This window comes from Neomonachus schauinslandi, chromosome 16 (genome assembly GCF_002201575.2).
Source record: "Neomonachus schauinslandi chromosome 16, ASM220157v2, whole genome shotgun sequence".
NCBI lineage: Eukaryota > Metazoa > Chordata > Mammalia > Carnivora > Phocidae > Neomonachus > Neomonachus schauinslandi.
In genome coordinates, this window is record NC_058418.1 from 11,251,936 (window position 1) to 11,320,642 (window position 68,707).

Consider the following 68,707-nt stretch of genomic DNA (forward strand, 5'->3'; position numbering starts at 1 on the left):
AAACTTCAGATTTATTTAAAGTCAAACCATTGATCTTTTTTGTAATGATTTACAACTTTTGGGATCACATTTGAATGCTCTTCCCTAACCAGAGATCATATATATTCATTTGTATTTTTGTTGTCGTCACAGTTTTATGGTTTTATTTTCTTGCTTTAAGTGTTTAGATTCATTGGGAGTTTACCCTGGTACAAGGTTTGAGTCTGGGAATCTAACTTAATTTTTTTAATTTAAATTTTATTTATTTATTTGACAGAGAGAGAGAAAGCACAAGCAGGGGGAGCGGGAGAGGGAGAAGCAGACTCCCTGCTGAGCAGGGAACCCTAGGCAGGATTCGATCCCAGGACCCTGGGACCATGACCTGAGCCGAAGGCAGCCACTTAACTGACTGAGTCACCAGGTGCCCCAAACTTAATTTTTTAATAAAAAAAAACAAAACACCCTAGCTAGATGTGACCCTAGGGTGAGATGGGGGCTTCTCAGGCCAATTTCATCATGAGGCCAGGGCCCTTGGCTTATTAGTAACTGTCTGTATTCTCCTTCCCTGCCAGGCCTTGGAGACCCGGGCGAGCCCCGGCCACACGCCAGGCTGTGTCACCTTTGTTCTGAATGACCACAGCATGGCCTTCACTGGAGATGCCCTGCTCATCCGAGGGTGTGGGCGAACGGACTTCCAGCAAGGTCACAGGCCCTTTTCCCTAGCCTGAGATCTTAGTATGGTTATGTGTGCGCCAGGGTTTTAAGTGCCTGTTGCAAGAATGAATGAACAGGTGTTAGACTGTTAGGGGGTCAGGATTAGATTGAAGAAGTTTCGCTGCTAGAGTGAGGGAGAGTTAGATTCATGGGTTAGCTACTGCGGGGCAGTTCAGCAGTTTACCTTGTTGGGAGACAGTTAGATGCAAAGGTGTATTCATTATCTATTGCTGTGAAACAAATTACCCCAGAACTTAATGACTTAAAGCAATGATTGACACTATCTCACATAGTTTATGAGATTCAGGACTCTGGAAGCAGCTTCGCTGGGTGGTTCAGCGTGACTCATGGGAGTATAGTCAAGCTAGAGCCTGGGCTGCAGTCGTCTGAAGGCTTGACCAGGACCGGGGGTTCTGCTGCCAAGGTGCCTCACTCACATGGCTGGCAATCTGGCTCTGATTGTTGGCAGGAGGCCTCAGTTCCTCACCACATGGACCTCCCCACGGGGCTACTTTGTCTTCCTGACACAGCAGCTGGGTTCTCCCAAAGGGAATGGTCAGAGAGACACAGATGGACAAGCAGACAGAAGCCCTAATTTTTTTATTAAAGATTTTTATTTATTTGAGAGAGAGAGAGAGAGAGAACAAGCAGGGGGGCAGGGGAGCATCAGAGGGAGAGAGAAGCAGACTCCCCGCTGAGTAGGGAGCCCGATGCGGCACTTGATCCCAGGACCCTGGAATCATGATCTGAGCCGAAGGCAGATGCTTAGCCTACTGAGCCACCCAGGTGCCCCTAATTTTTTTTTTGAATGACCTAGTCTTAGAAGTTAAACTCTGTCATTTCCGCAATATGCTATTTATTAGTTGCAAGTCACTTAGTCCAGACCACTGAGCCAAGGTGAGGAGAATTGTCACGTTTTGAACAGAAAAGTGTCAGTGAGTTTGTGGACTTTTTTTTTTTAATTTTTAAAAATTTTATTTATTTATTTATTTATAATGTGGAACGCGTCACGAATTTGCATGTCATCCTTGTGCAGGGGCCATGCTAAATCTTCTCTGTAATGTTCTAATTTTAGTTTGGTGCTGCTGAAGTGAGCACCTTTTATTATTATTTTTTAAAGATTATATATATATATATATATTTTTTTTATTATATATATATTTTTAAGTAATCTCTACACCCATTGTGGAGCTCAAACTTACAAGAGGTGCGTGCCCTACCAAGTGAGCCAGCCGGGCACCCTGTGGACATTTTTTTTTTTAAGATTTTATTTATTTATTTGAGAGAGGGAGAGAGAGAGTGTGTGTGTTCAAGTGGGGAGAGGAGCAGAGGGAGAGGGACAAGCCGACTCTGCCCTGAGCAGGGAGCCTGGCTCGATCCCATGACCCGATATCATGACCTGAGCCAAAACCAAGAGTTGGAAGCTTAACCGACTGAGCCCCCCAGGCGTCCCCCGCTGTGGACATATTTTTAAACCTGAACGTAAGGAGTTTAGGTGCTGGAGGTGTGGCAGGGGGAGGGGTGTGTAGTTTGATTCAGGAGTTTAGCTGGGAGGGGTTAGTTAGATTCAGGAGTTTCACTGTGGGAAGGGAGGTCCAGAGAGGTTTGCCCCTGTCCTAATTTAGGACTCAGAGCCTGATGTTGGAACCATGGGCCCGTTTTCTTCTTTGGCCTCATGTCTTCAGTTTCTTACCTTCTAGTCCAGCCTCCCAGCCCAGAACCCTTTCTTGGCATCCCCAGGCTGAGGGCACAGCTCCTTGGTGCTTCAGGATCTCATCCCAACCTTATTTACCACCATGGTGAATTTCTCACCATTCCTCAATTCTTTGCATTTGCTGTTCCATCTGCCTACAATGCCCTTCCCTCTCTTTCTGTGCCTAGACAAAGGGGTACTGGCAGGAAATGAGGAAGAGGGTTTAGCTACTTGATTTTATCCTCCCACCCTTTCTTGAGGAAAGGGGCTAGAAGGCTTCTCTCCTGTTGATTTACTCACCTCTGAGCTTTCCCTTCCCAGGCTGTGCTAAGACCTTGTACCACTCAGTCCACGAAAAGATCTTCACGCTTCCAGGAGACTGTCTGATCTACCCTGCTCATGATTACCGCGGTGAGGGCTTCCTGGAGGAGGTGTGGGACATATAACTGTCCATTTGAGAGGGAGTACCAAACTGCTGTAGTCCACATGGGGCATGGAGACCACAATTCCCAGAAATTTCTCTGGCCAAAAAGATCAAGTGCTTAGGTGTGCTGAGTGTGGATGTAGAAATAAGACTCCTAGAATTCCGAGGGCATGCGTTTTCCTGGAACTTCCTTAGAGAGCTTAGGCACGTGGGAAACTACATTTCCCATAGTGCCAGTCGAGGAGAGCAGGCGATCTTGGTAACATTCTGGGAAGAGCCTGTTAGTCCCAGGCCCGAGATGCACCCTAAGCCTCCTGGGAAATGTAGTCCTAGGAGGCCCCAGGCACTTGCCGGGTTGACGTTCCTCTCCTCCCTTGGCCGCTAGGGCTCACAGTGTCCACCGTGGAGGAGGAGCGGACTTTGAACCCGCGGCTCACCCTCAGCTGTGAGGAGTTTGTCAAGGTCATGGACAACCTGAACTTGCCCAAGCCTCAGCAGATAGGTGAGCAGTTGGGGGCTGGGACTCCTGGGTCTGAGGGAGGAGGGGGCTCAGGGCCAGAATTATGTTTCCCAAAGAAGAAGGGCTCCTCGGATTTCTGGGCCCCCAATGGGGCATGAGAGGGTCTGCTAGGGCCCCTTAGTTTCAGCCCTGGGTTTTTCCTTTCAGACTTTGCTGTTCCAGCCAACATGCGCTGTGGGATCCAGACTCCCCCTTCCTGACCCGGCTTTGTCAGGTGCTCATTTCTGTTAAGAATGCACTAGGTGGGGTACAGAGAGAGGTGCCATCGCCAGGCCTCTCTTCTTCCCCTCCCTCACCAGCCCCTGAGCTTCTTAAATAAATAAATAAAATATATATATATATATATATATATATATATATATATTTTGCTCTGAATCTTATTTCTGTCTGTTTTTGGGGGGGAAGCCGTTGGTTTTCTGATCTGAGGTGTCTGGTCTGAAGAGGCCAGGGAGGAGAGAGCAGGGTGAAGATGCAGGGTGCAGGGAAGGAGGACATTTTCTAACTCACAAGATCAGAAACAAACCTATCTGGGGCAGGGCTTCTCACCTCCTTGGATTAGAATACCATCTTGAGTTGGAGCCACTCACACCCGTAAGACCCAGGAGAAGGTCCTTTACTCCTCCACGTCTCAGTTTCCTCATCTGTGCAATGGAAATAATACTAATAATAGGGTGTTGTGATGATCCAATGAGTCCACATGTATGAGGTGCCCTATCAGTGGTGACTATTATTGTTACTATCATTTGGAATGATCTTCCAGGCACTTCCTGGCTGCACCAGAGTGACAGTGTGCCCAATGGTTAAGAACATGGACTTTCCAGAGAACAAATCCAGCCTTGAGATTAACAGCATGTCTAGACTTCCAGGCACATTTAACCCCCTCAGCCTCAGTTTCCCCAACTATAAAATGGAGATGGTAATCCCTTTCTCATTAGGCTACCATAAGGATGAAATTAACGTGTGTCAAGTGTTTAGCACAGCTCCTGACATCCAATAATCCTGTCTCACATGCCAGTTATTTTCCTGTTTTTGCCCAGAGAGGAAAGGGTCTGGCTTAGACCTTTAACCTCTGCCCTCCACCCCATAGCAGAGTGGGAGGGGGGGGGGGGGGGGGGGCACACTTCCACTGTCTCTGGGCGGGTCTCTGACTCAGCCCAGGGCACCCCCTCCCCTTGCCCAGCTCCCCAAACCGGTCGGAGCCCTTCTAAAGGGCTCATTAGAGGGAGAGGCCCCTATCTCCATTCCCCCCTTCCTTTCAGGATTCCCGGTGTCGGGGCATTAGGGAGACGCTTATACATAGGTGATGAAGACGCCTAGCCCTTCAGGGGGCAGGAACGGGGCGGGGGGCGCTGGAGGCAGAGTGAGGGGTCGCGATGCTGGCTTTTCCGAGGGTGGGGCCGGTGGGGCCGGGATGGCCAGATGCCGCGGCCGCGGGCGGGGCAAACTGGTCGCTCCCTCCTCCCTCGGGGAGCTGTTGGACCTGTTGTTCCCCCCCCTCCACTTCCGGGCTGCTGGGGAGGGGGACAGAGCAGCTTCTCTCTCCTCCCTCTTCCCCAGCCACCTGTCCCGCAGACTGAAAAGGCAGCGCCCAGAGCGCAGAGCGACCAAGCCCGCCGAAGCCTGAGCCGGTGAGGGGGCCGGGGCTGCGGGGGAGGAGGGAGCTGAAGACGGCCTTCTGGGCTCCCGGGAGTGGAGGGAGGCTGGAGTTTGGGAATCTAGCCCTGGGACGAGCAGAGGACGCAGACTCTTGGTTTGCTCAGGGAGGGAAAGTAGGAGCCCCGACTCCTGGATCTCTGAGTGAGACGGCATGGACGCTGCGCCCCCCTACAGTGGTGTCGGAGCCAAGTCTACCAGGCTCGGGAAAGGAGGGAGTCCCGGAGGGAGAAGGAGATGGGGTCGCTCTAGGGTGCTCCAAGGGATTGTGGGGGGTTGCTGGGAGGGTACAAGCCTCGACACCTGGGTAGGAGGGAGAGGCCAGTAGGGGGCGTGCGAAGACCCCCCCCCCCCCCCCCAACCCAAATTCCGGTCGGGCCTTCGGGGGTGTGGCGCCGTGGGAGCCATCGAACCCCGCCCCTAGAAACTCCAGGCCACGCCCCCGGAGCGCTCAGTTCCAGTCTTTGATCTCTTAGGTCCCGCCTCCTGGAGCTCTTTCCGAGCGCCCGAGCGCTCGGGAGCCTCCTGGGCCGCATCCACACGCTGCCAGGCCACGCCCCCGGAACTCGGGCCCGCCCACTCCGCTGGAGCACCGAGCGGCCATGGGGACGCCGAGCGGCCGGGACGAGGGGTGCCAGCCGCCTCCGGTCCCGGAGGGCGACGCGGAGGTCCCGCCCCAAGGGGCTGTGCAGCCCCAGGTGCACCCCGAGGACCCCCACGAGCCGGAGGCGCCCGAGGCCCCGGAGGAGCCCCAGGGAGTGAAGGAGCTTCCGAGCGGCCGAGGAGCTGAGCAGCAGGCTGAGGAAGAGGAAGAAGTGGAAGAAGGCAGCAGCACGGAGAGCAGCCGCGACGCGGTGAGGGACCTGGAGGGCGAAGGAGGGGGCCCCGGGGGGCCCAGAGAGACAGGCGCTAGCGGGTGACAGAGCCACAAAGGGACAGGTAGAGAGAGACCAGATAGAGACCTGGACACAGGGAGACCGAGAGACAAGGGAACCAAAGAGACAGAGACACAGAAAGACCAGAGACAGAGCCTCGGAGAGATGGGGTTAAAGACACAGACAGAAACCCAGAAACAAAGGACAGAGATGCTCAGAAGGGAAATACTCTGAAAGGGAGAGAGACCTAGCGATTCAGAGAGAGAGACAGATACTGAGTCGGAGAGACAAAACCCAGAGAAACGGGGGAAAGACTCAGAGCGACCCGGGGAGAGCGGGAGAGAGATCCGGGTCTACCAGGACGCGATGCCAAGAGAATGGGACCTGGGTAGCGAAAAAGGGACCTTCCTTGAGTCGGCTGCGTACGTCCCCTCCCCGACTGCAAGCCCCTGGGCCTCCTGCCCGGCCCGGGGTGCTCCCGCACCTGCACCCTCCCCCACTTGAATAAACGGGCGTGGCGACTGACTGGGGCTGATCAGACCCCCAGACCCGAGAATGGGGTGGGGAACGGACCTGCCTGATGACTGCAGTGGCGAGGCCTCTCCTCTTGAACACGCCCCTCTCCGACCTCAGCGGGAGGCTCGGTCCCCGGCACAGACCCCGGCCACGCCCCCCGCATCCACCCAGCCTGGGGAGGGGGTGCGAGGGGCGGCGCGGCGGCTTCGAGAGCAGCAGCTGGAGGCACTGACCCGCGTGGCCGTGATGGAGCAGCGAGTGAAGGAACTACAGCGCCAGAGGAAGGAGCTGAGGATCGAGGTGAGGCTGCGGACCTCGTGGGCAGTCTGGCCCCCAGCTCAAGGGGAGCCCTCCAGGCCAGGCTCCTGGGCCTTGCCTCCAGCGGGATCCCACTCTTAGGCCTCCAGCCCTATCCTCCCTCCCTCCGAATCCAGGACCCCAGACTCCCAGGCACCCCACTTGGACCCAGGCGTCCAAGTCCCCAGCCTCCTCCTTCCTCGGACCCAGACCTCCGGGCCCCAGCCCCTACATTCTCCCCACAGATGGAGGTGGAAGTGGCCCTTCTGCGGGGCGAGCTGGCTGGGGAGCGGGTGGCTGCCCGGCGCGAGGAGGAGCAGCTCCGGCAGCTGCTGGAACAGCAGGGGAACATGAAGCGGGGCAACCACGAGCAGGAGGAACAGGTCAGTTTCTCCTGCGCGATCTTCACCGTCAGTTTCCTTCCTCATCGGACCGATATTACTGGTGGTGCTCCTGGGACCTGAGCCCCAGGGTTATCCTCATTCCCCAAAGGGGGATCCTTGGGCTGGGGGAGTGAGGGGTGGGCAGATGCTTCTTGTTTTCCTTCTCCCTCCCCCACCATGATTCTGGGGCCTCTTCCTTTGGCCCTCTCTTTGCTCTTTAAATGTCATCTTGTGAAAAATGTCAAACCGACGAACAGAATAGTCAAACGGGTGGCTCTGTGGTGTGCTCACCACCTTTAGCAGTAATCAATCTTCCATTCTCGTTTCATATCCCCCAGTTTGCTTCCCTCTCCCCCATTTTAAAAGCCAGTACCAGACATGATACTGTCTGTAAACTCTTTAACAACCTATTCATTCTTCAGGTCTGATAACAAAACAGGGATGGTGTTTTTAAAAACAGGGGCCTTGGGGCACCTGGGCGGCTCAGTGGTTAAGTGTCTGCCTTCGGCTCGGGTCCTGATGGTCCTGGGATCGAGCCCCACGTCAGGCTCGCTGCTCAGTGGGGAGTCTGCTTCTCCCTCTCCCACTCCACTCCTTCTGTTCCCTCTCTTGCTGTCTCTCTCTCTGTCAAATAAATAAAATCTTTAAAAATAATAATAATAAAAAAAAAACAGGGCCTAGCTCTCCACACCTCCCTCTCTCTCACCCCCAAACCTGTGGTCAGTCAACATGTCCTGTCCTTTCTGCTCCCTGAACCTCTGTCTCTAGTCCTTCCAGTGCCCCAGGATAAGGGTTCCTCAGCCAGTTGGCCAAACCAGACAGGAGCTGCGCCGAGCCTGCCTTTCTCTGTCACCTCCCTCTGTGCTCCTCATCTCTACCCTCTGACCAGAGTTTACCCCCGAAACTTCCTGTGCTTTTCAACTACTGTGCATTTGTGCTGCGCTGTTCCCTCAGCCCAAAGCGCCCTTCCGGCTCCCTCTAGCTCCCTGGGTCTAAACGTTCCCTGATTTTTGAGGCTTATCTTAAAATCCTCCCATCCAGGAAGATGCTCTCCAGTCTCGGTTTCTATAGTCTCTGTGTTTCACTGCCCTGATCGTCCCAGCCTGTACAAGAGTGAACTAGACAGGGGCACCTGGGTGCCTCAGTCAGTTAAGCGTCTGCCTTCGGCTCAGGTCATGATCCTAGGGTCCTGGGATCGAGCCCCACATCGGGCTCCCTGCTCAGCAGGGAGCCTCCTTCCTCCTCTCCCTTTGCTGCTTCCCCTGCTCATGCTCACACTCTCTCTCTCTAATAAATAAATCTTAAAAAAAAAAAAAAGTGAACCAGACAGACAGGGTCCCTGCAGTCTTGGAGCCGGCACCCAGGCAGGGTTCTGAGATCCAGCTAGCCTCGCCCGTGCTGGACTCTGTTTCTCTTCCTGTGTCCAGACTGGACTGGACTGAGAAGGCTGAGAGCCTGGCTGTTCTTTCAGGAACAGAGGCGGCTGAGCCAGGAGCGGGATCGAGTGGAGGGTCTTCGCCAAAGACTCCAGGAGGCCCAGGGACAGCTCGACTCCCAGCCGGAGGACCAGCGAGAGCGGCTCCTGCAGGGAGTGCAAGAGGTGAGGGTCCTCCAGATCCTCTCCGGGACCTGGTATCCAGGCTGCTCTTTCCTCAGGACCCAGACGTCCAGGCCCTCAGGCCCCTGTTCCCTCACCTAGGAGTTCAGGCCCCAGCCTTATAACTCCTAGGACTTGGGAGTCTAGGTCCTCAAGCCCCTCTTCCCTCCTTGCCCAGGACTCCTGGCCCCAGCCCACTTACCGCCCCCCCCCACCAGGATCCAGGCCTCCAGTGTTTGCATTCCCACCCACAGATGAGGGAACAGCTAGATGTGGCCCAGTGTGCCTACGAGGACCTCGAGTTCCAGCAGCTGGAGCAGGAGAGCAGGCGGGAAGAGGAGGACCGGGACAGCCCTGGGGCCCAGGCACTGGACCCCAAGGTCCGGGAACTCCAGGCCAGTGTGGCACGGCACAGGGTGAGTCGGGCAGGGCTTGCCCTCCCTCCCTCCCTCCCTCCCTCGCCGCTGCCCTCTGATTCCTCCATTCCCCCGTCTGGCCCTTTCTCTGTCATCCTTTCCCACCCGCCTCACCATCTTCTGAAGAGTAACAATAATGATTGATGTTTATTGAGCATTTACTATGTGCCAGTCATGGTCCTAAATGTTTCATGAGTCCTTACTCATCAAATCTTTACAAGAATCTGGGGAGGCCAATCTGACACCCCCCCCCCCCCCACTTTATAATAAAAAAACTGAAGGTCAAGGTGCTCAAGTAATCTTTTCCAAGGTCGCTCAGTTTGTAGAGGGTGGAGCTGGGATCTGAACCTACTCGGTTCGGACGCGGGGCTCCTTTCTCCACCTCCATTTCTGGATCTTCTCCTTGTCACTCTCTTTTCCCTTCTATCTATCTCTGTTCTGTGTGCACCTTGTCTCCTTGCTCGCATCTTCCTCTCAGGGACTGTCTTGGTCCTTTTTTGTATCTGTTCTAGTTGGTCTCTCTGTCCCTTTCCCTTTCTATTCTCCACAACTCTCTCTGGGTCTGTCTCTCTCCATCTCTGTCTGTACATCAGCTCCTCCACCCCCCCCCAAGCCACCCCAGGTCTCTTCCCGATCCCCAAAAGGGAAGAGGGCACCAGGGAACTTAACTCCCCACCCACTCATGGGCACCCAGGTCCCGGGGATCTCTGTTACGGGGTGCAGCAAACCCCAGGCTCTTGAGAAGGACTTGGCTCTGTGGGAGCCAGCTGGGAGCCCTGGGACAGCTGAGTAACCAGGGCCCTGGGCCATGCCCTGCAGCACCGGATCCAGGTCTTAGAGGAGCAGCTCAAGTCGCTGGGGGGGCAGATGGCGGCTGAGAGCAGGGGGCTGAGCCGGAAGAAGGACGAGGCCCTTCAGGCCCTGACGCAGGTGAGTTCTCCTGGGAGACCTGTCCGACTGTCCTCACATCCCGCTGGGGCAATCCATCTCCACTCTGCACCCCAGATGCCTCCTGGTACCAGGGAAGGCTGGGACAGCCCATTCTGAGTCTGTGATGTGCTAGCCCGTGATAACTTGCTCTGCCTTAGGAACGGAGCCGCCTGCTCGAGCTTAATTGCCTCCAAGGAACGCCAGGTGGAGACTTCTCTGAGTCCAACCGGGCCCTCACTAAGGTATGGGGATTTCATGCACCTGTCAGCCCCTCCGCCCTCCAACCCAGGAGTCCATCCCCCAACCTCTTCCTCCTCCCTCGGGAGTCCAGGCCCACAGACCCCTTTTCCCTTGGGATCCACAGTTCTCAACCCCTAAACCCTTCTACCTTTGGGACCCAGGAGTTCGGGCCCCCAGCCCCTACCCCTCAGGGAACCTGTGGTCTCGCCCACAGTCCTTGCTCCCCTAAGACCACGGTCCAGCTCCCTTGTGACCTGGAGCCTTTGTTTTTCCATCTGAGAAATGGGCCGACACTGGATACAAGGGCCAGAGCTCCTGGGAACGGGTGGGCCCTCTGTGATCCTTCCAGCTCCCGTTAACCATCAACCCCTCTCCTGAAGCTCCTGTTCACCCAGAAGACAGACCGCCAGCTGCTGGTGCTCCAGGACCCCACCACCCACACTGCCTCTACCACTTCCTCCTGCCTCTTCTCGGTCCACAGCTCCCTGCAGGTACCTCGGCTCCCCACGCCACCGTCTCGCTGTCACTCGCATCTCCAGAACTTGCCCTGTGGCTTTCTCCACCGTGGGGGTCTGGGGGAGAGGGAAGGATGAACGAGGGGTATTTTGATTTTTAATAGGCTCAAGCTTTACTTACTGATTTTCTTTCTCCTGCCTAACACCCCACCACTCCCCTGGCAGAATGGAACTGGGTGCACCCAGCAATAAATTTGAAAAGCAGCCAAACAGGGCGTATGGATAGGAAGGCCCCCTCTCTCCACCCCACGGGCCCACAGCCCCCATCCCCAGCATGGCTACTTGTTTCTTCGGTACCCCTCCTTCCAGATCTCCTTGAGACTGGGGCCGGGGGGGGTCCCCACTTATTAACAGGTTACAACATTCATTGTTACTAACTCTTTAAACTGAAACAGAGTAGAGAATGTCAGAGCCTGTGCAGGAGGCAGGGGGTGAATATTAGATGAAAAGTTTTGTTTCAGTTTGTGTGGATGCTTGGCAAACACTTAGAAATTGGTAGCTGTTTGTTTTGTTTTTTTTTAAGATCTTATTTATTTATTTGAGAGAGAGAGACGGAGATAGGGAGAGAGAACAGGAGTGGGGAGGAGAGGGAGAAGCAGGCTCTCCGCTGAGCAGGGAACCCGATGTGGGACTTGATCCCAGGACCCTGGGATCATGACCTGAGCCGAAGACAGACGCTTAACCGACTGAGCCACCCAGGCGCCCCAAAATTGGTAGCTCTGATGCAAACTTTTTTTCAGAAATGTGTAGATAAGCTATTCATTGGCTTTGATTTTCTTTTTTTTTTTTTTAAGATTTTTAATTTATTTATCTGAGAGAGAGAACGGGAGACAAAGAGCATGAGAGGGAGAAGGGTCAGAGGGAGAAGCAGACTCCCTGCCGAGCAGGGAGCCCAATGTGGGACTCGATCCCGGGACTCCAGGATCATGACCTGAGCCAAAGGCAGTTGCTTAACCAACTGAGCCACCCAGGCGCCCCGGCTTTGATTTTCTAATTAACGCTTTATTGTGGAGACTGTTTTCTGTTGATCCATTTAGAGCTGCCTCGTCATTTTTAATAACTCTCATGGTAACACTATAAACAGGAAGACTATGACACCTGATATTTGTTGAGTCCTTAGAGTGTGCCAGGCACTGTTTTAAGTGACTCACACGGATTCACTCAGTTGGTCTTTGCAATGATACTACCAGCTAGTTTCTTGCGTCCATTTTATAGGTAAAGAACAGAGGCAGAGAAGTGAAGGTATTTAAATAGCTAGAATGCAGCGGGGCTGGGATTTGAACTAGGCACTGGTTTCAATACTCTAACCGCTCCAGGCTCCTGGTGGGGTGCAGGGGGCGGGGCACAGGAGTCTCTACCAGGCACTGACCCAGCCCTCCCTCTGCTGATGGGGATTCAAGGCTTTTGTAGTTTAAGCAATGCTGTTATGAACACCTGCGTGTGCATATGTCCTTTTTAGTATACCCAATAATAATAGTTAATATTAATTATTATTAATGTATTGTCCGATGTCATTATATACCATGTATATTACTATAATATGTACTATATATTATTTATTAATTAATGTTAGTCAATATTAATAACGATCATGATTTTGGAGAGCTTAAGGTAGGCCAGGGTCTGCTCTAAGCTGTTTTATCTTTTTTTTTTTAAGGTTTTATTTATTTATTTGTCAGAGAGAGTAGAGAGTGAGCCCAAGCAGGGGGAGCGGCAGGCAGAGGGAGAAGCAGGCTGAAGTAGGCTCCCTGCCGAGCACGGAGCCCAATGTGGGACTCAATCCCAGGACCCCGGGATCATGACCTGAGCCACCCAGGCATCCCCCATTTTATCATTTTGAAGCATGGAGTTGCTATTATTTGGACGTGAGAAGCAGCCATATGTTGGCTGTGTGACGTGGTTCAACCTCATATCTGTATCATGAAATCTATCTATAAAGTGAAAATATTCCATTCTTTGCTCAGAGGAACCCCCCAAAGTAGATCCCATTGTTGTGTGGGTAAAGGGTTTGCAGACTTCCCGTCTGGGAAATTCACTTTCCAGCTGGTTGCCCTGGCAGCCTGATAAAGGTGAAGGGTCAGCCGCGTTGCCAGGCAACATGACTTACGGTAAATATGACCCTTAGAAGTAAATTGTCGACCTATAAATACTTGCCGGGAAGCCACATCCATTCCTATGGAGTTGTTACCTGACTTATTGGCTCCCGCGGACCCTGTGCACACGGCCGGGGATCCCGTACCCACCTGGCACCTGGGTGCCACCTGGGGGGCCGATCCGGACACTCTCCTGGGTGCTTTGCACCAGGCCACTCACTTAATCTTTGCATCAGCCACGCAGGGTGGCGGGACTAGTCACTCCCAAGTCATAGCCTCAGGAAGTGGCAGAGCTAGGTCTGGGCCAGGTCTGCCTGTTTTCCACGACCAGTGCCTTCCAGGAGGCCAGGGGGTCGCAGGAATCCTTCAGAGTCCGGGTGGGCAGTGCCGCTGGCCCCAGCTTGGAGGGCACAGGAAGAACGCAGGGGGGATTTATTTACTCGGCCAGGTAAACAAACACAAGTGGATGCAGAGTGTGTGAATTAACAAATGACTCCTCCTTGCTCCTTCTCTCTCTCTTTCTCTCTCTCTCTCTCTCTCACTCTCTCTCCCTCCCTCCCTCCCTCCAAGTCCCGTTAAGGCTCAAACTCCACCCCTTCTTTCCAGGATCAGGTGTTGCCCGAGAGCGTATGGACCCTGCTTGGGTTCAAATACCTGTTCTGCCGCTTCCTAGCTGGCTGAACTGAGATGCGTCTCTTTGCCTCAGTTTACTTAGCTGCCAAATGGGAATAATAACAGCGCCCACTGGTTGATGGCTACGGTGCTTAGCATGGTGCCTGGCACATAGGAGGTGTTTAGTGAATGTTCTGCCCTTACTCTGGTTATCATTACAATTATTAGGGTTATTACAATTATTAGCGCCCTTCTGCTACCCACTTCCACCCTCGTCTCTGATTTTGTGACCCTAGACCAGCCTCTTTCCTGAATGTCTCCATCTTACTTTTTGTCTCCCAACAGTCTCTTCCCCACACAACAGCCAGAGTGATCTCGACACCCCCTACTTAATCCTCCCCCACCTAATGCTGTCAGTGGTCCCCTGAGCCTCCTCACCTCAGCGAGTGGGTCCCTGCATGATCAGGCCCTTGTCCACCTCTCACCACTGTCCCCCACATACGCTCTGCTTTAGCTGCAGGAGCCCTGACCTGCCCACATTCCCTTTTTGCTCCTGCCTCAGGGCCTTTGCATTTGCTGATCCTCCTACCTGGAACACTGTTCCCCTCAATCTTCCCTGACCCACTCTCATTCTTTGGGCCTTAGGGTCAGTGTCCAGAAGGCTGCCCCCAGTCTTCCAGTCGGAAGCTGATCCTCTCTTAGGACACCTGATTCTCTTTGCTCACAGCTGTTTCTGATGATACAGTTATTTGTACGATGGCTTATTCAGTTCCTACAACATGAGCGCCATGCGGACGTTTCCTCTCCCAGGCATCTCAAGCTAGGACATGCTGGGGATAGCGGTTGAAGCAAGGAAAGAGTGAAGAGGCCCAGGGGCTCGGGACTCGGTGTCCTCCCTGTGGAGGGGAGCGAAACTTTCCCGACTCCCCGGGCTTCTAGAAGCTTCGGTGGCCCTGCAGGGTGCCAGGTATGCCGTGAGGCACGGCATGAGCACTTGACAAGTCCTGGCTGTTACTATTCTGTCCAACTTTTTTTTTTTTATTAAAGATAACACGCATATAGAAAGTCACGCGGAACACACGCCCAGCTTAATTATTACGTGGGAACATTCTGGAGCTGCCAACTATGTCAGGAGGCGGTACTGGCAGCCACTCTGGAAACACACCACATGCCCCTGAATGATGACCCCACCCGCCTCCCGGGGAGGACCACTGGCCTGACGTTCCTAGCAATTTCTTCCTTACGTTTCTTTAAAGTTCAATCAATTCAGTGTCTGTCCCTAAACACGATAGTTTACTCTTTTTTTTTTTTTTGGCGGCTGTATATTTTAAGTCTTTATAGACTTCCCCTCTGTTTTCTTTTTTTGTCCCCCTTGCAACTTACTTGGTGAAGAAACCAGATGGCTGTCCTGTAGAGTTTCCCAGGCAGGGTTTGCTGATTGTGTCGTGGGGGTCATTGTCACCTCTCTGCCTCTTCGTATTTCCCGGGAAGTCAGCTGCAGGGGCCCCAGCAGAGGCAGGGTCAGCATTTTGCAAACCTCGCTGGGGGCGGTGTGCCTGTTTCTCTTTCTCTGGCATGGGTGCCTTCATCTGTTGGTCTAGGAGAGGTCTCCAGCGGTAAAATTCCAATCTATTATTCCTCCTCGGGGCGCCTGGGTGGCTCAGTGGGTTAAGCGTCTGCCTTCGGCTCAGGTCTTGATCCCGGGGTCCTGGGATCGAGCCCCGCATCGGGCTCCCTGCTCCGCGGGAAGCCTGCTTCTCCCTCTGCCCCTCTACCTCTCTACCCCGCTCGTGCTCTCTCTCTCTCAAATAAATAAATAAAATTCGTTATTCCTCCTCATCTATTCATCAAAATACTCCCTTAGAGAGAGAATTGCCTTCCTGGGTAACCAGGGGTATGGTTTTTGTACAAAATGCAGGACACATACTTGCTGGTTTCACTTTATTCACCTGTCTTCAAAATAAAAGAGTTGCTTCGGTTGCATCCTTTCCAAGGTAACCAATTCGATTTTTCCTTTACTGTTATCAACTCACGGATTAAATTTATTTGATGAGTTGTGATCTATAGCAGTGAGTATCCTTATTGGTGCTCAAATTATGCAAGGTATTATTTTTATTATTTATTCTTTTTTTTTAATTTTTAAAGTAATCTCTACACCCAACATAGGACTCGAACTCACAACCCCAAGATCAAGAGTCGCACACTCTTCCCACTGAGCCGGTCACACGCCCCATTTCTATTCTTCATTGTCCATGCAGAGTTTTTTTTTTTTCTTTCTTTTTAAAAGTCAGTTTTATTTCTTTCTTTATTACTCTCAAGAGTATTATTATAAATTATAAATTACTCTCAAATTTTCATCTTTTGGTAACTTTTTATTTTAAAATAATGTAAGACTTACAGAAAAATTGCAGAAATAGTAGAAAGAATACCTGTATATGTGGCTTTCAGATTCTGTAATTAACATTTTACCACACTGGACATTTGCTTTATTACTCTCTCTATACATAAACACACACACACACGCACACACAGACATTTTATTATTCTCTCAAAGCGTGATTTCCCCTTACCCCTAAATACTTCTACGTTTATTACCCAAGGTCAAGGCCACTCTCTTACATAACCACACTGCAGTAATCAAATTCAGGAAACTAACGTTGAGATAATATTATTGAAAGAACCAGATACTCATATTTTGTCAGCTGTTCCCCTATTGTTTTTTCTAGCAAAAACAAACCAAAACAAAGCCCCTGTTTTTTTTCTGGCCCAGGAGAGCAGGATACATTTGGTTGTCAGATTTATTTTTTTAAAAAGCCAACATTCCCCTCATTCAAAGTTGGAGGGTATGGCAGGATATTCAGAGAGATGACGCTTCCCTCATTGTCTCCATCCATTGCGTTCACCTTCTGGGGGCAGCCCCGGGTTACCAGTTTCTCGAGTCTTCCTGGAGGTATTCAGTGCTTATACAGTCTGTCATGAATATACTTTTGTCATCTTTTTATGCAGAGCTAGTATATTCTTCATGCTGCTGTGCACTTGATTTTATCTTGGAGATTATTATCTGTCTGGATAGAGAGAGCATCCTCCTCTTATACGCTGGAGAGCTTTCTGGGGTGTGGATGATGGCTGGTTTATATACTCCGCCTCCTTCTGATGGACACTTAGGTTGTTCCCTGGCCTTTACAGGGCATCACCTCAAACTCAAGTCGTTTTGTACATGGATGAGTGTCGTCCATAGGATATAGTCCTAGAAGTGGAGTTGGGGCTCAAACGTTTAGGCATCTGCCGTTTTAAAAATACAGAAAGCCAAAGTGGCCTCTAGGAATGTTGTTCCAGTAGAAACCTCCCCCTCCCCCAGCATTGTGGGGAGAGCCAACGTGATAGGCTTTTTTTTTTTTTTTACAGTTTTATCGAGATATAATTGACCTATGCTACAATTCACCCATTTGAAGTGTACAATTCAGTGGATTTTCATATATTCACAGAGTGGTGCAGTGTCCCCACACTCCATTTTAGAGCATATTCATCACTCCCAGAAGAAACCCTGCATCCTCCAGCTGTCCCCCCTCAACCCCCCTCCTCCCCCCGAGCCCTGGCAACCGCTCATCTCCTTCCTGTCTCTGGAGCTGCCCATTCTGCACATTGCCCTGTGCGGGCTTGTGTGCCTAGCTGCTTTCGCCCAGCATCATGTTTACAGTAGCTTTCTGATCTGAGCCAAGGAACCACTGGTTTTCCTTGGCAGCCCTCCGACTGGCAGTCGAGATTGAGCCCCTTCTCCCATATGCATGGGCCTTGTGTGTTTTCAGGGCTCCATCGGCCTCCAGAGGACCGGAAGCCTGCCCCGGAAGAGGGGAGAGAGAGCGAGCCAGAGGGGATCCCCCCGACCTCTGTCCCTCCACTACACTGGTGAGGGTCCCTCCCAATCCCGTGGACCTCCTCCCCCATCACTGCCCTTCCTGCAGCAGGGATGGAGGAATCCGGGTGCCTGTGAGTAGAGGTGGAGGGGCTTGGACAAGGGAGAATCCTGGCCCCCTAGCCCCAGCCCTTCTTCCCCAGGACCCCTCGAGTCCTCGGCCCTCCCACCAGCATCAGGAGACTCTGGAAGACACCCGCTCTATCAGCTGCTGAACGGTGGCCCTGGGAATAGGTGAGATGTCAGGGAGGGAGAAGGTGGGGACGTGGGAAGAGGCTGGGCCACTGTAACCCGCCCAGGTCTCTGTTCCTTCCTCCCAGCTGTGGGGCCCTCCATCCAGACATCGCCCGCATGGAGCGGCTCCTGCAGCAGGCTGTGGCAGAGAGGGAGCGACTGATCAAGGCCAGGGTGAGACCCCAGGCCCTCCTCCTTACGGTCAGGAGCCCCTACTCCAGCCCCCTCTTCCTTCAGACCCAGGAGTCCAGGCCCCCAGCCCCCTCCTCCCTCAGACCCAGGAACCCACTACGTTTTTCCCTTCTCCCCACTTCTTATTGCATAGCATCCTCATTGACTCCTTCATCCTCACCCCACAGGAAGGGATGAGAAGAAGGAAAGAAGGTTCCTCCGGCCCTGCTGTACCTGCCATCATGGTCAGTCCACCCCTGCCCTCAGCCCCACCTCCCTGTTCTGTTTCTGCCCCGGCCTCTGCTCTTTCTTCTCTCAGCCTCTCCTCTCCTCCAAAAGAAAAGTGTCTGGGGCTTGGCCAGGGGTGGGGGGGGGGTGACTAAAAAGGCCTGGTTTCTGTTCCCATTATGGTTATCTATATCCATGGCATGTCCTCAGGTAATATGCTCTACTTCTCTGTGCCTCAGTTTCCTCTTGTATAAATGGGTGATAAAGTCAGCAGTTACTGTAAAATGAGGGCAATGATATGCTGGTTTCAATTCAAATTTGATTCAAAATCACTTAAAATATTTAAAAATTTGATTCTTTTAAAAATCTTTATTATACAAATATTCAAGCATATGCAGAGGTAGAATAGATTGGTAAGCCCTGTGTACCCACCATGCAGCTTCAATGATTACCATTTTTGTTTTTTAAGATTTTTATTTATTTTTAGTAATCTCTACACCCACCATGGGGCTCGAACTCACGACCCCAAGAACAAGAGTCGCAGAGTCACACACTCCACCAACTGAGCCAGCTGGGCTCCCCAGTGATTATCAGTCTCGAATCTTGTCTCAGTTGCCAACTTTGTTGTACTGATCCCTCACCTACTTCCCACCGTGCACTGGAATATTTTAAAGCAGATTCCACATATTGTATCATTTCCTCCATACCTCACCTGTGTATCTCCGATAGAGAAGCTTTCTGTTTAATGTAACAAAAATGCCATTGCCATACTTTAGGAGATGATTAATAATTCTGTTACATCCTAATATGTGATCCACATTCACATCTCCCTAATTATCTCTGAAATGTCTTTTTATGGTTGGTTATTTGAATCTGGATCCAAGAAAGTCCACATAATGCATTTAAAATGTCTTCTAAATCTCTGAGATGAAGAGTCCTCCCTCCCTACTTTAAAAAAAAAAATGCCATTTATTTGTGGGGGAAAAAAATTGAGTCATTTATCCTGCAGTTTTGCACATTCTGGATTTAGCTGACCGCTCCTTATTAAAATTTTATTTTTACCCCTGCTAATAGCATGAATACATTTTTTTTTAAGATTTTATTTATTCATTCATGAGAGAGAGAGAGAGAGAGAGGCAGAGGCAGAGGGAGAAGCAGGGTCCCCGCGGAGCAGGGAGCCCGATGCGGGACTCAATCCCAGGACCCTGGGATCAGGACCTGAGCCGAAGGCAGACGCCCAACCGACTGAGCCACCCAGGCATCCCGCATGAATACATTTTTGTTATAACAAATGCTACTGAATTTGGGGAAGCGAGGGTCTCCCCATTGTACTTCAGGAGGCACAAGTGTTTCCTCTTGTTGAAAAGGCTTCAAATCTTTTTTTTTTTTTTGTAAATATTTTATTTATTTTATTAGAGAGAGAGAGAGCACGAAAGGGGGGAGGAGCAGAGGCAGAGGGAGAAGCAGACTCCCCACTGAGCAGGGAGCCCAACGCAGGGACTCGATTCCAGGACCTTGAGATCATGACCTGAGCCGAAGGCAGATGCTTAACGACTGAGCCCCCCAGGCGCCCCCTTCGAATCTTTTTGAATACTTTTCCACATACACTGATCAAACCCTTTTTTGTGAATTTATTCCCCCCCGCCCCAAGCCAGCACATTGTTCTCAATCTGCTTTTTGTTTTCTCAACCATCTGTCCTTTTCTTCTTCTTCTTCTTCTTATTATTATTTTAATGTTTCCTTTATTGAATGCCTACTGTGTGGCAGGCCTAGGGTCACAACAGTGACCCGAATAGCAATCCCTGCCCTGGGGGAAGCCGGCATTTAGAGGCAGATGGACAGAAAAAGCAGCTTCAGTAAGTGAAATTTTAAGTAGCCTGTCAGGTGCTGATAAGCAGCAGGGAGTAAAATAAAGCAGGCAGGGCAGTGGAGCCTTCCGGGCTGCCAGGCATAAGCTCTACCTCATTAAAAATGAAGCACTCCTGCTTTGGAGCATCATCATTTATTAAACAGGCCCCTGCTCTGTCCGCCCCCCGCCCCCCGCCCCCGTTTCACCCCAAGCTGTTTTCTTCTGCACACGCCCAAGTGTTTCTCTGGGATTCGCACCTAGAAGCGCAGTCCCGGGATTGGAGAGCCTGACCTTGAGCTCGTCCTTGAAAACAGTCCTGTGAGGAGGGTACTGTGATAGCCCCCGAATTTCTGACGGGGAAACTGAGGCTCCGAGAGGGGCAGGGGTTCTGTGGGGGTGACATGGTGGGCGACGGTGGAGTCAAGAGTCCCGAGCCCACCGGCTCTCCTGGATTGAAGCCCCCGTCCTGCCACATCCTACCTGGGTGACCTTGGTGAGCCACTTCCTCTCTAGAAGCCTCAGTTGCCTCATCTGGCAAATGGGGACAAGAGATAGGGGTTTTTTTGTTTGTTTGTTTTTGTTTTTGGAGAGGAAAGGAGGTGATCACTGTGATCACTTGGCACAGTGCCCAACAGGGAGTGGGACCTTTCATACACATTGGTGATCCTTAGTGTAACTTTTTAATTTGGCCACAGGACCCATAGACGATTCCAGGCCCCAGTGGGTGCCCTTTTAACTGCTAACTGCTCCTTCCCCTCCTATGCATGTCCCCTCTGCCTAGCTCTTCCCATCTCCATCCAGTGAGTCTCCTCTCTGTTTCTCATCCCTCCTTACCCTGCCCTCGCCTCTGTTTTCTCAACTCATTTTCTCAGCCCTTGATACCTGAGGTGTGGTCCGTGGACCAGCAGCATTGGTGGCCTGGGAGCTTGTTGGACCTGCAGAACCTCCCCCCAACCCCTGACTGAACCCGAGGCTGCATTTTAACAAAATCCCTTGTGGGTCTGCCTGTTCGCTCAAGTCTGAGGCACACTGCTCTGAGCCTCAGTGTGACCATGGGGATCATTACCGTTCTTTGCAGGGATCAGAACAGGTACAACCAGGCTGGGCCTCGTACACACTAGACACTTTCATTGCCTTGGTTCTCCCCTTTCTGGCCTGAGATGACACTCTGCTGGCGAGTCCTGGCTTGGTCAGCTCTCGCTATGTGACTTGGGCCTAGTGACTTAACCTCTCTGAGTCTTGCTTTCCACATCTGTAAAATGGGGGTAATGATGTACTTACCTCCCCCCTCCACTTTTTTTTTTTAACTTACCTCCCAAGAGAGTTTGAGAGGGCAGAGGGATTATACCTATAAAGTGCTTAGCACAGGAAATAATCGCTGATTTCATCACAACAAGAATAGCAACAACAGTAATGGAAACCACTCTCATGTAGGGATCACTTACTTGGTCCCTGTTTCACAGTATATGAGGGTCCCACTGGGCTCCCTCACTTCTCTGCCATACCTCTTGTGCTTCAGGGTGAGCTCTGGGGGCAGGAAGACCTGGGTTTGGGTTTCAGCTCTACCCCCTAGAAGCTCTGGGTGACCTCGGGTGGATCATTTTACCTTTTTTTTTTTTTAACGATTTTATTTATTTATTTAATTGACAGAGAGAGAGACAGCGTGAGAGGGAACACAAGCAGGGGGAGTGGGAGAGGGAGAAGCAGGCTTCCAGCCGAACAGGGAGCCCGATGCGGGGTTCGATCCCAGGACTCTGGGATCATGACCTGAGCCGAAGGCAGTAGCTTAACCAACTGAGCCACCCAGGCGCCCCTCATTTTACCTTCTTGTACCTCAGTTTGTTCATCTGTAAAATGGGGCTCCAGTAGCCCTGTCCCAGGGGCAATCATAGGGAGTCAAGTTGTTGCTGCTAGTAAGACGGGGGCAGGGTGTCCTAGTCACTGAATGGAGCTGCCAGAATCATTCTCATGATTGGCATTGTTGATATGGCTGGTTAAAGGCTGTGGCCGGCCTTACAGGGGAGCAGGGGAGTAGGACCCCCCACCCCGGCTGCTGGACCGCCCCCTCTGTGACCCTTTGATGTCAGCTGCCCCCTTCTCTTCCCTCCCCAGGCCCCGCCCACGCCCCCACCCCGCCCCCCAGGCCCTCGGGTCTTGGATCTCCGGCAGCACCTGGAACGCTGGGGCCACCATCCCGAAAGCTGCCCGCACCTAAGGGTGTCGGGAGGCTGCTGCCGCGGATCCTTGGTGAAGATGGGTGGCCGCATAAAGACCTGGAAGAAGCGGTGGTTCTGCTTCGACCGCCAGGCCCGCCGTCTGGCCTACTACGCCGGTAAGCCCGGCCTGGCCACCTGGGTCCTTGGGCCCCTAGGACCCTGGAAGTGGTGCCTCCGGAGGCCTTCCCCACCAGACACCTAAGAGACCCCGCCCCCTGCCCCCTTCTCGCTCAGGCCCACGAGTCTGGATCCCCAGCCCTGTTAGCGACCCAGAATCCAAATCCCCAGCCCTCCTCGGTGACATGGGTAACACTTTCGTACAATTCTGGCTCCCCAAACCCCATTTTTTCCTAAGATACCTGGAAGGAATATGAACTGGCATTGTCCTCGCCCTCCCTGCACCCTCAACACCCAGGAGTCCAGGCCCCTCACCCTTCTTCTCCCGGGCAGTCAGTGATTCGGAACCTCTCCTGAGTCTCTTTTCTTCTCCAGGACCAAGGCTGTCAGGGACCTAGGATTCCAGCTCCCCAGACCCCATTCCCCAATCTTGTCCAGTCTCCCTTCCAACCTCAACATTCACTCACCTCCCAACCAGCGTATCTTAGGGAACTCCAGACTCTGCCACCATTCCCTTACTCCAACACCAGTCTCAGGACTTGGGTCTAGCGACCCCTGCCCGGATGCACAGACGCACACCTCTCACTAGCTGTCTTCCCCCCTCACCTCCCTCCGTTAGACAAGGAAGAGACCAAGCTCAAAGGCGTCATCTACTTCCAGGCCATCGAGGAAGTCTATTACGACCACTTACGCTGTGCCTTCAAGGTGAAGCCCCCTCTTGGTGCCCCCCCCCCCCGCCTTCTTGGTCAGAGCCCCTGCAGTCAGACCCTAGCTTGCCCCTGGGTAGACCGCACCATCAGGGTCCTCCATCCAGCCCAGAAGGAGCCCACCGGGTCATTTGACTGCAGCGACCACAAATTAAGAGCTCAGTCCCTGGCTCTCATCAGCCACTGTTAACTTTTCTTGGAGCAAAAGATTGAGAGCAAAAATTTGGCAAGCTCTGATGCCAAGCTGGGAATAAATGGATGAAGACGTCAGGGTAAGGATGGAGGCAGCCTGGGAGCATCTAGAGGAGGCGATTGTTTCTCAGCCTCTGCCCATGGTTGCCAAATGGGAATGGGCCACACGGTGTTACTTCATATTCTTTTGCCCTAAGGAACTCAGGAATTTGAAATTTGTACAAGTGCAGTGCCAGAAATCTAAATGTTGGCAACTGGTACGGTATTTAGAAAGCTCTGGGGAGCAACCGACTATGGCCTTCTAGAGCTTAGGTTGGAATCCCAGCTGTGGGACATCAGTAAAGTGACTTCCTTTAGCCAGCCTTCATTTTCTCACCTGCAGAATGGGCACAGTATAACCCATTTTCCCAGACTTGAGAAGGTTAACAGAAAGTAATGAATGGGTCTAAGAGATATACTCAATTCAGGGTTGGCAAGTAGCTACTTAATAAATGGAGTGTAAATACTCGCTTTCTCCAGTTACAAACCAGGGGGATCTAGATTTGGGGGGATGTGAATGCTTGTATTTCTAATATAGAAGGTAGGCTAGAAAGGGGACATGGGTCTTCCTTCTAGATTCCTCCTGCTCCCCAAATCGTAAGCCCCCAAATGTTAATTCACTCAATCTTCATAACCCAAGGAGGTAGGTAGCATTATTTAGGAAGGCAGATGGGGAAACTGATTCAGAGAGTCTAAGTAATTTGTCCAGTGCCATACAGCACGTAAGTAGCAAGGCTGGGATTCGAACCCATATGTTCTCTTAACCACCTTCACTCTGCTGCTTAACCCAGAGCCCCAACCCTCGCCTGACGTTCTGCGTGAAAACCTACGAACGCCTATTCTACATGGTGGCGCCCAGCCCGGAGGCCATGCGTATTTGGATGGACGTCATTGTGACAGCTGCTGATGAGAATCACGCCCCCTGAGGGGCCCGCCCTCTTGGGGGACGTCCCGGCGAGGCTCCGCCCCCATAGCGTCACCCCCCCCGCCGCCCCCCGAGGCCCCGCCCGCTGTGGGAAGGCCTGGGTCCGCCTCTTTGGAACTTCCGGGAATCCTGCAGGTGCCGCGGCTCGGCGGGCCTGAGCCGTGGTGTTTTGGGCTGCAGGTGCCTTCCCGCGACGGGAAGCCAGCCCTTGGGGCCCTGCCCCGGTTAGGAGGAAGATTGCAGGGGCGGGAAGGAACTATTTATTGGTGCTCCCGCAATACCGAATTAAACACGGAGGAAGACAGTTGCTGCTGTGTATTTCTGGCGCAGGCGTCCCGGGGCCCCTTAGCCCCTAGGCAGGACATCCGAGTTATAGGTATCTCTGAGAGTCAAGCGTCCCACAGCCCGCTCTCCTCGCTTTAGGAATGGAGGCTTCAACATTAAGGTCAAGGCTCAGAGAGGGAGGTGGGGAGGCATGCGTCCTTAATCTTTGGCAATTTTGTTTTTTTAGTTTGTGGGCACCCCCCCCCCCCCCCCCCCCCCCCCCCCCCGCTTCCACCCTTTTTGACTTGACTGGGCGGTTGGCAGTTTTTAAGAACTTCTAGGCTCCTGCCCTCCGGGCCTTGGCACATAATTATTCCCTCTGCCCTGTCCTTAAGCAGCTAGCTCCTCGTTCCTCAGCTCTTGGGGTGTCCCCTCCTCCAGGAAGCCCTTCCTGCTCCCCTGGATCAAGCACCCCACTTTGAGCTCCCTGTCCCATCCCTGAACACCCTAGGTCATCACTGGTAATGGATCTGTGTCCCATATGGACTGGGAGCCCCATGAGGTCAGAGCCAGTGGTGTCCTGGTTACTACCACATCCTCAGCACCACAGGGCACATTCATTCCATGAAAGTGGAAAAAATGCTTCCCTTTCACCTCCTGGTCTTTGTACATACTGTTCCTTTTGCTTAGGTACCTTTCCTCACTCCACCCTACTACTCATCATGTCGGTCATAGCTCAGATGTTTCCTTCACCAGGAAGCCTTCCCTGATTCTCCTGGCTGAGCAAGGTGCTTCTTCTGGACTTCCTGTGCCAGCCAGCCCTGATCCAGCCTGTGCCTCCCCCATCACAGCCTTGACGACTCTGGATCATCACTGTCGATGAGTGTGTCTTCTGTGCTGGATGGGAGCCCCAGGAGGTTGTTCGAGTTACTCTTCTGTCCTTGGCACACAGCAAAAGGCCTAAGTGCAAATTAGGTGCTGAAAGAACGTTTGCTGGCTGAATAAACTGATGAGAAAGAGCTGCTAAGGATCGAGGACAGCAGAGAACAAAGCAAAGAAAGGGCTCTTAATTCTTTCAGTCTTATTCAAGGTGTCCCCTCCTTTAGGAAGCTCTCCTTGATCCCTAGGCTGGATCAGGTGCCTATTCTGGGCTTCCACAGTCCCCTGGGATTGCTCACTACAGCCCTGACCACTCTAGGCCCTCACTGTGTAGAGACAGGTCTTCGCCCACTGGAAAGACCTCTCTGGAATGAGGCACTCAGTCTCTCTAGTTCCCATTTGCTCAGGGCCTGGGGGTCCTGTTTCAGGATTTCTTAAGGCTCCAGATGCGGTGCTCCTAAGTCTTGGGAATACAAACACCTCAATCCCCTGGCCCTTGGGGGACCGCTGTGTTCCTTGGCCTCCACCCCCGGGGGCCAGACATCTGGATTCTTGGATCAATTCATCCCCCAGCCCCTCTGCAAACAGTGCTCACGGAGGCCAGCCTCTCAGACATGTGATCAGTGTAGTTGGCAGGTCCCTGTGCCGAGAGCCCTTTCAGGTGTGATGCTCTGTGGTTGTCATCTGGAAATTCTTAATTTTCTTTTTGAATTTGGATTTTGTAAGTGCGGTCTGAAGGGATGTCAAGCATGCGCTAGAGGGGACTGGAGCCTTGGCTCACACACGGCTCCACCTCCTGCCACCTCCCGCGTCCCTGGGACAGGCTCTGTCTGCCTTTATCTCCCTGCCCCTGCCCCGTGACCACTGTCACCTCAAACTTCAGCATGGCCTGGGTACAACTGGGAAGAGAAGGGTCATGCACTCATGCCTCAAGGCATCTCGGGTGGGGCATGGCAGTGGGCAGCTGCCCACCGGAAGGGGAGCCCAGCCACCCAGTTGTTCTGGCTGTGGGACAAGGTCTGCAGATACCTGTGAGGGTCTGTGCTCTCAAGCGTCCAAGGTGTTTGCCTTTGGGAATATGACATTAAACACCAGGAGGAGTGGAGAAAGACGGCAGAAGAAAGGAAAAATGCATTTCTATTTTAATACCTTTAATGGCACTCTTCCCTGCCTTTTGAACCGGGTCCCCAATATTTACATTTTGCACCGAGCCCCACAAATTATGTAGCCGGCCCTGCCCCTAACCCCACCCCTTCCCTGACACATCCCAGATTGTATGTCCCAGAGGGAGTGGGTCTGAAGATAGGCTGGGAATGTCACCGGGCTCTGGACCTGCCTTGGCCCAGGGGACAGGAAACCATATGGATATGGCCCCAAGGTTGTCAGGAAACCATATGGATATGGCCCCAAGGTTGTCTGAGGCCCTGGCCTGACCTCGAGAGCTGGGGACTGCCTCCACACTGACCTCTCTGTTCGCATATCTGGGGAACCAGCTTCTAGAATCACTTTGCAATGACCTCTGGGAACAGGAGCAGTGAAGAATCACAGAGCAGGTGTAAGGAGAGGCCCCACATTCAACCTTCCCTCTGCTCACTGGGCCTGGGCCAGGTTGGGGTCAGCACCCAGGATCCAGGCAGGCCTGAGCAAGAGGAGACTCCCCACCCTGGGTACCACTCCCTCCCAAGATGCTAGTTCTTCTGGTCTGTCTAGTTGGGGTTCCTCCCTGAAACTCTCCCACGCAGCTGGGGCCTGCAGGGCCTCTGGTCCCAAACACACAATAGTTACAGTATTATTACCCTGCCTCGCTCCATCCCTCAGGAGATAGGTGTTTTCAGGTCCTTTTGGCAAAAGAGGCAGCTGAAGTTCAGAGAGGGAGTCCCAGTTGCTTGCAGTCACACAGCAAGAGGATGGCACAGGCAGGATTAAAATTTCAGTCTGTCCAATTTCAGAATTGATACTTTGATGCTCCTTTCTTTATTATAAAACAGATCTCTCAGAGGCTCAGAGAGGTGAAGACACTTCCTTGGGGTCACACAGCAAACCCTAAGCAGGGCTGGGATTTCAAGGCTGGAAGGCTGGAAGGCAAGGAGGCAGGGGCCCAGTGCTGGATGACTTCACAAGTAGTCATTCACTTTCTCTCTGTGAGCCTCAGCATGATGCCAAGTGACGTCACCTATATGACTGAGGTGCTAGTCATTATTGGGAATAGGGGTGCCCAACGGGGTCTGGGGAATAGATAATATCTTTATGGACACAGCCGCTATATTTCCCTGGTACAGAAACATCTTATCTATGAGCCGGGAAAAACAAAGGAAGGTTAGAGTTGTAGCTTATATAATGATATAATATAGCATAATAATATAAATGTTATTATATAATAAACATAATCTATATAAATACTATAATATAACACAGCATAACGTAACATAGGCAGTCAGTTATATGAGCCTGGATATGGGGGTGCTTAGTCATTTTGCGGTTCGCAGGATGTTCTTGTTTGTTTCAGAATTCAGACGCGGTCATGCAGTGGTCCTGAGTGTGTCCCCCTCTAGCACGTCACAGTGTGGCCCTGGCTGGGGTTGGTGTTCAGTGTTGGTGTTGGTGTGTAACAGAACCCCACGGCCTCACTGTGGGTGCCTGGCCAACTCCCTGATGTCAGGGGCTGCTTTTCTTCTTTACCTGGAAGACTGCCCAGCTCCCTCCCTGGTCTCCTGGCCTTCTCTCTCCTTCCAGAATCCTTTCCTTTTTTACACAGAGGCCACAGTGACAGTCTTTCTTTTTTTTCTCTTTCTCTCTTTTCTTTTTTAAGTATAATTTACATTTAGCGAAGTATATAAGTATACAGCTGTGTAATTCTTTTTTTTTTTTAAGATTTTATTTATTTATTTGTCAGAGAGAGAGAGAGCACAAGCAGGGGGAGTGGCAGGCAGAAGGAGAAGCAGGCTCCCCACTGAGCAAGGAGCCTAATGCGGGCCTCAATTCCAGGCCCCGGAGGTCATGACCTGAGCCGAAGGCAGATGCTTAACCCACTGAGCCACCCAGGCATCCCCAGCTGGGTAATTCTTTACAAATTTGTACACACATATAACTACTGCCTGGAGGAAGATAGTGGGGGCTCATCACCATCGCTCCTTTGGGACAATGGAATCCCTGTTCTGTTCTAGAACTTCATGTAAATGGAGTTACATGGTATGGTTTATTTGCGTAAGGCTTCTGAGCTCTACATAAATTTCGAGATTCATCCATGGGGCTGTAGACACCAGTAGTTGGCTTGTTTTCACTGCTGAGTGATATTTCCCATGGGGTGAATGACCCACTCATTCTTTTCCGTTCCCTTCTTGATGGATATTTGCATTCGTTCCCAGATTTTGATCCTATTAAAAAGCAAGTCTGATTGTATCCTCTTCCCCCACCTCTGGCTGATTTAGACCCTCTTAACGTTTATCCACCTTTCTCAGAATTCACTGAAATCTCTTCACGGGGCCTGTAATGTCCTGACCGGTCTAGCCCCTGCCTGGCTCTTGGGCGTCAGGGTCCACCTTCCTCCTCTTTGTCCTCTGAGCTCCCTCTGCTTTGTAATCGGCTCTGCTCCCCGTCTTTGAACCACAGCTTGAAGGACACCTTCCGGCAAGCTTCACTGACCAACCAGCCTCCACCCCTAGACTCCATACCTCCTTGGAGCTCCCTACACTTCTCCCTTCATTGTTCCTTGTATATAACAGTTTGTGTGATCACTTAATATCTGTCTCCCCCATCAGACAGTAAGCTCTGTGAGGACAGGCATTGGTTCTGTCTTGCCCTCCAACAGTCGCCCAAACCAAAGCTTGCCCCCCGTTAAGTACTCATGAAATATTTCCGGAGTGCTGAGTGTCGAGTAGACCCATTCTGAACCTCAGTACTTTCCCCTCTCCCCCCCCCCCCCCCCCGCCCCCAAACCCACAGACTTTCTCCTGGGGACTGTCAGGGAACCTTGCCTCCTGCCCTTTCCCTCCTCAGCAGCTGTGGGTGACACACCCAGGGGTGGGTGCCCCGCCCCACGGCGGACGCTGATTTGGCCTGGTTGGGCAAGGCCAGGGTTGCCTGGGGGGAGGTTACTCATCCTGGGCTCAGGTAAGAGGGCCCAGGTTGGGAGGCGGCACACTCAGGGGGGACGCCGAGGGAGCAGGACGGAGCCATGGACCCTGCCAGGAAAGTAGGCGCCCAGGCAGTGATCCGGACGACAGGGCAGCTGTTGCTTCTGCTCCTTCTTGGAGGAGGTGGGTCTGTGGCCAGAAGGGGATGGAGGGGGTACAGTAGGGGCTCTAGAAAGGAGCTGTCTCCTACAGGGGGAGCTGTGGGGAGGATCTCCCATCCTGAGCAGAGGGGGCTGTGGGAAAGATCATCTGCTCTGGTCGAGGGGGCTGTGGGAGAGATCCCCCACTTTGGGCAGAGGGGGCTGTGGGGGATGAGTCCTGCCCTGGGGGACCGTGGGACAAGTTCTTCCATCCTGAGTAGATGGGGGCTGTGGGAAGGATCCCCTGCCCTGGTCAGAAGGGGCAGTGGGAAGGGATTCCTCACTGAGCTGCCTGGACTGTGGGAAGAGTTCTGCCATCATGAATGGAGGACTGTGAAAAGGTGTCCCTCCCATCCAGAGCCTGGATCCCCCATCTTGAGCGTAAGGGACTGTGGGAAGGATGCTCCCACTGCAGACATAGGGGGCTTGAAGAAGAGGGGCACCAGCTTTGTGGGGAGGTTTTCCTTACTCCTGTCCTGGAAAACAGTGGGCAACAGCATTGTCCCGACCCGGGGACAGAGGGCATGGGAAAGACCATTTCTCCTTTCCGGGAGGAGGCTTCAGTACGGATCCCTTAGTTCTACTCGGCCCTGCATCCCCAGGAGCGCAGGCCCTGGAGTGCTACAGCTGCGTGCAGAAAGCGGATGACGGATGCTCTCCGCAGAAGACCAAGACGGTGAAGTGCGCGCCGGGCGTGGACGTCTGCACAGAGGCCGTGGGGGCGGTGGAGACCAGTGAGTGGGGCCCTCTGGTCCATTCCTACCCCTACACGCTCCCCCAGCCAGGCCCTGCCTCCTTTTGTCCGCCCCTTCTGAATGGGCCCACATCCATTCCGCGCCCTCCAAGCGTCCCTTTCAGCCTGGCTGGAAGCCCTTCAACACAACCACGCCGTTAGGGCGCGGGACTGAGGGGTGAGTGGGGTGAACTGGGAGAGCCCGGATTTGGGACCCGGTCCCCTTCGAGGGCACACCCTATCCATTTCCGCCCCGCCCCTGAGACCTCCCTACTCACCCTGTCCCTGCCAGAATCCTCTATCCAGGTAGGCCCGTGATCATGCAGACCCCTCTCGAGGTCTCCTGCTAGGTTCCCTAGACTGAGGCTCCGCCCCGCGGGCTCACCCCCGGGGGGAATGCCGCCCCTATCTAAGGCTACAGCTCCTGGGAGTCCCCACCTGTCTCTGCTCCTGTGCCCTTTCTGTCAGTCTCCCAGTTCCTTCTTAGGATGCTTTCTGCGGTTCCGTCCCTCTGTCGCCCGGCCCCGTCCTACTCCACTCTTGGCCCTCCCCCCTCGGTTGTGTCCCGAGTCTGTCAACCTGTCTGTTCCCTCGGACTCAGCTCTTTGAGGTTCTGCCCCTCCGTCTGTCGTTCGATCGGCTTTCTGAGGCCCCTGCCCTTAGACCCTGGCCCGGCTGTCTTCTGGGGGGGGAAGGGGGGTCCACTAGAGGCCCTGCCCCGAGGCCCCGCCCCTGACTCCGCCCCCTCCCCTCTCCGCAGTCCACGGGCAGTTCTCGGTGGCAGTGCGGGGCTGCGGTTCGGGACTCCCGGGCAAGAATGACCGCGGCCTGGACCTTCACGGGCTTCTGGCCTTCATTCAGCTGCAGCAGTGCTCCCAGGACCGCTGCAACACCAAACTCAACCTCACGTCGCGAGCGCTCAACCCCTCAGGTCGGTGGGGGCGGGGCCCTAGGCTCGGGGGCGGAGCCACACCGCCGCTGAGCCACTAAGGTGATCCCAACCCGGGGGCGGGAGAACGCGGCACGGGCTGGGGGCGGGGCCACGCGACGGCAGGCGGGGCTTCATCGCGGGAGGCCCCGTGGGGTGGGACGCTAGGGGCGGGGCTATGGGGAGGGAGCGAGGCCACTGGGTGGGGGCGGGCCACACCCTGGGCGGGGCTAGGGGGACTGAGCCCGGAGTCCGTCGGGGGGCGGAGACGTGCTTCCGGAACCTTCTGGACCCCTTCCCTCCAACCCGCTGCCCTCGCAGGCAACGAGAGTGCGTACCCGCCCAACGGTGCCGAGTGCTACAGCTGCGTGGGGCTGAGCCGCAAGGCGTGCCAGGGCACGGCGCCGCCCGTCGTGAGCTGCTACAACGCCAGCGACCGCGTCTACAAGGGCTGCTTCGACGGTAACGTCACCCTGACGGCAGGTGAGCGAGTCGGGAGCTCGGGGTCCACGGGAGTTGTGGTAGCCTCTCTGAGGCCTCATGGGTGGTGGGTAGCCCTTTACCCGAAGAGTTCCCCCACCTCCAACACGTTCTGGAAACTGTAGGCCTAAGTTCTTGTCTGATGCTAAAGCGTCAGGAGAGATGCAGCTCTATCCCCAACGTAGCACGGGGCTGCGGATGCTTTTGCCCTAGAGGGTTTTTTGGGGAAATACATTTCCGTAGAGGCGTGCCAGGTGCAGAATGGCACGATGTGTTATGGGAAATGGAAGCCTCCAAGCTTCTAGATTGCAGGGACTCTAGTTCCGACTTCTTAAAACTCAAGGGGTTCGCCCCCGCCCCAACCACTTAGGAGAGAGGTAGTTCATCCTGCTGGCCTCTCTCTGCCTCGGGGAGCCCTGGGGGATGTTTTTCAGACGCCTCTTCTGCCTGGGAGATGTAGTTCTGAACTCTTAAGCCAAAATTTTGGCAGGGGTGGGGGTGGAAGGGAGAGAGATGGGGGAAAAAATGAGGAGAGGGCTGTAGGGAAAGTTTGTTGGGCTCTTTGGTCTTGTGAGAGGTGTATCCCTGTCCAAACTTCCCCAACTTTTCTCCCAAGGCATTGTGGGACTTGTAGTTCATCCTGCACACTTTTCCTCTCAAAAGTGGGAAATGTGGTTCACCATGTGCCAGAGACAGTAGGACAGAGTTTCTCAAAGAGGGGCCTGAATTGAGACTTTGGATTAATGGATGCCGAGCCCTTCTGCCCCCCGTTTTGGGCGTTCTTGCCCTTGTCTTGCCCCTATCTGCAACCCTCCCCCCACCGACCTACCTGTGTCTCCCTCCTGCAGCGAATGTGACTGTATCCTTGCCTGTTCGGGGCTGTGTCCAGGACGAGTTCTGCACCCGGGATGCGGTGACAGGCCCAGGGTTCACACTCAGTGGCTCCTGCTGCCAGGGGTCCCGCTGTAACTCGGACCTCCACAACAAGACCTTTTTCTCCCCTCGAATCCCACCCCTTGTCCTGTTGCCCGCTCGTAAGCCCACCACTCTGGCCCCAACCACCTCTCTCACTTCTTCCACCCCAGCCCCAACCACTCCTGTCTCTACCACCAAACCCGCCTCAGCGCCAACCAGCCAGACTTCTCCACAGGAAGTACATCCGGAGACCTCGTGGAAAGAGGAATCTAGCTTGGCCGCAGGTGCTGCTGGCCACCAGGACCGTAGTAATATGGGGCAGTACTCTACAAAAGACGTGGCCTATGGTAAAGGCTCTGCAACTTTCTCCATTGGGTTGGCGTCACTTCTGTTGGCTGTGACTGCTGGCAACTTACTATGAGTTTTCCCATCTAGAAACCTCCGTCTTGCCCTATTCCCTGGCCCTGGGCACCCTCTCTTCCCGTTACTTCCCTTTCCCTGACTGGACTGGGCTGGCCCAGCGTCTGTTCTTCCAATCTCCCCCACCCTCCCCAGCTTCTGCTGCACTGGTTTGCGGCCTTGGGAAATAAAGTTACCATTGTATATATCCTGCCAGGGTGTTGCAGCTTTTCGAAGGCAGCAAATGCATCTCCCTCATCTTTGTCTCTCCCTCCTCTCCTCTTGGTGCCTGGGACCGAGAAAAGTCAGGGCTGTCATAGGGAAAATGGGAGAAACAATGCTAAGCTTCCTGTTCGCCTTCTTATAGCCAATCTGGAAGATGGGGGGTGGAGCGGGCTAATCATGCCCTCCTCTGCTGGCTGCTGCCCCTGCCCCCCATCTCTGTGGCAATTTTTTTGGCATCCAACTTCCTTACTAGACTGTGAGCTCCTCAAGGGCAGGGACCGTGCCTTATGCTCCTGTGTGGTCAGCTTCTGGCACAGAAAGGTCTCAATAAAAGTTTAATTCCTTTGTATAGTGTTTTGAAGGATTCATTTCTTACACTGACTTCTTAGTGTAACCTCTTAGCTGAGCTAGGGCAGGAATGCCAAGACCTTTAACAGAGAAGCTGAGATCTAGAACCATAGCCCTGGGGGAAGTTGGGCTTTGAACTCCTTTCATCTCCTGGGGTTTAGCCAGCTTGTGGGGCAGTCCCACTGACGAGGGGGATGCCCTGTGAAACCATTAAGCGGTGATGAGGGTGAATGGGGTTTTAGCAACGTTTGGGAGCAGAGGGGAGCTTTGTTTAATGGGTCGTACACCCTCCCCAGGCCCCGCCCACCTTGTCTTCTGTTTGGCTTCTTAAGAATCGTTCTGTGGGGGCGCCTGGGTGGCTCAGTTGGTTAAGCGACTGTCTTCGGCTCAGGTCATGATCCTGGAGTCCAGGGATCGAGTCCCGCATCAGGTTCCCTGCTCAGCGAGGAGCCTGCTTCTCCCTCTGACCCTCCCCCATCTCATGCTCTCTCTATCTCATTCTCTCTCTCTCAAATAAATAAATAAAATCTTTTCGTTCTGTGGGCTTAGCCACTGCGTCCCACTTGTCCAGAGGTCTCAAGGGTGCTGCTGTCAATCTCTGCTTCATGTTGGGGACTTGGGGCCTGAGCTCCACCTCCATCTCCTCCAATCAGATGAAGGCGTAGAGGCCCCTGGGAGGGAACGCCTGGTTTGGGACTGAGGCCCCTGCCGACTTTGGGACTGCTTGGTGGAAGGGCGACCAGGTGTGGGCAAGAGCAAGATAATAATAGTAATATTTCCAATATCACTATTAATGAGAAAGAGTATGACAACACAATAGTAAATGATGATTATAGGAACAAAATAGGAAATTAGTAAGAGCATGAACAACAGTAATAGTAACTATAGTTAAGGAATGTTAATCACTTTTAAAAGTCTTACCACACAGCCAGGCCTGTACCAAGGGTGTTTGCACCTGGAGTCTCATTTAATTTTCCATATACATTCTCAGATGGGATGATTGGGGAAACTGAGGCTCCGAACGGTAAAGTAATTTACCTACAGCAAGTAATCCGTGTTATCAGGTACTGTTTTGTGTGCTGTACTTGGATAAACATACTTAACTTATACAACCATCCTATGAGATAAGTATTAATCATCTGCATTTTATAAGATGAAGAAACCAGACCCAGAGAGATTGAGAAACTTGCTCCAGGTCACCCAGCTAATAAGCACTGGAACCCAGATTTGAACCCAAGCAGACCAGCTTTACAGAGCGTGCCCAAGATGGCTGTAACTTTTCCTTCAGCTTGACTAAACTTGAGATAGGCTTCTCTCTGCTTTTATTTTATTTATTTATTTTTTTTAGATTTTTTTTTTTAATTCGACAGAGAGAGACACAGCGAGAGAGGGAACACAAGCAGGGGGAGGGGGAGAGGGAGAAGCAGGCTTCCCGCCGAGCAGGGAGCCCGATGCGGGGCTCGATCCCAGGACTCCGGGATCATGACCTGAGCCGAAGGGCAGGAATGCCAAGACCTTTAACTTTATCTATCTATCTATCTGTCTATCTATCTATCTATTTTTCACATATATTAAAAATATGGGGGGTGCCTGGGTGGCTCAGTCGTTAAGCGTCTGCCTTCTGCTCAGGTCATGATCCGAGGGTTCTGGGATCGAGCCCCGCATCGGGCTCCTGCTCAGCAGGAAGCCTACTTCTCCCTCTCTCACTCCCCCTGCTTGTGTTCCCTCTCTCGCTGTCTCTCTCTCTGTGTCAGATAAATAAATAAAGTCTTAAAAAAAAAAAATATATGGAACGCTTCATGAATTTGCATGTGATCCTTGTGAAGGAGGGGCCATGCTAATCTTTTCTGTATGGTTCCAATTTAAGTATATGTGCTGCTGAAGTGAGCACTTACCTATAAATTTTACCTATAAATTTTAGATCAGCATTGCCCAACAGAAATATATTGCAAGACATATTTAAATTACATATGTAATTTGAAATTTTCTAGTATCCACATTAAAATAGTAAAAAAAGGTGTGGTTAATTTTAATAGTATATTTTAACCTCATATATACAAACATCACTTAAATAAGTTATCCATATAAAACCATTATTGATGAGATATCTTATGGGGATTTTGTACCCAGTCTCTGGGATCCCTTGTGTATTTATGCTTACATCACATTTCAACTCGCGCAAGCTATGTGTCAAGTACTCAACATCTAAAGCTTTAGAACTTTGCATAAATAGAAATATACAGCATATCCTCATTTGTGTAAGGCTTCTTTCATTCCACAGAATGTGGAAATCATGGTTTGTTTTTTTTATTCTTTTATTGATGGATACCTGTGCTGTTTCCAGTTTGGGGCTATTATGGATAAAGCCCGCTATGAATATTCTTGTACACTTACTTTTATGGACGTAAGCTTTCGTTGTTCATGTGTAAATTCTCCACAGTCGAATTGCTGTGTCAGAGGATTGGCATGTGTTCAGCTTAGAAAGAAACTACCAGACCCTCTTCAAAACCGGTTGTACTGTTAAAAACAGTCCTGCTAATGAATACGAGTTCCTGTAACTCCACATTCTCATCAACGTACGGTGTCGTTCGGAGTTCTTCTAAAAGTTATCCCATCTGTAGATGTGATGTAGTATCTCATGGTGGTTTTCGGGTGCATCTCCCTGAAGACTAATCATGTTGAGTCGTTCCTCACTTGTTTGATGTCCGAGGGGGTAACAGGAGTCACTTTGTGGGGAGCTGAGAAGGCATGACATCAGAGCACAGGCAAGGGAATGGACTTGACTGTGTAGGCTGACTTCTAGAATTAAGGGCCCACTGGAGGTTATGAGTCATGAATTTAAAGTAAGACTTTCCAGCAGGGTTGTGTGATTTTTCTCCAGCTTTGGTCACTTACATGGGTACAAGCATTGAGCAGGTGGAAAGGGGGACATTGCCAGATTGCCTTGTCAATAGGACAAAGCTGGGGGCTCGAGCGTGCATGCAAAAGAGAGACTATCGTGATTCAGAATGGATTTAAGGTCGGAAAGGAGGGAATGTGGGACCTGAGGGATATGACAGAGGCGTCATTCATTCATTTATTCACTTCATACATTTTTTAAAATTAAGTAGGCTCTACGCCCAACTTGGGGCTCGAACTCATGACCTTGAGATCAAGAGTCTCACGTTCCTCCAGCTGACCCAGCCAGGCACTCCAGATTTCGTACATTTTTTAAAAAAGATTTATTTATCTGAGAGAGAGAGAGAGAGAGAGAGAGAATGCATGCACGCAGGCGGGGGAGGGGCAGAGGGAGGCAAGCAGACTCGCCCCTTCATACGTTTTTATTTAACATGTACCATGGGTCAAGCATCTTGCTGAGTGGTGGGGATACAGCTGTGAACATGAAATCATGGTTTGGGCCCCGGTAAAGACGCACCCTGGCTGAGTTGCTAAGAGCTTAGATCTGGATCCACAATGCTAGCCTTCAAATCTTGATCCCGTGGCTACCATCAGTATAAAGTGGGCAAGTTATTCAAGTCCCTGTGCCTCAGTTTCTTCATCTTTAAAACAGAGGTGACCTACAAAGTAAGAAAATAGTCGAAGAATGATGGGAGTCTGTCAAAGGACACATCTGAAAGGGGCTGTCTATGACCAAATCTGGGGCAAGTTGAGCACCAAATTAAATGATAGTAAAGGATTCTAACCCATTGAATAAACAGGAATCCATGACTACATAGTGATATTACGGGTGTGAGTAAGTCAGGGCGCCTGGGTGGTTCTGTTGGTTAAGCGTCGGACTCTTGATTTCGGCTCAAGTCATGATCTCAGGGTCGTGAGATCGAGCCCCATGTCAGGATCCATGCTCAGCGCAGAGTCTGCTTGTCCCTCTTCCTCTGCTATCCACCCCCTGCCCCTGCTCTCTCTTTCTCTCAAAATAAATAAATAAAATATTTTTTTTAAAGGGTGTAAGTCAATAAATAAATAAGTGAAAGCTCTTTCTTACAGTCACAAGTCAACAAGTGAATGTAGAGGGAGTGATGGAATCAGAACATCACCATTTAGGAACCTTCATAAGAATAACTGATTGAGGCAGGAGCCAGTAATAGATGCTATATTTTGATTTAAAATAAGAAATACATATTTGGTCTTTGGCCTGGTTTCTGGCACAGAGTTCCTAACACCTATGGAATTTCCTGAATGATAAGAACAATAAAAGTGTCTTCATATTCATAACAAACCCCTTTCCGTCACACCTGAGTTTATGTTAATGAGGCAACTTTTGGAAAGCGCGGAAGGGTGGGGGCTGGTTGCCTGGGGAACCAGTCAGGTGATTAGATTCATTCCCACCCCATCTGAGCTCCTGGGAGGGGAGAGGGGCTAGGGATGGAATAATCAGTCCCCAGTAGCCAGTGACTTAATCAGTCTTGCCTATGCAGTATGTCCTGCATAAAACCCCCCAAGGATGGGGTTTGGAAAGCTTCTGAGTCGGTGATCTCCTGGAGATGTGGGGGGAGTGGTGCGCTCAGAGAGCATGGAGGCTCCCCCATACCTCGCCCTATGTGTCTTTTCCATCTGGCTGTTCTGAGTTACATCTTTTTATAATAAACCGGTGATGTAGTAAGTAAAATGTTTCTCTGAGTCCTGTGAGCTTCTCCCCATGAGATACTTAATTTCATAGGAAGGAATATTGACATAAAAAGACACCCCCCCACACACACACCGCCCGGGGAGGCGCCTGGCTAGCTCAGTCCCAGGAGCTATGACTCTTGATTCAGGGTCGTGAGTTCAAGCCCCACGTGGGACATAGAGATTACTTAAAAATAAAATCCTTAAAAAAGAAAGGAAGGAAGGAAGGAAAGAAAAGAAAGAAAGACCCTGGAAGCACCACTTTAACCGAGTGATCAAAGTTAACATCACTCGTAACGGACAGACACACATCTTGGGCCTCCTGATACAATGTCCCAAGAAACGACACAGCATCGCTTTCCATGGTACTGGGCAAAACATCCTGAACCTAACCGTGTGGGGACATCAGACGCGCCCAAACTGAGGGACCTTCTACTAAGCAAATCACCTCTGCTCCTCAGAAATATCCATGTCATGAAACAAAGGATGACAGAGACCGTGTTCCAGATGAAAGGGGAATAAGGAGCCCTGACCACAGACTGCAGTGCATGAGCCAGAATTTTCTTTTGCTACAAGAGACATGATTTAAGTAACTGGGGAAAAAAAAAATCTCAAGAAAGCCCACAAATTAGGTAATTGAAGTCCAATGTTAATTGCCTGATTTAGATAAAAATATCTGCTTATAGAAGAGAAAGTCAATGTCAAACAAAGAAATGTCAAACATTTAAAAAATAAAAAAATTAAGAGGCAACAATATTACTGTCCTAAAGTAAATAATAATAAGCATCTGCCTCAGAGGGTTGTGGAGATTAAAATGAGTTAATACATGGAATGGTTAGGATGGTACCGGGCATCTAGAAGGTGCTCACTACGTGTTACTGTTTCTTCTGTCTTTATGTCTCTGGCACTTGACAGAGAAGAGATGTTTGCCAGGTAAATGCTTGCTCAGCTTCTTAAGGCCTCCATTGTTTCTAGGTGCCAGGCACTGAGGTAAGCACGTGTTTACAGGCACCCCGGAATGCCCAGAGCAGTCTCGTAGAATAGAACGAGCATTTACTTTTCCAACTTTTATTATTTAAAAAAAAAAAAAATCTCATGCAGACGCGTTGGAAAGATCACGCAATGCACATTCATTTGCTCTGCCCTTCGATTCAATAACTTGCAACGCTTTTTCAGGCCCACTTCACAACGCTCCATTTTACAGCTGCAAACACTGAGGTACAAACAAGATTACGTCACTTCCTCAAGGTTTCCCAGAGCTGGGGTTTGGACCCAGGGAGTCTGACCCCAGAGGGTGCCCCCAAAACACCTAGTTGCCCTATTGGACAGTGGGGGCCGCACCTGGGGAGGCCCTGCCCTCACCTTCTGCAGCTCACTATGTAGTCTGGTACTTTTCAATATGGTAGCCACTAGCCACGGGTAGTGTATACGTTTGAGTCTAAGTTCGTTAACATGAAATAACATTTAAAATTCAGTTCCTCAGTCCCCTTTCAAGCACTCAAATAGCCACACGGAGCCGCTTGGTGGACGGTGCGGATATCAAAATTTCTCTTATCACCGCACTGGACTCAAGGGAGTGAGAGAAAAGACCTACGATTTCAGTCCACGTGGCGGCCACGAAAGCAGCGAGCACTGGGGCCCGGCTAGAGAACACAGCGACAGACTGGGGAGAAGTTTAGCCAGCCGGACATTTCCTCCCCTCCCTCTGTAATCTTTTTAAACCTCTCCTCTGTTCCTCCTCTTTAAGCCTGTTCCTTATCTTCATCTCCACCCTGCCTCTGATCTGTCATTACCACGGATTTAGTCCTGAGTGTCCTGTAATCAATCGTATTTGCTTCCACAGTTGTCCGACGAGCTTTGCAGTGGGGCTGAGCCAGAATTGCTTGGAGGCTGGAATCGGTGTCTCTCCTGGGCTTGCTTTAGATTAAGTAAATCCATTCCCGGGAAGTGGCTGGATGAGGAGCTCGAGGTGGGACAGACCCCTGTTCGTGCTCCTATGTTTATGACCTGTGTGGATCTGGGCATTGACTTCGCTTCTGTGAGCCACCATGGCTAATTTGTAAAAATGGGTGTAATCCCGTGTGCTTCCCCGGGGGAGCGTGAGAATGATGAAGATGAGGTCTGTAAACAGCCCTCGCTGGGAAGAGTGTTTAGTTATTGGTAGCTGCTGTTATTGGCAGACATTTTGTTTGCTTTCTGTTTTCTCCCACTTGTCTGTCTTCGAGGCAATACGTACCTTGCTGGATGCAGAATGCCAAGTACCAAACAAGATCTGCGGTTTCGACCCAGTGGATTAGAGATCTACAAGGTGAGGGGCACCTGGGTGGCTCAGTCGGTTAAGTGTCTGCCTTCGGCTCAGGTCATGATCCCGGGGTCCTGGGATCGAGCCCCGCGTCGGGCTCCTTGCTCAGTGGAGAGCCTGCTTCTCTCTTTCCCTCTGTTGCTCCCCCTGCTTGTGTGCTTGCTCTCTCTCTCTCTCTCTCTGCCAAATAAATAAAAAATCTTAAAAAAAAAAATATCTACAAGGTGAGAGTGTACAGGTCCATCAGGTGTCATGACCATGGACTGAAACCCAGCTGGGGTTTGTGGGCCAACGGGCTTTTTTTCCTGACTTACTGGTTCATGTGAAAAATCTGGCTGTGCCACTTCAGTGAAAACACAATGAAATGTGGTTGTTAACCAACAGCCTGATAGGAGGTGCTCATGCATTTGTCGTTCAGTTAAAGACTATCTGGAATATTCCAATCCCCGCTTTAGAAAGAATAATCGGTTGGGGCGCCTGGGTGGCTCAGTTGGTTAAGCGACTGCCTTCGGCTCAGGTCATGATCCTGGAGTCCCGGGATCGAGTCCCGCATCGGGCTCCCTGCTTGGCGGGGAGTCTGCTTCTCCCTCTGACCCTCCCCCCTCTCATGTGTTCTCTCTCATTCTCTCTCTCTCAAATAAATAAATCTAAAAAAAAAGAAAGAATAATCGGGGCACGTGGGTGGCTCAGTTGGTGGGGCATCTGCCTTAGGCTCAGGTCATGATCCCAGGGTCCTGGGATCAGGCCCCACGTAGGGTTCCCTGCTCAGCAGGGAGCCTGCTTCTCCCTCTCTCTCTGTCTGCCGCTCCCCCTGCTTGTGCTCTCTCTCAAATAAATAGAAGAAAGAAAGAAGAAACTAAGAAAGAGAAAGAAAAAAAAAAGGAAGAAAGAATAATCGTTGAGCCCTTGCAAAGCAATCTCTGTAGGACTCTTCCGATGATGATGATGGAGATGTCCTGTAGTCTGTGATGTGCAGTGTGGTAGCTAGGAGCACACACTGAAAAGTGGTGAGGGGCACCCGGCTGGCTCGGTAGGGTAGAGCGTGTGACTCTTGATCTCGGGGTTGTGCGTTTGAGCCGCACGTTGAGGGTAGAGACTACTTAAAAAAATAATAATCAAATCTTTTTTTTTAATATTTTATTTATTTATTTGACAGAGAGAGAGATAGCGAGAGCAGGAACACAAGCAGGGGGAGTGGGAGAGGGAGAAGCAGGCTTTGCGCAGAGCAGAGAGCCCAATGCAGGGCTCGATCCCAGGACCCTGGGACCATGACCTGAGCGGAAGGCAGACGCTTAACAACTGAGCCACCCAGGCGCCCCATAATAATCAAATCTTAGAAGAAATAAAAGTGGTTAAGTGTGAGACACCAAAGTTTTAATTTTAATTAATTTGAATTAAACAGCCACATATGGGTAGTGGCTACCATATTGGATAGCAAAACTCTCGATGGACAGCCCAAGGTTCCTAATTCAGGATTCAACATTGACATGAAGTCTCCCTGACTCTGCCGGACTGTTCTTGGGGACTAGTCTGGGCTTTTCAAAATCAGCATGGCCGTGGGCTGGCCCTTTAGTTTCTCTGAAACTCGGTTACCCAGTCTGTCAGGTGGGGGATAATGATGTCCCTTCTGCAGGATGTTGTGAAGTCAGACTAAAATTCTGTGCCAGCCCCACCTTTTCCTGGGTAAGTTACTTCACCTTTCTCCAGCCTCCGATGCATCAACTTTAAGTTGGGAATTAAGATTACCTTCCTCCTGGGCGCCTGGGTGGCTCAGTTGGTTAAGCGACTGCCTTCGGCTCAGGTCATGATCCTGGAGTCCCGGAATCGAGTCCCGCATCGGGCTCCCTGCTCGGCAGGGAGTCTGCTTCTCCCTCTGACCCTCCCCCCTCTCATGCTTGCTCTATCTCATTCTCTCTCTCAAGTAAATAAGTAAAATCTTTAAAAAAAAAAAAAAAAAAGATTACCTTCCTCCTAAGACTGTTGCAAGGATTAAGCAGTATCTGCAGAGTCTTTAGAACACCCAGGGCGTGCTACGATCTCAGTATGTGTTTGTCCTTATTATAACGTACTTGCAAAAAGACTGGATAAAAATTGTAGGTCATGGAGTCAATTTAGTCTCCAGCAGTGTTTCTTCTGGGGTTTGTTGCTCTTGGAAGTTATTTTCCTGTGTTATATTAACAATTTATAAAACCATATTTGCTCTTCTCTTTTGAAGCAAAGTTATGTTTCGTTCGGTGACATTTTCAGATTCAGGGCACCTGGGAGGCTCAGTCGGTTAAGCATCTGCCTTCAGCTCAGGTCATGATCCCAGGGTCCTGGGATTGAGCCCCACGTGGGGCTCCCTGGTCAGTGGGGAGCCTGCTTCTGCCTCCACCCCTTCCCCCTGCTCATTCTCTCTTTTTCTTCGCTCTCTCTCTTGAAAAAATAAATAAAATCTTTTTATAAAAAAAGAAAAGAAAAATGCCAGATTCTGCAGAACTTAAGTGTTCCTTCGTTGAACTGGACATTAACTTAGAGATGTTTTCAGCACAGTGCTCACCAAAACAGAGGTTTGAGAGAGAAGAAGAGGGAGGAGAAGGAAGAAGAACGCGAAGAGCAGAAGAATCTAGTTCTGATGAAAAGCAACAGAGGCAAAATGACATCCTCTCATCCCTGCCTTTTCCCCCAAGGTCTTTGAGGCCTGTGTTTGTGCTTGAGAGATGGATTTCACCATCAGGCAGGGCTCACTGGGGACCCGGCCGGTGTGACAGGGGACACCATCATGCCGGGCCTGAACTGGCCCTGCTGGTTTCTCTCCTCCCCAGGTTTGTGTTTTCAACGAAGGGCTTATTTAATTTTAATTACATAAGTACTATGTGAAGATCTTTCTCACTGCGAAATTTTAAACAGCACGGAGAGAGCCAAGAGCCCTTTTGAGGGATGGGCAGTCAACCAGGGGTGGAGGTAGGAATTTGGAGGGCAGTGTGGAAATGTTTTTCAGTATGACAAATGCACATCACTTTGACTTGGCCATTTTCCTCCAGGGAATTTATACCACAGGCCTGGCCTCCTGTGGCTGGCAGGAGGTCTGCCCAAGAGATACCAATTCCAGTCGTGTTTGTAATGGCAGAAAATGAGGAATAACCCAGACGTTCCTTAAGAGGAGACTGGTTAAGCTCATCATGCTACATTCAGAGAGTTTGAGGTCTCTGGGCATTTAAAAAAAAAAAAAAACGAGGCGGGTCCATATGTATTTTCTGGAGAGATCACAAAGATAATATTATTAAGGGAAAAATAAAAATAAGATGCAGAACACTGTGCCGCTTCTGTGTAAAAAAAAAAAAAAATGATCCAGGGGGCTTCTGGGTGGCTTGGTCAGTGGAGCATCTCACTCTTGGTTTCGGCTTCAGATTGTCTCTCTCTCTCAAATACATAAAAAAAATCTTAAAAAAAAATGATCCAGGTGTGAATGCTTGTATGGCCTAAAATATTTCAAAATACTGCAAGGCAGTCGGTACCCTTGCCTCTGGAAGGAGAATTGGGTGGCCATGGGATGGGGGTGAGGGGAGGCTTTTTTATCTTTCCTGATGCATCCACTCTGTTCTTCCCGTGTGATCTTGGACAAGTCACAGGACTTCTCTGAGCCTCGATTTCCCCATTTGGAAAGGGAGGGTCATTACATGAGACACTGGGGTTCTCAGTGTGGAGCTGGACACCAGATGGGCCATTGAAGAGAGGCCTTGCCACCCCAACCCTCCTGGGTCTGGGCCTTTCCCAGGGACTCACCCCCAACTTCCTGCTCCATCCCACCGGAGTCAGGAGTATCACAGCCCACGGCCTGTGGCCAGATGCGCAGGGGATTTTCCTAAGGCCTTGGCAGTCTGTGGCAAGTGAAAGGCAATGATCCAATCCTTTCCCATACCTTTTCATGCCCACCCACACCCTCATGCCTGGAACCAGTGCGGGTTTCTTCGGGATTCTCCAGAATCATCCTCAGCCTCTGCAGAGACCTCCAGTGAGTGTGGGAGGGGCCTCCACACGTGCTTGCTTACCCAGCCTCATATGGGGCCTGTGTAGGAGCCCATCTCGGCTCTGTGTGCAAGGAGCTCCATTGCCTGGGTCCACAGCCCGGCTCCTCCCCCAGTTTGTGACTTGGAGCAAGTCCCTTCATTTTCCCGTGCTTCAGTTTCTTCATCTATAAAACAGAAGCAGTACCTGCTTTATAGGGCTCTTGTGAAGACATAGTAATTAGCTAGTTTGTCTAGATCTGCACTCTGTAATACTGTAGCCACATGGGGCTGCTGAGCCCTTGAAATGTGGCTGGTCCGAATGGAGACGCGCTGGGTTTGGAGACTTAGCAGGAAAAATAAAAGAACGTAAAATACTTCGTTAGTAATGTCCATGCAGATCCCATTCTACAATGATAATATTTTGGAGATGTTGGGTTAATGTGATTAATCTCACCTGTTTGCTTTTTCTAATGTGGTTACTAGAAAATTTAGAAGGACGCACGTGGCTTGCATTCTGTTTCTCTCGGATGGTGCTGGTGTAGACGTGCTGGGTGCACGAATTTTCGCTCCTATTACAAGCTGCACTAAAGAGCCCATTTTTTTTTTTTAATTTATTTGACAGAGACACAGCGAGAGAGAGGGAACACAAGCAGGGGGAGTGGAAGAGGGAGAAGCAGGCTTCCTGCTGAGCAGGGAGCCCGACGCGGGGCTCGATCCTAGAACCCTGGGATCACGACCCGAGCTGAAGGCAGACGCCTAACGACCGAGCCACCCAGGAGCCCCCTAAAGAGCCCATTTTTGTTCCAATGGCTACCTGGTTGTTTTCCCAGATTTATTTAGGTATAATTGATGACTAAAACTTATATATATTTAAGCTGCATGAAATGATGATTTGAGACACATGTACGTTGTGAAATATACCACATTCCAGCTAATTAACACATCTGTCACCTCACCTAGTTAACCATTTTTTGTATGTGTGGTGAGAACACTTAAGATTTACTCTCTAGGGAGCCTGGGTGGCTCAGTTGGTTAAGCATCTGACTCTCAATTTCAGCTCAGGTCATGATCTCAGGGTCCTGGAATCAGCTCAGACTCAGCTTGGAGTCTGTCCCTCTCCCTCTGCTCTCCCCCCCCCCCAACACTCATGCTCTCTCTCAAATAAATAAAATCTTTAAAAAAAAATTTACTCTCTTTGTGGGGTGCCTGGGTGGCTCAGTTGGTTATGCATCTGAGTTTTGATTTCAGCTCAGGTCATGATCTCAGGGTCATAGGATTGAGCCCCCTGTGGGGCTCTGCACTCAGTTGCGAGTCTGCTTCTCTCCCTCTCCCTCTGCCCCTTCCCTTGAGTTTGTGCATTCTCTCTCTCTCTTTCTCTCTGTAAAATAAATAAATCTTAAAAAAAAAAAAGATGTAGTCTCTTTGACAAACAAAAATTCTTAAATACAGAGAACAAACTGGTGGTTTCCAGAGGGGAGGTGGGTGGGGGATGGGTGAAATAGGAGCTGGGGATGAAGGAGCGCACTTTTGGCCATGAGCACCGAGTGTGTATAGAAGTGTTGAATCACTGTATTGTGCACCTGAAACTCATATAACACTCTATGTTAATTATACTTCAATTAAAAATAGAAAAAAGGGGCGCCTGGCTGGCTTAGTCAGAAGAGCGTGTGATTTTTGATGTCAGGGTTGTGAATTTGAGCCCCACGTTGGGTGCAGAGATTAATTAAATAACTAAAACTTTAAAAAAAGGAAAGAAAAAAGGGATTTGCTCTCCTAGCAACTTCCAAGTATACAATATGTTTTTCACCATAGTCACCATAATGCACATTATATCCCAGAACTTACTCATCTTATAACTGGAAGTTTGTACCGTTGGACCAACATCTCCCCATTTCACCTGATTGTTAGTCCGATTGTTTTTGTGTGTCAGCTGGTTTATAGAATAAGAAATTGGGACAGGTTGCCAGCAGATACAGAATTCTATGTGATTCCTGAATGTCCCTCAGATCTTCACGTCTTCCATTTCTGCCCCGCCAAGTCCGACCTTCTTCATTTCTTGCCTGCTCCTTGTTGTTCTTGCTGCTTCCACGCTCATGTCCTGTGGTGGCCATTGCTCCTGGTCATCAGTGGTCAGTCTTCCTCTATTTCTGGGCCTGTGGGAGGATCACGCTTTCCCATGCTTTAAGAAATGCATGGCCATGTGACTTGCGGTGGCCAGAGAAGCGGTGAGAGGTGCTCCCAGGTGGAAGCATCTGAGCAGATGTGTGTGATTCTCCGTGTTCTCTGCTCTTGCCGACGTGCCCACCAACTTTTCCAGTGCTGGAGCTTTGGTCAGCCAGGGCCGTAGAATGAAGGTGATGTGGAACAGGGTCCTTACAGATCCATGACGCGTGTCGCATGAGCAAGGAATCAACCTTGTCTGTTTTGAGCTGCTGAATTCTGGGGGCTGTTTGTTACTGCAGCATAACTTAGCCAGTCCTGACTGACGTTCCCTTCCTGCTTCACCTGTTTGCACATCTGCTCACATCCTCCCACTGTCTGTAACCCTTTCATGACTCCCCAGCGCTGTCAGGATAAGGTCCACGTGCTTTGTGGCGTGGGAGGCCATACCCACCCTTTCGCATCATGCTGATGGCTCCATGCTTACTTCAGCCTCTCCCCTTCTTGACATTCGTACTCCAGTTAAACTGGACCTGTGGTTCACTGTGAGCATCATGCTCTTCTGCCCACCTCCTTCCTTTCCATGTGCTGTTCCTTCTGCCCCAGATGCTTTTCTCTTGTCCTCCCCTCTCTCTACCTGGCTGACACCTAACTCCATCAAGACTCAACTCAGATGTCCTCTCCAGCAGGAAGCCCTCTCTGGCCTCCATCTGGATCAGGTGCCTTGTTTGGGGCTCCCACGGCCCCTGGGCTTCCCCCATAAATGTTCTAATCACTCTAGATGGTCTGATCGGAAGAACGAGTCTGTCTCTGCCCCTGGATTCTGAGTCCCCTGAGGGCAGGGCCAGCCTGTGTTTTTGGCACTGCTCAGCTCGGGGCCAGGCACAGAGGAGGGTTTCAGTCAACGTTTGTTCGTCAAGCAATAAATGAGCTCAGGTGTTAAACAGATCTCAGGATGCGATGACAGGATTCCTGAGAAGTGGGAGCACGGGCTTCGCTTCTTTCTTCTCTTCATTTTTCTGCTGTTTTCTCAGGAGCCGAGGCTTGATAGTTGGCACAATTCATTCCTGAATGCTGCAGGAAAGGGGCTGTGGTTTCTGTGGAAAGTTCCAGAGAAAGTCTTTGTTTCTTGGCTTCTCTAACCAATTCCATCCAAATTTCTTTGCTGACTCAACACTCTCCCCAGCATTCTTTTTTTAAGTGGGCTTCCGGCCCAGCCTGGAGCCCAGTGCGGGGCTTGAACTCATGACCCTGAGATCAAGACCCGAGCGAGATCAAGAGTCAGAAGCTTAACTGAGTCACCCTGGGGCCCCTCCCAAACACTTTTAATGAACATTTTCGAACATACGTTGGAATAATTTTACAGTGGACGCTTATGCACCCCTTACTTAGATTCTACAGTTAACGTTTTTACTACACTTGCTGAAACACATCCACTCATCTTTCCATCCCTCTGTCTATCCGTCAGTCCTCCTTTCCAGCCTTGGGGAGCTGTGTCACCACTTGCCTCTGCTCCTGTGATGGTCTCTTTATTAAACTCGCCCCAGTCCCTCGATCTGAGTTTGCCGTTTCCGGCCGAGAAGCAGTGGCCTAGCGATGCAGCGGCCAGCGCGAATTGAGAACGGCCTACGTGTCTGACGCTCTCCCAAGGGCTTTGTAGGAAGCCATTTGTTTCATCCCCCTGACACAAAGATGCCATCAGACCAGGTATCCCGGTGTAAAGGAATGCCTACATAGTCAATAACACCCCTTGGGGGAAAAAAAAAAGGTTCTGTGTAGAACCAGAGGCCTGGACACGTGATGCCACTAGCTCAGAGTTGCAGGATCAGTGGCCCGCCCAGGATTTGAATCCAGCAAGCGTCTTACCTGGTAACTCTAAGAGCACCTGGGAGACGCTGGGGGGAATTTGAAACCAAGAGGTCGGGTTGGTGTTTTGAAAGCGCCCTCTGGCGGCTGCGAGGAGCATTGCCCGCTCCTGGCTTCCTTCTGCGGCTGGTGGGGGTGGGGCGGGGTGCGGGACACAACATTCAACTAAATCCTGCCGCAGGGACACTGACGGGTGGACTCTGCTGGGGTGCCGGTATGTTTTCTTGGAGGAGGTGACGTTGGAGCAGGGCTTTAAGCTTCCAGTAGCAAAGGCGCGAGAGAACCCGCCTTGTTCTGGGAAGAGGGTGCAGCTTTGCGTGGGAGGGAGTCACCAGATGAGGCTGTGGAAATAGGTCGTGGCCCATTTAGGAAAGAACCTTGGTCTTGGGATTTTGTTCTGTAACCCAGTTTGGAGCTTGGGAGCCAGCAAATTTCAAAGACAGAATTGGAGGGTCAGCTCTTTTTTTCTGCCAGTACAGAATTCTAAAAAGAGAGAGAGAGACCATTTCTGTTCATTCTAAAAGCTTTTATGGAGCCTCTTCTGTATATTAGGGATTGATCTGGGGCAGGGTCTGAGTCTGTTTTGTCCACCGTTGTACCCTCAGAGTCCAGGGTCATGGAAAGCCCCTAATGAAAGGAATGAATAAAACTAAAGATATTTGTGGGCGTCTGGGTGGCTCAGGAGGTTAGGTGTCTACCTTCAGCTCAGGTCATGATCCCGGGGTCCTGGGATCAAGCCCTGCATTGGGCTCCCTGCTCTGCGGGAGGCCTGCTTCTCCCTCTCCCACTCCCCCTGCTTGTGTTCCCTCTCTCGCTGTGTCTCTCTCTGTCAAATAAATAAATAAAATCTTAAAAAAACACACACACACAACAAAAAAACCTAAAGATATTTGCTAGGGCATGATGCAGGCAGGACTGAGGTGCTGGGAATGAGGTTGAGGTGCTTGGGGTTACAGGTAAATTTGGAGACAGAGGGGAGTAAAGTGAGAAATAGTCACTCTCTATAGCATTAGGTTAAAAAATTAGTCATCTGATTTTTATGGTCATTTCTTACGTTCTGGTGTTTTAGGATGGGGATCACACAGCAGAAATACCTGATTCTGGAATAAACCATGAAATCATTCATGTACGTTCTGGGACACACCTTTGGTGCCTTCTCAGATGGAGCCCTTGGGCGCCTCCTTCCTGCTGAGCCCAGCAGCGGAGGCCCGATGGTTGGTGAGTTACGAAGTCCTGACTTCAATCCTGAGCAGACGGGCTCAAGCTCTTAATCCTTTTTCTCTCTTGTTTAAATTACCTTTTACTAGAATTTCATGTTTCTCCTAAGCCGGTGCTTTTCCTTTTTCTTTCTTTCTTTTTTTTTCCCCAAGGGGTGTTATTGACTATGTAGGCATTCCTTTACACCGGGATACCTGGTCTGATGGCATCTTTGTGTCAGAGGCTCATCTCCAATCTGACAGTTATCAAAATTCAAAGCAACGTAAACTCCCAGTCACATAGTCCCCAGACCCGAAGACTCCCGGTTCCTAGAAATGTCATGTGTGTTATACAGAACTATGTGATCAAAAATTCTTTAAATCCTCCCCCCAAATGTGGGAGGAGGAGGCAGTGTGGGCAGGAGGACTCAGCCGTGGAAGAAAAGGAGAGAGGCAAAGATGTCTTTTCACAAAGGAGGTGAATGAGGGAAATGAGACTATTACTAGAAACAGTGAGCTCTCAAAACACCGCAGCAGCCTCCCTTCTCACTCAGGGGAGAGGCCTGTGGCGTCACCGTGGCCCACAGGCCCCTTGGGGTCCAGCTCCGACTTCCTGTCTGCCTTCCACCTGCTTGCACGCTGCCCTCCTGTCCAGCCATGCCGGCCCCCTCAACGATCCACACCAACAGAGGCCCATTCCCTCCTCAGGAACTTGCTGTTCCCTCTGCCTGGAATGCCCATCCCCCACCATCTGCAGCATCACCTGCACTTTGCAGTGTTTGCTGTGCGCTAAGGACAGTTCTAAGCAATTTATACACATTAACTCCATGAATCGCTTTCTTCATGAAGTCCTCCCAGGCGGTCCTAGTTGAACACCCCTCACCCCTGCACAACACACCCCTTGACACCTTTATCCTTCCCTACTTCATTTGTTTTTAACACTGGGGCTGCCGTATCGTATAGTTAGCTCTGCCCTGTCTATCGTCTGTCCTCCCTGCTCCCCACTAACATGTTAAGTTTGTCAGGGCAAAGATTGTGTCTGTCTCGATCACTGCTGTGTCCCCAGTGTTGGGGACAGTGACTGGCATTCAGTCGGTGCTCTGTGTATATTCGTGGAACAGATGTATGGAGTTCTTGAGTTCGAAGTGCCATCCACGAATCATGTCATTTCATCCTCACATCCAATTCTGTGAAGTGGAAGGTCTTAGTATTGGACCCATTTTACAGATGGGGGAGTGGAGCTTCTGAGAGGTGAAGTCACCTTCCTGAGAATGCACAGCTTGCAGCAGGGGGCCATCTGGCTCTGGGACCAACTTGGTTGTTTTTTGGGTTTTTTTTTTTAAGATTTTATTTATTTATTTGACAGAGAGAGACACAGCGAGAGAGGGAACACAAGCAGGGGGAGTGGGAGAGGGAGAAGCAGGCTCCCTGCCGAGCAGGGAGCCCGATGCGGGGCTCGATCCCAGGACCCTGGGATCATGACCCGAGCCAAAGGCAGACGCTTAACAACTGAGCCACCCAGGCACCCCCCAACTTGGTTTTTAACCATCTAGATGTTACTGCCCTTGTTGAGGGGACAGTGGAGGGGGTGGTATTTCAGCCACGGGACAGCACCCACAAACGCTCAGGCGGGGCAGGCTGCATGGAGGGTGCCCCGGAAGTACCCAACCTCTCAGAGATGGGTGGAGGTTTGCCTGGCTCACTCTTCCTCTCCCTGTCAATGGTTTCTGGGAGGAATTACCATGAAACTCGAAATGAGTGTTTTAGGGAACAGATTGGGTTTTAGATTTCCTGCCAGGTTACAAAGGATGGGAGTGATTCCTCCCAGGAGGCTTGACTTCCAATTATTTTGGTATTTTTACAGAATTGAACTAAAATTCTCATAGCATAAAACTAGCCATTTTATTTATTTTTTAAAAGATATTTATTTATTTATTTGACAGAGAGAGACACAGCGAGAGAGGGAACACAAGCAGAGGGAGTGGGAGAGGGAGAAGCAGGCTTCCCGCAGAGCAGGGAGCCCGATGCGGGGCTCGATCCCAGGACCTGGAATCATGACCTGAGCCGAAGGCAGACGCTTAACGACTGAGCCACCCAGGCGCTTCTGGCTGCTATTTTAAATATTTTATTTTATTTTATTTTTTTAAGATTTTATTTATTTTTTGACAGAGAGCGAGAGTACACACAAGCAGGGGGAGCGGCAGGCAGAGGGAGAGGGAGAAGCAGGCTTCTCCCAGAGCAGGGAGCCCAATGCGGGGTTCGATCCCAGGACCCCGGGATCATGACCTGAGCTGAAGGCAGACGCTTAACGACTGAGCCACCCAGGTGCCCCCAAACTAGCCATTTTATAGTGTATAATTCAGGGGCACCTGGGTGGCTCAGTCGGTTAGGTGTCTGCCTTTGGGTCAGGTCACGATCCTGGGGTCCTGCGATCGAGCCCCGCATCGGGCTCCCTGTTCAGTGGGGAGTCTGCTTCTCCCTCTCCCTCTGCCCTTCCCCCCACTCATGCTTTCTCTCTCTAATAAAATAAATAAAATCTTAAAAAAAATAAAGTGTACAATTCAGTAGCATTTCGTACATTCACCGTGTTGTGCGATCACCACCTCTCTCTTGTTCCAAAACGTTTTCATCACCCCAAAAGGACTTCATGTACCCATGAAGCAGTGACTGCCCATCTCTCCCTCCCACAGCCCCTGGTAACCACCAGTCTGCTTTCTGTGTGGGTCCTCTGTTCTGGGCATTTCATTAAAATGGGATCGAACATGTGACCTTTTGGTTCTGGCTTCTTTCACTTAGCATCACGTTTTCATCCACAGTGTGGCATGGATCAGTACTGCATTCCTTTTTACAACTATATAATATTCCGCTGTATAGATATACCACACCTGGCTTATCGATTCCTCTGGTGATGGGCATCTGGGTTGTTTGGCGATATTTTTTTTTTTTAAAGATTTTATTTATTCATTTATTTGAGAGAGAGAGCACATGAGATGGGGGAGGGTCAGAGGGAGAAGCAGGCTCCCCGCCGAGCAGGGAGCCCGATGTGGGACTCTATCCCGGGACTCCAGGATCATGACCTGAGCCGAAGGCAGTCGCTTAACCAACTGAGACACCCAGGCGCCCCGGCGATATTTCTTTAATATCATAAATAATACACGGACTCAGTCTTGCTATAAGGATTCAAAGGATACCAACTCAGATAGAGTCAAAGGTGAGTTTCCTTGTCGAGATCCCTCCCCGCCCTCCCCCACCCCGACCCCTCTGCATGAACCTCTTTCTCCTTAGTTCCAGGAAGGGGCAATCATCCTGTGGGGATTTTCCTCTTAGGACCCCGGGAGAGGGAGACACTGCATTTTGTGGATAAAAGTGCCAACAGTAAAGCAAGGGCCGACACTTTCTGGACACTCACCATGACCCAGGCGCTGTCCTGAGCGCTTTCCACATAGTAACACATTTAATTGTTGCAACGACAGCATGCACGGTCCTCGTTCCTCGTGATCACATCACTGCCCGCCGCTCGGACACCACCTCCTGCCACCCTGCTCCCTGCCTTGTTCGCTGCCTTCTTCGTGCACGCGACCGCATGCCTGCCTCCTGGCTTTGACTGGCTGCACCCTCTCCAGCTGTGCCGAGCTCCCTCTCCCTCTTGTTCCTGCATCTCTGGCAGGTCACCCACTCCCAGGGGCCTTCCCTGAGCACCCAATCAAAAGCAGCCTCTCTTCTCCCTCACCCGCCGGGTCCTCCATCCCTTCCCTCTGCTGGGCTGCTCTTCCCCGCTCTTCTCTCCACCTGACATTCTGTCTGAGATCTCCTTTATTTAAGCTGACTTCACAGGCGGGCGGTTTGAGCAGCGTTGGCCCGCTGGGTCTCCTGGGGTTGGCTGTGTTGGCTCCCAGGTCTGCGGGGTGGCTGGGAGACTTGGTTTCCCTCCAAGTGTCTGCCGCCTTCCAGGGGGCTAGCCTGGGCTTGTCCTCGTGCAGGTGCAAAAGGACAAGTGGAAATGTGCAAGGCCCCTCAAATGAGACCCAGGCTTGAAACCGGCACTCTTTCACTTGCACCTCATTCCGTGGGCGAAAGCGAGGCACGCGGCCACGCCAGTCCTGTGACTACGGGAAGGACCGCGGCCGGCGGTGCAATCTCCATAGCTCCCATCAGCTCGGGGCTCTTGCCTTCTGCTCCTGGGCAGGGGAGGTGGGAGGCCTTTTGAGAGAGGACCCCGGGGAGCTCCCCTGCGGGGCTTCTCTGAAGGAAACCCTCAGGCTCAGAGTGGACAGGGTTTGTGTGGTGGAAGGGAACAGAACAGGAGGGGGTGGCTCAGCAGAACTGTTGTGTCTGTGTTTCTCATTTGGGTGTGGTTGTCTGCAGGAGGCTGGCCGGAAGCTTTGACGGCATCCATGTTTGCAGGTTGATGAGCGAATGCCTTGACGTTATTTAATTGTAATTAGTCACTGCATTACCTGTTTTTTTTTTTTAAAGATTTTATTTATTTATTTTATTTTATTTATTTATTTGACAGAGAGAGACACAGCGAGAGAGGGAACACAAGCAGGGGGAGTGGGAGAGGGGCAGGCTTCCCGCGGAGCTGGGAGCCCGATGTGGGGCTGGATCCCAGGACCCTGGGATCATGACCTGAGCCGAAGGCAGACGCTTAACGACTGAGCCACCCAGGTGCCCCTATTTATTTATTTTTTAAGTCCTCTCTACACCCAAAGTGGGGCTCAAACTCAAAACCCCAAGATCAAGAGTCACATGCTTTTCTGACTGAGCCTGCCAGGCGTCCCCCAGGGTTTTTAATCTAGATTAGTTAATTTTGATTTATCAAATGTACATCAATCTAGGTTTTCCTTGATTTTTGTCTTTAGCTCAATGAAGAATTCGTTTGTAAGTAAAGGTGCAGGCGAGGGTTTTATGCATCCCAAGATCTTTTGTTTTTTGTTTTTTTTTAAGTCATCTCTACTCCCAACCAGGGGTGTAGACAACATGGGGCTCAGAACCACAACCCCGAGATCAAGAGTTTCATGCTCCACGACTGAGCCAGCCAGGCGCACCCCCTCCTCCCAAGATCTTTCGAGTTCATTCCAACACCTTCCCTCCTAGCTCTTATGCAAGCTTCAGGCCTCACAGACCTGTCTCCCCGCCTGGCTCTTGCACGTGACAAGAGGAGGCCGCTTAATTGTCACAGCCAGAACGATGATTATCTCCAGTTTACAAGTGAGAGAAATTTAGTGGTTTGCACAAGCCAGTTTCCCAGGACTTTTGCTGCTTATAAAAATAATTGGACCCAGATAGTTCTAGACCCTCCCCGGGCAAAGTGAGGCTGGCTGGGCTGTCACCAGCAGATTAGAGACAGCCGTCCTGGCACGGGGGCCTGTCTCTGCAGTACACAGACGGGAGCAGTCATTCTTCCAGTAACTCTGGGTGTGGGTGGCTCCTGGTTCCTGGTGTCCTGGAGTGGCCTCCCTGTCCTCAGGGCTCACAGCCTTTGAGAGGCTCATGCCTGTAAAAACAGTGAAGCTTTTACAGCTGATCCGGCAAACCCAAACCCCGTCTTCCACCGTTGGAAGAGGTATTGTTCCTCATGATGCCTTTGGAGTGTTCATCAATTTCCCTGTGTTTTACCAATCAGAATTCAGTTTTTCTGGTCCTTGGTCTAGGAACAGAGGGGAACGACCAGTACATCCTGGCCACTCAGAGGTGGTATTCTGGCCCAGAGCTAAGGACCAGGTTCAAGTGTTGGGCTTTTGCAATGTCGAAGTTACTCCTGACTCCCCCACCTCCACCGCCGTGCCCTCCACAGTGCCCCTAAGGGCTTCCCCAGCACTGGCCATCAGACCAGGAGCAAGTGTCCTGTCACCCAGTTTGGAGCTGGAAAGGACATGATCAGCCCCACACTCCGGCACCCTCAGCCTGGGCCCACCAACCTCCTGGGAAGGCTACCCCCTTGTAGGGCCAGCCCAAGGATTAGAAAGTGCTGCCAGACAGAGTCTCGAGGCCGCCGACCCCTTGCAGTTTGGGACCCGAGGGTTGCATGTGTCCCAGCTGTGAGGGGACAAGCTTGCCGCTCCCAGGCCACGTCCACTTGTGACTTTCTACGTCTCCTACTCCTATAGTAGAGCCACACTGCTTGGGTTCGAATCCTCGTTCTGCACTAGCAAGCATGCCTTGGTGTCTTATTTACATGTCCTGTGCCTCGGTTTCCCCATCTGTACAATGGGGATAATAAAAGCCCTGACCTTAGAGTGTTGCTGTGAGGATGAGATCAGTTGACACATGGACAGTGCTTCAACCCCTCTGTGCTCGTAGACATCCCCAAATACTGACTGTTGATATTATACGTACTTACTGGGGCGGGGGGCGGTGATCAGAGTCTTCCAGGCGCTCCTTCCTGCTGTGAGCACTGAGAAGGGCAGATTCAGGGCCCGAGGTGGCTGTGTAGGAAATGATGAGTGTATTTATTTATCTATTCTGCTGCTGACAGGCATTTGGGTCACTTCCAGTGTTTGGCAATGACAGATAGTGCTGCTAGGAACATTCTTGTCAAGGTCCTTGGGTGGACACACCTGTGCATTTCTGTCAAATATGTAGGCAGAAGTGGCAGTGCGGGGTCCAAGGGTGTGAATGGGTTCAGCTAAGGTGGTTGTGTGTACTTACTGAATGTTGAACCATGAGATCGGGTGTCCTATCTGTTTATTTGTTTATTTTATTATTTATTTGAGAGTGAGCACAAGCAGGGGGAGGGGCAGAGGCAGAGGGAGAAGCAGCTTCCCCGCTGAGCAAGGAGCCCAATGTGGGGCTCAATCCCGGGACCCTGAGATCATGGCCTGAGCCAAAGGCAGCTGCTTAACCGACTGAGCCCCCCAGGCGCCCCTGCCTGTCCTGTTTAAATAGATGAAGGAAATTAAGATGTACAACTGATGTGGGAAACAAAGACAGAGGGAAATGTTGGTAAGATTAAATGTCCTTATAACCTGCAGCCCATTGACAAATACTTGAGGCAGGCATAGTATAATGTCCCTCCCGGAAACTCCCAACTGTCTTAATGTTAATGCTTTGCTAGAGGGAAAAACCACCTTAGTTTGACAACAGCAAGGCTTCCAGGATCCTGTGAGTCTTCTTTACCGTATGAAAGTCCTTTTGGAACTTCCCTTTGTCTTTACCTCCCTCAACTCTGAAATGTAGAATCAGTTGCTCCTCACAATGCTGAGGCAGCAGCTCTTTCTGCCCCTTGCTTTAATAAAACCACCTTTTTGTACCAAAGACATCTCAAGTCTTAAGAATTCTTTCTCGGCCATCGGCCCCGGGCCCCAACAACACTACTCCAAAATCGCGTCACAACGGCAGACACCCGCAAGTTGCCCAGACACTGAGTGGAGTTGAGTGTGTGCGTTTCCAGTTGCTGCTGTACCAAGTGACCACAAGTTTAGCGGCTGAAACCAACACACGCCTATTATCCGCCTATTATCTTATAGTTTCTGGAGGTCAGAAACCTGAAGTAGGTCTTACAGGGCTAACATCAAAGACCGTGTTTTGTCGGGGAGCCGGAACTCCTGTCCCCTTCAAGGTCCTTCTAGCTGGACTGAGAATCCAGTTGACATGAGACAGGTTAACAGGAGGAAATCATATTTCACGGGTGTACCCACGGGGGATCCACACAGACAAGGAAATTCCAGACACTCAGGCAAAAAGAGGTCTATATGTCCTTCTGGATGGGGAAGTGGGTGGGTGGCTGGGACTTCACAGGAAAGGAATACAGTTTACACAAAGATGAAAAACAAATGTTTGGTAAACAAATGTTTGCCGGGCCACTCAGACACAAGGGGATAAAGGGAGGACTTTGATCAGAGTGGCCTTGCTAGGATCCCCGCTGTGCACCATGCCTAGTTCATATCATAATGTAGTTACCTATGGTGATGGCTCTCTTCCCAGGGCAGGTCCCCTATCTAAATTCTTTTAGATTGAGTTGGGGGGGGGTGGTGGTTACAGAGCTTTTCCTGCATCTGCTGGGTTTCGATTGCTTTTTTTTTTTTAGATTGTATTTATTTGAAAGACAGCGCATGCGTGAGCGATGGGGAGGGGCAGAGGGAGAGGGAGAGAGAGAACCTCAAGCAGACTCTTCGCTCTCGGGAGTCCAGTGAGGGGCTCAGTCCCACGACCCTGAGATCATGACCTGAGCCGAAATCAAGAGTTGGATGCTCAACTGACTGAGCCACCCAGGAGCCCTTCGATTGCTTTTTTAACTCAAAAAGCCTTTATGCCAAATTGGCGCATCTTGGGGCGGCGTGCCTTTTGTCCCTACAGTTCTTACAGAGGCTCTAGGGGAGAATCCCCTCCTTGAGTTTTCCAGCGTCCAGAGGCTGCCTGCATTCCTTGGCTCCTAGCCAAGCTACTCTGACTTCTGCTTTTGTTCTCATTTCTGCTTCTGTGACTCCGATCCTCCTGCGTCTGTCCTTCTTGCCTGGTGTAATCCAGGATAACCTCCCCATCTCAGGGTACTCATGAGGTCACTACAAGGTCACTTTTACCAGGTAAGGTAACATATTCACAGGCCCGGGGGACGAGGCTGTAGAAATCTTTGGGGGAGGGGACCATTATTCTGCCTCCCCGCATTGAGGTACAGAGCTCTGAAAGCTACAGAAAGACTGGCGAAACCCTTTGGGCCGTCAGGTTCTAGAAAAGAACATAGAAGGTTCTAGAAGAGAACATAGGTTCTAGAAAAGAACATAGAAGCCAGAACAGGCTCTTTTCATCTCCAGCTCATCAGCTTTCTAATACCTGCTTGGCCCCCAGAAGAAGTGAGATGCCAGGTGTTCCTCTTTCAGTTACTGACATTTCCTCTCTTAATACTAACTCAGATAATGACATTGAGCTCTTCTTCTCTGACAGGTGATGTTCTGAGAGTTTCCTAAGGGTGAACTCATTTCACGCTAACAACAACAGCACCACCACCAACAACAACCACATCACAAGGTATGTACTATTATTATTTCCACTGTACAGATGTGGAAACTGAGGCATAGAGAGGTTAAGGAACAGTCCCAAGGTCACACAGCTAGGAAATGGCAGAACTGGGATTCAAGTCTTTGCCTTAAAAGGGCTACACTCTTCTGTAGTGAGGCCGGCGTCATTACACAGTATTTTTAGTCTGGGGCTCAGGGTGTCCAAAGTGCCCAGGAGCACACAACCCTCTGCTTCCTGGGACATTTCCTGAGTTTTCCCAGAGGACTGGGGAAGACTTGAGAGAGGGGAGAGAGCCACCTTGTGGCGAGAGGGGGAAACTGAGAACCTGGCCCCATTCTCCATGTGTACATTCCACTGGCCACCAGCCCTGCATTCTGGTATTGCAGGTCTTGAAAGTACTGACACACGTTATTTATTCTATTTTATTTAAAATCTTTAAGAATTTTAACTTTTTTATTGGGGTATAACTTAGAGCACAAAACTTAGGTGTACAGCTCAATGAATTTGTATATATGCATATATATCTATGAACTTATACACGTGAATGTATATGTAACAACCACCTCGGTCAAGATATAGAATATTCTAACGTTCTAGAAGGTTCCCATGTGCCCCCTTCAGTCAGCACCATCCAGAGCTAACCACTTTCTGATTTCTCTCACCGCAAGTTAGGTTTGCCCGTTCCTGATATTTATATAAAAGGAATCGTACAATTATATATTCTTCTGTCATTGGCTTCTTTCACTCAGCATTATGTCGTGAGAGTCCACCATATTGTTGCATGCGGCAGGATTGTTACTTTTAAACATCACTGTAAAGCATTTCATTTTGTGACTATGCCACATTTATTTCCCAAGTCTATTGTTGGTGGACACTTGGGCTATTTCTAGTTTTGAGCTTTTATGAATAGAGCTGCCAGGAGCATTCTTATTCTTGTATGTGGATATATGCAATCACTTTTCTTGGGTAAATATCCAGATGTGGAATTGGTAGGTCATAAGGCATACATAGATCGAGTCCTAGCAGGTACTACCAAACAGTTTTTCCAAAGTGCGTACTGGTATTTTTGATTCCATGATATGATTATTTTCAGTATTTTTAAAAAGTCAGAAATTGGAGTCATTTGTCTGAGACACACAGAAAATCAAACACTGCATTGAAAGTTTGTCCTGAACAAAGTTTGCTCATTTCCATTTCCTTCCTTTGTTTGTAAAGCTGCCAAAGTAACATTGTTTTTGCATTTCTTGGGTTCCTAGGAAGAGATATTGAACATTATTTCCAGTCTCCCAGCACACTGGGATGATTTACCGGTAATGCCATTGTCTAAGGGCCTGGATCCATTGGCGGCCCTCACCCCAGAAGCACCGTTCACAGATGCTGCCCCGTGGTGCATCATTTACATAGACTGCTGTGCTAGGACCCTACTTCTCTTCCCTTAGGATAATTTAAAAAAAAAAAATCAAGATTTTCTTTCCTAATTATCCCATTTGGACCTAACACCTAAGTTTGAACCCTGGAGGAATAGTGCGGTGGCGGAGGGCACTGTATGGAAAACACTAGTGACCAAAGTCATAGAATGAATAGTTACTGGGCACCTGTTCTGTTCCAGGCACTGTTTTAGTCACTGGGTCTATAGGAGGGAACAGAACAGACAGAAATCCCTGCTTTTGTGGGACTTATTTTTCTAAGGAGGGAGACAAGACTATAAACAAGTATGACATATGATGGTGATAAGTACAGGAGAGAAAAAATGTGGGGAAAAGGGAATGCCTGGGTGGGGAGGGGATGGCTGCAGTTGTAATAGGGGCAGTCAGAGAAGGTTTCATTGAGAAGGGGACTTTTGTGTAAAGACCTGAAAGAGGTGGCACCCTAGATCAGAAGGAACAGTAAATGCAAATGTCCTGAGGTGGGAGCGTGCCTGGTGCATTGGTGAAACCAGAAGGAGGCCAGTGTGACTGGACTGACCCAAAGGATGTGTCGTAGGAGATGAGGTCAGAGAGATCAAGGAGTGGGACAGAGAGTGTAGGACCTTGTAGACCTTTGTAAGAACTTTGACTTTGACTCTGAGTGCGATGGAGAGCCATTGCAAGGTTTTGAGAAGAGCTTTTAGACTTGTTTTTGAAAAGAATCACTCTGGCTGCTGTGTTGAGAATAGAATGGGGATCAGGGAGGGCAAAGGCTGAAGCATTGAACCGTTGGCTATTGCAGGAATCAAGGTGGGAACGGTGGTGTTTGGACAGGGAAGTGGCAGTGGAGGTAATGAGAAATGGTCAGATTCTAGAGGAATTTTGAATATATGTAGGATATGCTAATGGATTGGATATAGCACAAGAGAGGAAGAGAGGATGATTAAGCATAACTCCAATGTTGTGGTCTGAGTAGCACACTTTAAAAAAAACCACCTTTTATTATGGGCAATTTCAAACATGTACATAAGTAGACAAAAATTGTGTAGGAAACCCCAGGTAGCTACCAACCTACCAACAAGCTTCAAAAATTATCACCTTATGGTCAATTTCATTTTTTCTATGCCCCACCCATTCTCTGTCCCCTACTATATTGAAGCAAATCTCAGTCTTACTTGCATTTTATATGTAAATCCATCAGGGGGCGCCTGGGTGGCTCAGTTGGTTCAGCATCTGCCTTCTGCTCAGGTCATCATCTGGGCGGGGGAGGGGGTCCTGGGATATACCTGGGTGGGGCTCCCTGCTCAGCGGGGAGTCTGCTTCTCCCTCTCTCCCTGCCTCTCCCCTCTCCCCCTGCTCGTTTCTCTTTCTCAAATAAATAAGTAAAATCTTCTAAAAATATGTAAATCCTTCAGTATATTTCTTCAAGGAGATAAGCCTCCCCTTTTCTTATTAAACACGACACAAAAAAATTTATTATATCTGTTAATAGTTGACTCTCTAACAGAGACCACCAAAATCTCAGTGGTACCACAAAAGGGAAAATCAAGGAAGGCTGTTTGAGGCAGGCTCTTCATACCAAGAAACTGGCCAGGATTAGGCAAGGATTGTGATACAATAGTTTAGGATTGGTGAACACAACAAAATGAGGGTCTTGAAACAGTCTTGATAAGCAAGCTGTTGTCTGATAAGTGAGCTTTTACAGATTTTTCTTCTAGGCAAGACTTTCTTGGAACAAACCATTGCCACGTTGAAATACATGGTTTCAGTTCTTGTGTCAGATAGAATTTAAAATACCTATTACGGTTAAATAGCCAGTCGATTAATAGATTTCCTTTCTTGTCTCATAAAAATATTTTTCCTGGTTTTTCAAGTCAGCTTCCAAGTGAGGTCCACACATTGCATTTTATTTTGTGTTTTTAAGTCTCTTTTAAGTTATAGCTTCACCTCTTTTTTTTTTTTTTCTCTAAACATAATTTTTGACAAAGCCAGGTCATACAGAGTTCCCACAGCCTGGATTTTGCTGATTGTATACATGTGGTGTCATTTAACATGTTCCTTTGCCCCATGAGTTCCCTTTAATTTGGTAGTTAGAACTGCTGATCTAAGTTTAAAAAAAAAAAACATGGCAAACAGTGGGAAGATGGAAGAATTGGAAGCACCAGGAATCTGTCTCTCCATCTAGACTACAGTTGCTTTGGCAGAATCTGTCTGATACAACTATTTTGGAACTCTGGAGTCTCTTGAAAGCTTTCAGTTTCCAGTGGAAGGCTTGGATGGTAAATTGTAGTTAATTTGGGTTCTTTTTTTTTTTTAAGATTTTATTTATTCATTTGAGACACAGAGATACAGACAGAAAGGGAGAGCATGAGCAGGGGGAGAGGCAGACAGAGAGGGAGAAGCAGGCTCCCTGCTGAGCCAGGAGCTTCATGTGGGGTTTGATCCCAGGACCCTGGGATCATGACCTGAGCTGAAGGCAGACACTTAGCCAACTGAGCCACCCAGGCGCCCCTGATTTGGGTTTTTAACATAGTAGCAGCTACCCATCCACCACCCCCAGCCACGTGACAGGCTGTCATGCATGTGTTCCAGGAGCAACTTGCATGCAGCTGTGGGAGCCCATGTGGGCAATAAGGACTCTGTTCTCCAGATACTGGGGATCTGTGCTCTGATTGCTGATTACTGCTTCTGATCACAGAGGTGCAGACAAAGAGGTGGGCAGTCATGGTTATTGCACCTCCCTCTTTGTCGCAAGCCCCTTTCTCTCCAGCTTAAGTGACTTCCAGGGGATGTGAAGGGCTAGCACCTTTTCTCCTTCCTTCACTTTTGCTTTTTCTCCTTTCAGAGCTAGACATTAAAGACTAGGATATTCAAAAAATAACTACATATACGGGGAATATTAGAGAGTGACTGCACATGCCCAAGGAAAGCCTCAGAAAAGACCTAAGAAGACCTTAAGTTTGGGGCACCTAGGTGGCTCAGTCAGTTAAACATCCAACTCTTGATCTGAGCTCAGGTCTTGATCTCGGGATCATGAGTTCAAGCCCCTCATTGGGCTCCATGCTCAGTGTGGAGCCTACTTAAAAAAGAAGAAGGAGAAGACTTTAAGTTTATACCTCAGGCTGATCCTCAGCACAGAGATAGTCTACAACAATAAAAATAACAATAATGATGATAAATAAAAACAATAAAATCAATGAACCCTCAGAAAGGGATGATCTGATGTCCAGAGTTACCACATTATTAGATTCAGATGTTGAACAAAAGAATCACAAAGCATACAAAGAAACAGGAAAATGTGGCATTCAAAGAAGAAAAAAAAAAACCCAACAGAAACTGTCTTCAAAAAAGACCATGGGGTGCCTGGGTGGCTCAGTCATTAAGAGTCTGCCTTTGGCTCAGGTCATGATCCCAGGACCCTGGAGCCCCACATTGGGCTCCCTGCTCAGTGGGGAATCTGCTTCTCCCTCTCCCTCTGCCCCTTCCCCCCTGCTCATGCTTGCTATCTCTCTCAAATGAATAAGATAAAATCTTAAAAAAAAAAACAAAACCAAAACCTAATGGCAGATATGTTAAAGATTTTAAAATAGCTATCTTAAAGATGTTCAAGGAATTAAAGGAAGATGTGGAGGAAGTCAAGAAGACAGTGTGTGTGAACAAAATGGAAATATCAATAAAGAGATAGAAAACCTAAAAAGAAACCAGAAAGAAATTCTGTAGTTGAAAAGTACAATAATTGAAATGAAAAATTCAGTAGAGGGATTCAAAGACAGATTTGAGCAGGCAGAAGAAAGAATCAGTGAACTTGAGTGTAGGACAATGGAATATTTCAAGTCTGAGACAGGGAAAATAAAGGTTGGAGAAAAGCAAACAGAACCTTAGAGACCTGTGGGATGCCATCAAGTGAACCAGTACTCAAGTGTGGGAGTCCCAAAGGGAGGAGAGACAGAGAAAGGAGGAGTGAGAATATTTGAAGAAATATTGGTGGACATTTGGGTTGTTTCCAAGTTGTGGCTGAAAACTTTCCAAATTAGATGGAAGACATGAATATAAACATCCAGGAAGCTCAACAAACTCCAAATAAAATGGACTCAAAGAGACTCATACTGAGACACATTATAACCAAACTTTCAGAAGCCAAAGAGAAAATCTTGACAGCAGCAGGAGAAGCAAATCATCACATACAAAGGAACCTCGGTAAGATTACTGGCAGATTTCTCATCAGGAACTTTGGAGGCCAGAAGACAGAGGGCCAATATATTCAAAGTGTTAAAAGAAAGAAACTGTCCACCAAGAATCCTATATCCAGAAAAACTGTTCTTCAAAAGTGAGGGAGAAATTAAGACATTCCCAGATAAACAAAAGCTGAGGGGATTTGTGACCACCAGACTTGCCCTGCAAGAAATGCTCAAGGGAGTTTTGCAAAGTGAAATGAAAGGACACTAGACAGTAACTCAAAGCCATATGAAGAAATAAAGATCTCAATAAAGGAAGATACATGAGCAATTATTGGTTTTTAAGATTTTATTTATTTATTTATTTATTTATTTATTTATTTATTTATTTATTTAAGAGAGAGCGTGCGAGTGCGTGCGAGCCCAGGGAGGGACGGGGGTAGGCAGAGGGACAACGGTTGTTGTATGTATCAATTGTTCATTCCTTTTTTCTTTCCTGAGTAGTATTCCATTATAAAGATATATTATTATCTATTCTTTCACTGTTGGTGGGCATTTGAGTTGTTTTCAGTTTGGGGCTCTTATAAATAAAGCTATTATGAACATTTGTATAAAAATCTTTGTATGGACATATGCTTTTGGTTTTTTGGGGTGGGGAGTGGTAGTACTTTGGAAAGGAAAGGCTGAATCCTGTGGTAACTGTATGTTTAATTTTTAAAGAAACTTCCTAAGATTGGGAACAAAGCAAAATGTCCATTCTCGCTACTTTTATTCATTATACTAGAAATCCTAACCGGTACAATAAGAACAGAAGAAGAAATAAGGGGCGCCTGGGTGGCTCAGATGGTTAAGTGTCTGCCTTCAGCTCAGGTCATGATCCCAGGGTCCTGGGATCAAGCCCCACATCAGGCTCCTGGCTCAGTGGGGAGCCTGCTTCTCCCTCTCTGTCTGCCTCTCCCCCTGCTCATGCTCTCTCTTTCTGTCTGTATCTCTGTGTCTCAGATAAATAAATAAAATCTTAAAAAGAAAGAAAGGAAAGAAATAAAAGGCCTACGTATTGGAAAGGAAAAAATAAAACTGTCCCTACTTGCAGATGACATGATTGTTTAGAAAAATTCCATGGAATCTACAAAAATTCCATGGAATCTACAAAAAACTGCCAGAACTAATAAATGAATTTAGCAAGGTTGTAGTATGTAGATCAACATGCAAAAATCAATTGCATTTATTCTATATACTAGCAATGAAAAATTGAAAACTGAAATTCTAAAAGTACTATTTACAATAGTTCAAAAAGGTGAAATGAATATGAATCTAATGATATATGTACAGTATCTATAGCCTGAAAACTTATGAAACTAGGATTCTTATACATTGCTGGTGGTAATAAAAAATTATACAAGCACTCTGAAAAACAGTTTCTCCATTTCTTGTAAAGTTAAACAAACTCTTGCCTTATGACCCAGCAATCCTATTCCCAAGTATTTATCTTGGAGATAAAATTATATGTTTATCAAAAAACCTGTACAATAAATGTTTATAGCAGTTTAATTCATTGCTGCCCCAAACTAGAAACAACCCAAACATCTTCAATGGCTTAATGGATAAACTGGAGTATGTCCATACAATGGAATGGTATTTGTCCATAAAAAGGAATAAACCATCAATACACATACAACATGGATGAATCCCAGAGGCACGAATAGTGAGTGAAAGTAGCTGGTCTCAAAGGTTCCATACTGTGTGGTTCCATTTCTATGCCATTTTCAAAAAGGCAAATGTATAGTGATAGAGAACAGATCCATGGTTGTCTATGACTGGGATGAGGGGAGGATGGGGCTACAAAGGAGAATGAGGGAGTTTTGGGGTGAATGAACTTTTGTATTTTGATTGTGGTATTAACTTTTACAAGTGATTTTGTTGTGAAAGAAATTTTTTTTTAACATAGTGCTGTGGTTTAATAAGTGTTGACCATCCAAAGAAGAGGCCTGCCGTTTTGCTTATCCATTCCCTTAGTAATGGATATTTAAGTCACCTCCAGCTCTTCACCAGAAACATACAGTGCAATTATATAAATTGTATTCCTAAAGTTCTGCACATAGAGCAAGAAACAGATTTAATGCCCAATAAATTATTACTTTAGTTAACATTAAATAATAGTAAAACAACTTAAACAACTAGTTTCCTAGCTCCTGATCAAAACTGACCTCCTACTCTGACATCACTGCCCCAAACCAGGATTTGTTCACATGGCCACTATAACACTATTAAGGAAATAGGGAGAGGGATCTTCAAATTCTTACCTTTTTTCAGTGCCCACCCTTCCTAAACTTCTGCCTCTTTTCTTCTCTACCCTCTAGAAACTCACTGCTTTTTTCCTCCCCATTAGCATCAAGTTTAAGGTAATTGGCTGCAGTAATTGTAGTCAGTTTAGTTGTTGGAGAGGAGTGTGTATGTGTTTAGGGGAAATTTGGTTCACTTCAATAAGCAGTTCTGGAAGAAACCACAGCATCAGTTTGCTGGTCACATCTTATGGGTGCTGTTGTAAAGCTGTTGGAAACAAGGCCTGTGCCTGAAGTGCTGTTACCTTGTCAGGAGAGACGATACTTTGTGTGGGAAACAGAAAAATACTGAAGTAAGATGGCTGAATGTGCTGGGGCTCTGTGGAGGGAGAGCGTGGGTGTCAGAGAAGTCAGGAAAGGTCTGCTAGAATTGGCAGGGAGATGTCTAGTGGGGCTCTCATGGATAGGTAGGTGGGAATGGGAGATGGAATTTCAGGGAGGGAAGAACATGAACCAGAGCCCTGGAGAGAGCAGTATGGGTGAGGATAGAGGCTAAATCCAGACAGATGAACGAATAGGTGTATGGCAGGATTATATTTCATTTTAACTGTTGTCTCCCCACTCTCCAATTCTTTATACCACTTCTCTTGCTCCTTGTCCCTCAGTTAGTAGGGCCATTATCTAGAAATGCAAAGAGCCAGAAATATCTTAACGTTCAGCTTTGAAGTTTCAAAGTAGGCTTATGTAAAGTGAGACAGAGACAATAATTCTGAAGGCCTAACTTTTGATTTGATAGACCTGGAATTCTCAAGTTCCTCGAAAGGCCTTACGGCATGATTGTTGCAAAACCATAGATTTGAGAAGAATGTGTGATAGTGGTCTGTGTAAGGTGGATGATATAACTCCCAAGGGCTAGGCCCCATCTCTTCCCTAGTACCTAGGGTGGAAGCAGTTCCCTGTGCAATGATCTTTTCTCCAGATTTTGGGGGGAATTTCATCAGCCAAATGGGATGCCTCCACAACCCAGAGTCCTGAAGCACTGCCGTGGGACTTGAGAGCTGTTGGAAGAGGCCCTGAAGTAGCTGAGAGAGGAATGGCAGAGCCGAGAGGGCCCATGTGGATGACCATCAGTGCCCAGACAGGGTTGGAGGTTCCCAGTGGACGCCAGCCGGAATGGAAGCCAAGTACCAGGCATCAGCAGGAATGTGGACATGAGCAGCAGAGAGGCAAAAATGACACAGTTACCTCCTTCCCACCAGTCCTGTAGCCAAGCCCTGGGCAAGGAGAGTGGAAAGGGAGAAAGCCCTGAGGTGGCTGAGTTTATTCAAACTGGTTAAGTTTCTGCCTACCGCTGGGTCAGATGAGGGATTCTTACAACCAAAGTATCATAAAAATAAGCAATATAATTAAAATACTTTTATATTATGTATATTTATGTAAATATATTATTATATTTGAGTTTGTGGCCTGAGAAATTTGCCCGTGCCGCTGAAGTTCTTCGGCATATGATACATATAATTTTTAAAATACCAAAACAATCCACAAAATTTCCAAATTTTGGAAAATTGTATCATTCTTCCATTCACTCAGGGATTTCTCTTGTAACTCTCTTCAGTGCAATCAGAAAGCCATTCTTCGGGGTACCTGGGTGGCTCAGTCGTTAGGCGTCTGCCTTCGGCTCAGGTCATGATCCCAGGGTCCTGGGATCGAGCCCCGCATCGGGCTCCCTGCTCTGCAGGAAGCCTGCTTCTCCCTCTCCCACTCCCCCTGCTTGTGTTCCCTCTCTAGCTGTCTCTCTCTCTCTCCGTCAAATAAATAAAATAAAATCTTTAAAAAAAAAAAAAAAAAGAAAGAAAGCCATTCTTCTATGAGAAACATCTAGTTGGCTTGTTTTTGTTTTTGCCCTAGATGGCATTTACCAGTCATGGTTCTGAATGCTTATTATTTCAGAGACTTAAATGCCCCCTCATTAAATTCAAATTTGATTTGTTTGTGCTTTCTCCTGCAAACTGACATGATGGGAAACTGGATGCCTAGGGACAAAGATAAAGTATTAGCTGGCGGGCGTCTTTAACTCAAAGAGTTGATTTAGAACCAGAAAACTTTCTAGAAAGAACTTGGATAGACTATACTATGGCCAAACTCCCCTGTCCTTTGTCCTTTGTAGGAGTCAGTAGTTTTCATTAAGTCTTCTTCCACCCCTGGTGCAGTTGGCTATATCAGTTAAACCACAATAAAACTATTTAAATAAAATAATAAATGTCTATTCCCCCTTA

The 68,707-nt window shown here is 49.6% G+C and overlaps 3 protein-coding genes and 2 non-coding genes across 12 annotated transcripts in view; 3 read left to right on the forward strand and 2 right to left on the reverse strand.

Annotated features, from left to right (window-relative positions):
- The window catches only part of ETHE1 (ETHE1 persulfide dioxygenase), a 22,982-nt gene extending 18,024 nt beyond the window's left edge, over window positions 1-4,958 (forward strand). For 5 of the 6 annotated variants that reach the window (XM_044922124.1, XM_044922126.1, XM_044922125.1 and 2 more), the window contains 4 exons: window positions 552-681; window positions 2,708-2,797; window positions 3,196-3,312; window positions 3,478-3,651. In XM_044922124.1, coding sequence (XP_044778059.1) covers window positions 552-681; window positions 2,708-2,797; window positions 3,196-3,312; window positions 3,478-3,530 — 390 coding nt within the window. In that variant the 3' untranslated portion in view covers window positions 3,531-3,651. Of the gene's footprint in view, window positions 1-551; window positions 682-2,707; window positions 2,798-3,195; window positions 3,313-3,477; window positions 3,652-4,887 lie in introns of those variants that run through there. The other variant, XM_021681311.1, reaches the window with a different exon arrangement.
- LOC123323340 lies at window positions 1,685-1,790 on the reverse strand. Its single transcript, XR_006539343.1, has one exon. It is a non-coding gene; the product is annotated as a U6 spliceosomal RNA (small nuclear RNA).
- A 625-nt stretch (window positions 4,959-5,583) lies between the features above and the next one.
- Window positions 5,584-24,346, forward strand: PHLDB3 (pleckstrin homology like domain family B member 3). 2 transcript variants are annotated; one of them, XM_044922123.1, is made up of 15 exons: window positions 5,584-5,837; window positions 6,492-6,674; window positions 6,917-7,054; window positions 8,526-8,654; window positions 8,906-9,071; window positions 9,858-9,997; window positions 10,156-10,239; window positions 10,618-10,728; window positions 17,264-17,363; window positions 17,514-17,604; window positions 17,691-17,778; window positions 17,964-18,020; window positions 21,965-22,184; window positions 22,805-22,890; window positions 23,915-24,346. In XM_044922123.1, the coding sequence occupies exons 1-15, from the start codon at window positions 5,586-5,588 to the stop codon at window positions 24,047-24,049; spliced, it is 1,980 nt and encodes a 659-aa protein (XP_044778058.1). In that variant the 5' UTR covers window positions 5,584-5,585; the 3' UTR covers window positions 24,050-24,346. The 2 variants fall into 2 exon arrangements, with proteins under 2 accessions (XP_044778058.1, XP_021536984.1); XM_021681309.1 differs by lacking the exon at window positions 5,584-5,837 and having other exon boundaries at window positions 5,858-6,674; window positions 8,906-9,067; window positions 9,887-9,997; window positions 17,670-17,778.
- Window positions 24,347-29,293: 4,947 nt separating this feature from the next.
- On the forward strand, window positions 29,294-33,491 carry LYPD3 (LY6/PLAUR domain containing 3). Of its 2 annotated transcripts, none has more exons than XM_044922148.1 (5): window positions 29,294-29,447; window positions 30,070-30,198; window positions 30,958-31,128; window positions 31,447-31,608; window positions 32,454-33,491. In XM_044922148.1, exons 1-5 carry the CDS (start codon window positions 29,366-29,368, stop codon window positions 32,939-32,941), a joined length of 1,032 nt encoding a protein of 343 aa, XP_044778083.1. In that variant the 5' UTR covers window positions 29,294-29,365; the 3' UTR covers window positions 32,942-33,491. The 2 variants fall into 2 exon arrangements, with proteins under 2 accessions (XP_044778083.1, XP_021536790.1); XM_021681115.2 differs by having other exon boundaries at window positions 29,296-29,447; window positions 30,067-30,198.
- Window positions 33,492-35,273: 1,782 nt separating this feature from the next.
- Window positions 35,274-35,383, reverse strand: LOC123323342. The gene has a single exon (XR_006539344.1). It is a non-coding gene; the product is annotated as a U6 spliceosomal RNA (small nuclear RNA).
- Between the last annotated feature and the right edge of the window lie 33,324 nt (window positions 35,384-68,707).

Coding starts and splice junctions, on each gene's coding strand:
- PHLDB3 (XM_044922123.1), top strand. CDS start 5,586: ATGGGGACGCCGAGCGGCCGGGACGAGGGGTGCCAGCCGCCTCCGGTC. Junction 5,838..6,491: donor CGGAGAGCAGCCGCGACGCG/GTGAGGGACCTG, acceptor CTCCGACCTCAG/CGGGAGGCTCGGTCCCCGGC. Junction 22,185..22,804: donor CCGTCTGGCCTACTACGCCG/GTAAGCCCGGCC, acceptor TCCCTCCGTTAG/ACAAGGAAGAGACCAAGCTC.
- LYPD3 (XM_021681115.2), top strand. CDS start 29,366: ATGGACCCTGCCAGGAAAGTAGGCGCCCAGGCAGTGATCCGGACGACA. Junction 29,448..30,066: donor TCTGCTCCTTCTTGGAGGAG/GTGGGTCTGTGG, acceptor CTGCATCCCCAG/GAGCGCAGGCCCTGGAGTGC. Junction 31,129..31,446: donor GCGAGCGCTCAACCCCTCAG/GTCGGTGGGGGC, acceptor CTGCCCTCGCAG/GCAACGAGAGTGCGTACCCG.